Here is a 60316-nt window from a genome sequence, read left to right as displayed (position 1 = left end):
TTTGTCCACCGTTGGAAAAAGATGGTATTTCTCCGTCCGCTCCTCCGAAATGCACACGCGAATCATAATGGCTCATGCATTTATCTAAAACAATCTCCTCCTTTCCTCAAGACCAGAATGGTCGAAATCGGGATGCAGTGTTACGCTAACTGCGTTCCTAGTCCAAATCATGCCGGTGGGCGCCACTCAACTGCACTGTCCTGCGAAAATGTCGTGCAGCCCTGTTACTTATGTCCAGACAGATACCCTTGCAACGGATGTCGCAGGTCAGACGCTTTTGGGAGGGGCATCGAATGCGACGGCTTCCTCCAATATGCCGCATGCTGGCGACCCCTGTCAGAGCCGCAGGTATTGCCTGCGGCTTTCAGGAGGATATGCGATAGCTGCCAAAAAATAAACTACTGTCGACTTGTGTCCAGGCTGGTGGCTCTTGTCGAAGCATGGGCCCGGCTGCGGACTTGGGTTACTAGCACTCACATCGGAACAAACTGTGTGTCACAGTGCACCTGACCGCCATCTGTTGCCGTTTTCTATAGGAGCAAACAACCATGGCATGTTCTGATCACTGAGGACAGCAGACAACAGCTGCATGCCTCTCAACTGACACTGCTTACTGCATGACACACGTGCGCAACCCCTCGGAGAGACTCTGGGATTCCCCGGTCGGGGGAAGCCAGACAGATTACTGACTGACAAGCCGATACACGAAGCGCCCGCTCCTCGACCAGCTTTGGAGAATGAACATGTGCTGACCACGAGCAGCGGACTATTCTACACTCTGTGAATGGTGGATACTGCTGCTTCTCAAGAACTGTGTGTCTAAGATGGGGTACAACCTCCTAAGTATGGAAAAGCCCATCCATACTCTCACGGAAAGCGAATCCCGGGCTTTACGTCAGTTCCAAGTACAAAAGGATATCCTCTGTCGAAGAGCGAGATGCGTTTGTACCCCGTGGATCATGAAAAAGAGCCCGTTCCTCGGTGGCTCTGTATTTCACAGAAAAAACAAACAGGATTCACCACACGTAGTTGCCTGGCGTGTACGTACACCCGCAGTCGAATCATCTGAGGTCCCTCGGAATTGCTACCAACATTACCGCACTGTCCTCCAGCATGTCTACGCATAAAGAAGTTTCAGTGCATGAGCTCTGAAGCCTGGTGGTCCGTCGCACCCTTGGGCGCGTACTCCCGATCAGCTGTGCAAAATGGACGAGCACGGCGTCCGGGCACGTGCAGTTCGTGTCTTGAACGAACGCGCGCGCGTAGAGTGACGCGACATGCACAAGCCCAACACGTACAGTTTTCGTTGCTGCTCTGTTTGAGGAGAAAAACAGGATTGTGTTTCGGGCGGTGACTAGGTTGGGGGTAGAGGACGGGCCTCGCTCGAGCGAAGGAGAGAGGTTCCACCGTGCGCGCGCCAGCGAGACAGGTGACCTGAAAACCGGGGGGTGGATGTCCGGTGCTTGATAACTCAAAATAGCGTCGTTTTGAGTCTACGCATCGGAAATGTTTTGAGACGACACTTTTTCTCGCTTGGTGGTTTTCCGCAGCCGCAACAGTGGTGCAGGACAGCAGAGTGGCGACTGCCTTCGTCCGGACAGTCTGGCTCTTTGCGCTTCACCGCCCCTCACCGTGGATGTTGCGCGACCAGCCAAACAACGCGTCGTCTCACGGAGGCGCAGGCAGCAGTGGCAGCCATCCGCGTCAAACGCGGACTCCGTGGCTGGGTCTTTTACTTTGTCCTGTATTGTGTCTCGTGTTTTCCTTCTTTCGAAGTCCGACTTTTTATCTGAGCCAATATGGCCGTTTGCTGCTGAGTCTCCCGTGCAAGAAGCCTGGTTTCCGGCGGGTGGCGACAGGCCTCCGTGTCGAGCGACGGGCTCCTCTACTCAATCGTCTGAGCTGTGTTGTTGTCCCCCATGCGCCTGTCCCTCTGTCAAATCTTCGCCGCAGTCGGGCAGGAAAACTGCCTAGGCACAACAAAGGCGTGAGGCACCTGAAAGCAGTAGCCCTGTGGCTCTCCGAGCAACGAGGCGCGAAAGAAGACCAATTTGCAGATCTGCTTGGATCTGTGGAACCGTTTTCTCTCCGGTGGACGACCTATGTCCTGGAGTGTGACGGGCACTTGTAGCTGACCCACTCGCGGCGGTCTGTGGCCGTCCTTTGCACAGGGCAGTGTCTTGGGACAGGTGGCGAAGAGCTATCACGCCGCAGAGTCCGACTTCGTGTTTCCTTTTCTTTTGCTCTTTCTACTTCTCTTGGCAGTCAAAACCATTTGGCTTTCCGTGTTCAGACGACCGGCGAAGCCTGGCCAGGGGTCACTTTCCGCGCGCGCGCGCTCTGCCCGGGAGAGGAGCTCGGGCGGATCCCCAGCAGGCCCTACAAGGCTCATCCGGCCACGTCGCTGCTGACGCCAATTGGACGAATGCTTCTGCGCCGCAGTTGCTTCCCAAGCTCTCTTTGACACTACGCGCCCTCCAAGTTGCCGCCAAAACAGTCTCCTGTTCACGCGTCTGGTGCGGTCCAGTTGCACCAGGTTGCCGTGTGCTCGCCTGGTTACCCGCCGTCGGAAGAACTTTGTCTCTTTGTTCCAGTGCACGAAATTTGTCTGCAGTTGCCTTGTCTCCATTATTTGCTTACGCCTGCAACAAGCCTGTCTCGTACCTCCTCGTGTATGAACACAGGGCATTGAGGATCTTTGTTCTCCACGTACGTGCAATCTGCGGGATAGTAACCCTCTCGCCAGGGGTGCCTTACTCGTGTCTATTGCCTGCTTTGTCCAAAGAAGGCACTTCGCAACAGGCCCCCACGACTATCTGAAGATGAGCACAACCCGGTAGTAGTAGAGAGGGGGAGAGATTTGCCCAACGGCGAGAGGACGCTCCTGTATTGCCGCCTGTCTGTGTGTCTCGTTACACCTCAAACCGTAAACGGGTGACCATTCGTCTCCAAGCTGCGTAGGCCCAGGAACGCCACCACCAAAAATTCGGTGTCTTTCGCGGTAGCCTCGTTTTTCCGTTCACAGTTCTTCTGCAGCAGCAAAGATGCAGCACATGCTCGTTTCATCCCCCCCTCGCCCGCAAGGTGCCGTCACTATGTCCGGACCTTTTGAGGCGAAGTACGCCAATCAAATGTCTCCTTCCTCTAGAGCGCCTAGTCAGTGTATGTCAACAGCCTCTGGATCGATGTATGCCGCTGCCTGTACACCGCCCGCTCTGGGTGTCCACTCTGCAGGAACCTCTCGCTGTTCTCCGCCTCACGACACCCGCTTTTCTCCGCAACACCGTTTTCACCAGCAACCGTCTAGCCATCCTTTCTCGGTTGACAACGCGGCCAGTTTCCCGCCAGAGAAACCAAGGAGTCAAGGAGGCGCTGTTATGGTGTCAGTCCAGACGCCGAAGTCCCCGGAGCGGTCCTTGCCAGCCTTTGCGGTTAACAAGGAAGGTTTTATCCCCCACCATAACCACGTGCCTGCGTCTGAGGACGCTGCTGGAGGCGGAGAGGCATTTGCCTGGACCCACCGCGGACCGATGTATCCTTGCGGCCAAACTTGGCCCAACGGGGGCGTGCCGGGGATGGGCGACGGAGCACGAAAAGTCGGAGTGAACCAACCAGGGTTTACGTCTCACTACCCGGGGGGGGAACAGGCTGCGGGGCGCCGCCTCGATGACAGCTACGGGTGCAACCCTAGGGAAGTTCAGGCCCCGTCGGGTCTCCGACAAGAAACGGAAAGATCTTTCCCCCACCAACAGCTGCCTCCTGGCGCCGTGGGGAATGCGACAGACACAGCCCCCAGAGGTGCGGCGGGTAGTCCCCAGACGATGCACGGCCGCATGTCTCACTGCGGCGCCTCGATGGCCCCTGCCAACGTGTACTACGAGTCCGCGCCGTATACGTCTCCAGAAATGAACTTTGGCTCTTCCTTCTCTCCGTCGTTTTCCACTCCCGCAACGTACACTCAGTGCTCTGCCGTCCAGTCTGTCCAGTCTCAACAGTGCTTTCCTGCGCCCTACTCCTTCCCGGTGGCCGCCGACGCGTACTGCCCAGCCTCGTCTTCCTTTCCCTCTCTTTCGTTCTCTCGCTCTCAAGACCCCGCGGCGAGCTCGCCGGCGTCGCCTCAACCTGGACCTCCCCAAGAGACGCAACTCCCCAGCGACGCCTCATCCCCGAAACAGGCTGCGAACAGCGGCGCTCGCAGCCGCCCTCGTTCCGAACGCCCGCGACAGCCCCGGCGCAAGAGCCCTAAGGGACCTCGGCGCTCGCCCCAGACCAGTCGCGCCCCGAAGAACGGCTCCAGCTCTTCGTCTGGTGGAACGACTCGCCCTGTGCGTGGTTTGCCGCTGCAGCAGCGCAAACTGTATCGCCACTTTGCTCGCCAGACGCCAAGAGTTCAAGGCCTCACGTTTGACCACAACCAGATCCGCTGGTAAGTTCGGGCTTCCTCGCTTTTCGCGAGAAAAGGACAGAAAAACACAAAGGAAGCGGAACGGAACGCGGGCAAGCCCCGGGGACGGAACACGGAGCGAAAGGATGGCGAGAAAAACCCGCACATCCCGTCGCAGGCGTGGACGAGCAGACACAGACGCAAGTCAACGCACGGGAGAAAGACGCCACACATGGCCGCGAAGGGATTTTTTGTCCTGACCCCGTTGACCGAAAGCGACTCTCGCACTCGCAAGTGTGTCGCTGCCGCGTCGGTCTGGACCCGGTTCTTTTCCCTGCCTTCTCTCTGTGTCTGCTTGTCTCTCTAATGGCCTTCCACGTCTCTCCTTTTCTCTTGCCTTCAGGATCTCGTACTGGAAAAACGACCAAGGCCGGCAAATCCAGCGTCACTTCCCCGTCAGTCGCCATGGGTTTCTCGAGGCTCGGCGCCTGGCTCTCGAGGAGCGCAACCGCATCTTGGGCTGGCCGCCTCATACGGACGAAGCAGCAGAAGCCATCGAAGCGCTCAAGGCTGCCGCAGACCCCTTCGTGCAGCAACTCCTCGTGTGTCCGCCGTCGATGAGCGCGTCCGCCAGCGTCGCCGCCAGCCTCTCTGACGCTGTCTGCCCGCGACTCGACACCGGTGGTTTCTCTGCCTGCGCGCTGGCCGATGGAGAACGCCCGCCGGACCGGGAGGCATCCACAGCTTGGGCCGAAGAAGAAGAGAAGCCTCTGCGCAGAGGGAAGGAGACCCAGGCCGAGGAGGGAGCCGAGGCGACCGACAGAGGCTGCGGAGACGCTTCTGACGACGAAGGCGAAGCTGACGGGCCCCAGCCTGTGTTGGGAAGCGAGGACACAGAGCGCGAGGACACGGCCAAGCTCCGGAGCGGGACTGAGCAGGAGCCTGGATCGCTCCGGAGACACCCTGCGTGGTGCGCTGGCGTCTCTGCTGAGGCTCCAGACGAAGGCGAGCGATGTGGCGAAGCGAGGACGCTCGAAGATGTGAACGTGGCTTCAGGCCTTCACAGAGCGGAGAAGAGTGAAGAGTGTCTTTTGCAGAAAAGCCCGGAGACAGCTCGGAAGAGCGGAGAGACGCATGGCCCGATCGCGTCCGCGAGCTCCACTTTCACCCATTCTTCGGCCCTCGAGGGCCCTCCGCTTTCTGCTCCAGGGTGCCGCGTCTCTGCGCCCGCGACTCCTGAGCGAAACACAAGTTCACTCGCAGATTCAACGTTTCCGCGTGGTTTCCCGACGCCTGACCGCTCTCAGGCAGGCTCCTCGACGCCTTCCTCCGCGGGCGGGCGCCCCGTTGCGGCCCCGTCCCTGCATCCTGCCTCGGGTTATTCCCCACTTTCGGATCCAGCCTCGTCTTCTCTCGGTTCGCGTCCTGGCTTGACGTCGGCCGCCTCTTCTTTTTCGTCGTCGGACTTTTCAGCGGGCGCGCGCCTCGGGCCCGACGCGGAGCCGCCAACTGCCAAGGCGAAGGCCCCGCGGCGCTCTGCGAGCCGCCCAGCTGCGCGGAAGCACGGCGAGGGAGCGAGGAAAAGCAGCGGCTCTCGACGGCGAAAAGCGAAGGCCGCTGAGGTCGCACTCTCGCCTTCTGCCGGTTCTGGACTGCCGCCTTCGTACTCGATTCCCCCCTCGACCCCCGGTTCGTTCCCCGTTTCCCCCGGCTTCTCTGCTGCCGAAACTGGCGGATTCGAGGACGGATCTCGCGCTTCGCTTTCGCCCGAACCCCCCCGTTCCGAGCCTTACGCTTCCCTTTCCGGAGGCGAGCCCTCTGGGCCGTGTCTCCCCTCGCTGCCTGCGCGGCCGCGCTGCCACGCCGCGACGCCCCCCGCACAGCCTCCCCACAACCTGCCGTTCGCCCCGCTCTCCGCTCCGGAGGGCGCTTCCCGGCCCGCGGCACACGGCCCCGCACACCGGCCTGGGTCTGGAGCTGCGCCGCCCCTGTCGCCGCGAGCAGAGTTGCCTCGTGTCCAGGGCTCTCCGTCCCCGCCCGGCTTCGACTGCTCGTCGCCCTATCCGTCCGTCTATCCACCTGCGTTCTCGTCTCCCTTTCCCGCGCACCAGCTGGACTTCAACGACCCTTTCACGATGTTTGGCGAGTCGCCGGGGCTCTACTGGGAGCAGCTGCAGTTACAGCAACTCGAACAACAGGCCGAAGTTCTGGCCGGGAAGGCCATGTCTCGCAAGAGGAAGCGACGCGATTCGAAGAGTGCCGGGCGCCCCAGCCGAGCGGCGCGAGGGCCCCAGCCGGCGAAGCCCCGAGAGAGGAAGAAAGGAGCAAACAGGAGCGGAGCGGGCGAGAAAGACAAGGCTCTGGCGAACGCGGAAGCTGCGGCCAGCGAGGCGCAGCAATGTCCGTCCGATTCGGCGGAGGGCGCGGCAGCGTCCGACGAGGAGACTCTGTGCCGTTCGGCCTTCCCGTTCTCTCGCTCGCCTTCCGAGGTGGAGCTCCAGCGCCCAGGAGACGCCGACCAGGCTTCGCCTTCGAGGACAACACCGCCCTCGCCACTCCCTGCAGCTCCGGAGCGCGAGGCCTTTCACCTTCCGCATTCCGCCGCGTCTACAGCGCGTGCAGCGTCTCTGCCATTCTTGTCGGTTCCCACCTCTGACCGCTTCGTCCGCGAAGAAGAGAAGGCTTTTCGACGCACCCCGGACTCGGCTCCAAGCGGAGAGACGCCCCTGTTCTACGCAGACGTCGAGACTGCCGCCGCGTCTTCCGGCGGCGTGGCAGCCACAAGCGACACGACAGGGTTCCAAGACAGCGGCGAGAGCAAGGCGCTCGCGTCGCGTCTCTCTGGCGAGGACAGGGCGAACTGGAGCGAGAGGTTCGCGCACCTGTCTGCGGCCCTAGGCGAGAAGTCGAACGGGACTCCCGCGTACGCCCGAAAGGGGCTGCCTTCCTTCGAGCCCAGCGCGCTTTCTCCTGGCTGCGCCTTGCCCGACAGCGCCGCCATGCCGCCGTTCTTCTGCTCGGCTGGCCAGGCTCTGACGGGTTCCCGCGCGGCAACGACGGCGCCGGAGGCGCCCTTCCTCCCTACGACGACTGCCGACGGTTGCAGCGCGCAGCTTGCCTGTCCCTTCGGCGCGAAGACCGGTCACGCGTTCAAGCGGCGCAACTCCGCTCTCTTCTCGCTCTCGCGGTCCTCCACGAACTTCGAGCTCGTCCCGACGCCTGCAGAGGCTCGCGAAGAGGCGCGCGCGTGGCGAGGCGAGCAAGAAGAAGGAAAGGCGACGGGGCTGCACGAGGGGCCGAAAGAAGCCGCGGGGACAGAGAAGGCCTTTCCCGACTGGCTGGCCGCGGGAGACGAAGGCCCGACGGGCGCGGCGCGAAGACGCCAGGGCGCGTTCGAGGCGCCAGACGAAGGGCGAGACGGGACGGGGGAGCTAGGCGCGAGCGTCGCCGGAGGGCATCCTGGGGAGTTCGAGAGAGACAGGCCGCGGGGTCTTGCCACGAGTCTGCTGCCGACTGGAGTCAACGCGTCGCTGCTCAGGGTGCCGACTCTCCAACGGACCGACACCACCACGACCGAAGACGCGCACTCGGCGCTCTCGTTCCTGCCGTCTCTGCCGCCGCTGCTTTTCCAGGATGTTTCTCTTTCCCCGCGGAACGCCTCGCCGCCCCCCGACGCGCTCTCCCAGACAGGCGAGAACAGACCGCGTTCTGCGCTCGCGCCGCCCGCAGAGCTCGCCGCGCTGGATCCCGCGGCGACCTCCCGCCTTCCCGACGCTGCCAAACACGACGCGAAGGCGTGGGCGCACGAGCCGTTCTTCTCGCCTTTGATTTCCTTCTCGTCCTGCTCCGGGGCGAAGCTGCGCCGGACCATCTCGACCGACGGCTGCGTGCCGTGCGGGGCGGATCGACTCGACGCGAACACAGCTCTCTCGCGCGTCCCGTTCCCCGACGGCGAGGAAGACAAGAGACGCGAGCGAAGGAGGAACCAGCGACGCCGATCAGGCACCATGTCTCTCGCGCGGCGCTCGTCCTGGGCCTCGGCCGCCGGCTGGTCTCCGCGTCTGCACTGCGATTCGCTCTCGCCCGTGGTCGCGCCCGCGGCGAAGAGTTCGCTGTTCCTGCCTCCGCGCGAAGGCCGAAGCGAGGGAAAAGAAGTTTCTGTCGGATCCCGCGAGGACACTCTTTCGTCCTCCTTCCCGGGCGCAAAGCACGAGACTCTGGACTCTGCGCCCGCGGCGGACTTGCTCGGCCTTCCGGCTCTCCGACCGCAGCTGTCTCTTCTGTCTCCACGTCGCCTCTCTTACGCCGGAGACAGTCCCTTTGAGTTCTTCACCCCCGCGCACCCCCCGACCTACAAAGCTCCTCCGCAACACCGGAGCCCGTCTGCGCCGGCCATCAACAAGCCGCGTCTGTCGTCTTCTCTCGCGTCTCTTCCGGCGCTTTCTTCGCTGTCCTCCTCTCTCTCGTCTCTCTCGACTTCTCTCTGTTGCGCGTCTTCGTCGGCCTTGTCAACGCATCCAGGCATGACGCGGCTCATCTCGTTGGGCGACGCCCGAACCGTCTCGACCGTTTCGACTGCAGGCCTCATGGAAGACAGCGGGCGGCGCGATACGGCTTTTCTGACGCGGGAAGAGACCGGCGAGCTGTCGGCGTTTGAAGAGCCCCTCGAGAAACCTTTTCTCGACGTCTCGGACAGCGGCTTCGCCCTCCACCCTTCTCTGCGGCCGCCGACCGCTGAGCCTCCCCACACCGGCGAAAACTCGCCTGCGTCTGCAGCTCTGCCCGCGTTTGCTTTTGCCTCTTCGCTCGTCTCCCCCGAGTCACCCTTCGCGCCCGCTGGGACCAGCCTCGAGTCGCCGGCTCTTCCCTCTCTCGTGCTCCCCGCGGCCCCCAGGCTCGCCCGCACCTCGGTTCTCTCCGCCTCCGGCTCAGATGTTCTCTCGCCGTCTCGGGCCCTTGCACACCTGCCTTTCCTCGACTTGGCTCTCGACAAAGCAGATGGCCGCAGAAACTCAGCTGCGATGCCTTTCCTCTCGTCGCTGCTCTCGCCTTCCCACGAGCGTCTCTTTCCCCGGCTCTCTGCAGCCAGTGCATGCAACGCACCCTTCCCGCCTCTGTCTCCGCGTCTCGCCTCGAAGCGCAGGCGCAGCAGCAACCTCGCAGTGTTCTGCCTCCCCGCAGAACCGTGTCTGTCGCCCTGTCCGCCTTTCTGAGCGGTCGCCACGAGGGGACTTCATAAAGAGCGAACGCGGCCGGAGAGAAGAAGCGTGAAGGGACCAAGGTGTGACGCGCGCGGGGCGATGACAAGAAGGAGACTGAAAAGAGGGAGACGTCAAACGCGAAGAGAGAACGGCCGCACTTGAATTCTCTCTCTTTCGCGGGTGACAGACATGAGCCGGGGAAGGACAAACGCAGTGCCTTGACAGTTTGTGTTTTCCGATTTCTTGCATGCCTTGAGACGCCTTCCCGTCACCCACCGCTGTTCCGCTTCGCTGAGGAACAAGAACAGCAGGAAAGCAGAGAGCGGAGGAAGGGAAAACCTAACGATTGTGTCTCTGCATGCGTTCGGTCTCCAGAGAAGACTTCTTGGCGCGAGTCCCCCGCCCCGTGTCCGTGCACCCCTCGGCTCCTTTTCCCTGGCTTCTTTGAACTCTCGCGCCTCCGGCGTCATCGAGTGTCGTGCTGCCTCTTCGCGTGTGGTGTTCTCGCAAACGTTTCAACCACTTTGTCGTATCACTACATTTGTTATCTGTGGCGACGATGCGGCTGCCGCGTCTTCTGTGTGCGTGACTGCTCTCTCGAGCGGCTTTTCTCGGCTCTGGATAAAATGCTTCCCTTCAAACTGCAACAGAGGCAACCCTGCTCGTAAAACTCTGCTGGTTTCTTTCTCGCGAGCGACAACAGGGGCGCACGACGGTTTGTTTCGTTGTAGAACCAGGATCGAAAGGAGGCGAGTCAAAACAGCAAAGTTGAAGCCTCACACTCTTCTGCGGAAAAGCCGCCTCGCGCTAGCGTCCAGGCCCGCGTTAAAGAAGGATTTGAGCCCGCAAAGCTTCACTTTTCAGCGAGTCAACAGTTCACCTGAGGACGCATGCGCGTGGTTAGTGTCTCTCTTTGCCGCTGAGGACTGCCGAAAAAAACGAGACGAGACAGTCCGCATGCAGACCACGCCCTCTCGCAAAAGCCACCGCGTAAGGTGTAGCCGTGCGCGAGCGAAACTGTCCCTCGAAAACGAAACAGCGCGCGACACATCCTCTAGGACGTCAGGTCTTCTCTGTGTCCTACAGCGAACACTTCAGCAACGGGAAGTCTCTCTTTGCGAGAGACTGTGCCCCGCCGCCACAGGAAGTCGGTGAAAACAGTTCGAGCCGCGTAGCCTCACACGGCCTTGTGTCTTTTTCTCGCTTGTGTTGCTCTCAGATTACCGCCACCTTTTGTTTTGCTCGGCGGCAGTTTTCTGCTTTTTCGTTTCAAAATCGCGAAGCTCCACGAATCCTCTCCGAGAGGCACGCATAGTCTCTCTCCCGCTACACTGGGTCCACTGCTATTTACCCTCGCGTGTACACGGGGGTGGTCTGATACTGCCTGGAGAGAGACTTCCTCAGCCGACCGTCTGACTGCTAGAGTGAGAGGGATGCATGCATCGGCCACGAGAAGACCGTTCTGTCTCTTTGTCAGGGGCTGCTGGAACGGTGGCGCGTCGGAGAGCAGGTGAATCTGGTGATGAGCAGCGGGCATGGAAAACGCGCGCTGCGATGCTCTTTGCAGATTTGCTGTCACACACGTGCCGAAGGCACTGCCACATTTGTTCTCAAAAAAGCTGTACGAACGCAACCCGTGCTTTTCCTCACAGTGGATTTGAACTGACCACACTGGGCCACAAAACCGAGAGAAACGGTTCCCTCCTCGCCGCGGCGAGACTGCACGTGTCTTGGTTCTACATTTGGAGACTCGAACAAAAACCCTTTCTGCTGAAACTACCTTCGGTGGCCGCACCGGGCTCATGCCGGAACCCCTGGCACGTATGTCTCTTGTTCTCTCTCTTTCTCTCGCTTGGTCTCCTCTCTCTTCTGCTCTCTGCATGTCTTCCTCTTCTTCCCTCTTTTGTTCTCCCCTTTTTTCTCTCTTTTTTCCTCTCCTTTTATCTCTCTTTTTTTCTCCCGTGTTCTCTCGCTTGTTCTCCCTTTGTGCGATTCTCCGCTCACAGGACGGGTGGTTGAGGAAGGGAGAAAGGCGCACTGTCATGTTGTTCTTCCCTTGTCTGAGGTTCGGGTTTTTTTTCGTTTTCCGCTTCCCAGTCTGGACGTGCGAACGCGCCGACCTGCGCATGCACTTGCACTGGCCTCGGATCTTCTCCCTGCCGGGACTGCGGCGCTTGGGCTTCTCCACGTCCCTCGCGCGGCGGAGACATCCCCGCCTCCCGTCTCTCTCCCCACGGACCGTGCGTCTCTGCGGTTCCATTCGATAGCATCTCCCGTGAAGGGCTGGAGAGGAGAGAAGGCGCGTCGCCTGCGCGAGGCGCGGAGCGAACGGAACCGCCCACCGCGTCCTTTGCGTTGGTCCGTGAACGGTCGGAGAAACCGGCATCCGGCTCTTGGGCCACTTCCCCCGGCGGCCACAGAGACGCCCTCTCCTCGCCTCCAGGCTGAAGAGACGCAGGGACAGGCGAACAGGAGGAAGAGAAAGAAGAGGCAGAAGACGAGAAAGAAGACGAAGCGGGAGGAAGCGACGCGTTTTGTGCCGAGATGTTTTCTGTTGAGACCGGCCGTTTTTCGAGGCGAGAAGAGTCACCTGGACTTGCGGCAGTTCCCTGACCCAGTGTGTGTTCTCCCCCGGCTCCACCGTCGAGTGCAGCGCTGAGGAGTCGAGCAACTTGAACCAGGATTTTCAAGTCTTCTCTCCTCTCTGCTTCCCTTTCCCCGTACGTCCTTCCCCTCGCCCATCTCTCTCTTTTGCCCTCGCTCTCGTTTTCGCCTCTGTGCTTTTCGTCTCTTGGCTTTCCGCCCGTCTCCAGGGTCACCAGACGGTGGAGATCTCTCCTCAGCCTCTCGGCTGCCACGCGCGCTTCTCCACGCGATTCCTCCGGCCGCTCTTCCTTCTCGCCGCGCTGGCTTCGCAAATACGCCGCGAGAAGACGCGCAAGTTCCGGCGCGCCGCCAGACAGCCCCAGGAGCGCATGCGGTCGGCGAGAAGGCGCGCCCTTCCGGACAGGGAGGCGATACAGCAGGTGACAAGCTACAAGCAGCGGCGGCAAGGAAGTCGCAACGAGAGATGAAGGAGATGAAGAAGACGGAGATGAAGAGGAAGAAGCTGAAGAGGAAGAAGAAGATGAAGAGGAAGAAGGAGATGAGGGAGTCGCGCGTTCGCTGGAAAGAAACGGTTCCTGTTGAGGCATAATTGTGAGAAGCTCGTGGAGGAGGAACGGCGAGTCGGCAAAGAGAAGGCGCCGGACGTTGCGCAGCATGTCGGAACCGACCCTGAGAGAAGGACAAGATGGAAGCATCTCCACACGGGGAGTTCCGCTCTCCGGTGTTGCCGCGCGCACAATGTTTTTCAAATGCAGCCGAGATTTGGAGAGGAGCCGTGGAGGCTCTCGCAGGGACACCAAGAGAGGAAGAGAGGCAAGACAGTGGAAAAGACCCGAAACACAGCTACAGAGATGTCGGGACAAACGGCGGGAGAAGGCGCTGGAGCAGAAACGCTGCGCGAGACACAGATTTTCAAACGCATCCGTAGGGAGAGAGATTTTCTCCACCAAAGAGGCAATTGATCAACAGAGCGTGCTCGAGAGAAGTGGTCCGAGAGACGCGGCTTTGCTCTCACCGGACGTGTTTGTGGAAGCCAGTCCAGAAAGCAGAGAGGAGAACTTCGCCGCGCGCGACGACTGACGCCACGTAGGCTCTCTCGCGTTCCCCACGCGCCTCGCAAACGCACGCGTGGCCCAGCAGCGTCTGTTCGGGGAGGCGCAGAAAGGCCGAAAAACCACACAGAAAAGGAATTCGCTCTGCAAATCGAGAACGTGAGTCGAAACAACGAAAAACAGACATTCGAAACCGACACTTGGCGCGTTCGGAACAGACACACCTTCTTCTGTCGAACGCCAATATACATACATACATACATACATACATACATACATACCTACATACATATATACATATATACATACATACATATATACATACATATATACATACATACATATATACATACATATATACATACATACATATATACATACATACATATATACATACATACATACATACATACATACCTACATACATATATACATATATACATACATACATATATACATACATATATACATACATACATATATACATACATATATACATACATACATATATACATACATACATATATATATACATACATACATACATACATACATACATACATACATACATACATACATACATACATACATACATACATACATACATACATACATACATACATACATACATACATACATACATACATACATACATACATACATACATACATACATACATACATACATACATACATACATACATACATACATACATACATACATACATACATACATACATACATACATACATACATACATACATACATACATACATACATACATACATACATACATACATACATACATACATACATACATACATACATACATACATACATACATACATACATACATACATACATACATACATATATACATACATATATACATACATACATATATACATACATATATACATACATACATATATACATACATACATATATACATACATACATACATACATACATACATACCTACATACATATATACATACATACACACCTACATACATATATACATACATACACACCTACATACATATATACATACATACATACATACATACATACATACATACATACATACCTACATACATATATACATATATACATACATACATATATACATACATATATACTTATATATCGAGAGATGTGGCGTTGCCTTGGAAACTCAGGTAGATCGCACCGTGTGCATCGACTTTCAGCGATAGCAATATACACAATCTTACATATACATATATATATACATATGTATACATGTATATATATATATATATACATATGTATATATATATATATATATATATATATATATATATACATATGTATATATATATGAATATAGGTGCAGGTGTGGTGGAGATTTTCCTGGGTCTGTCCATCGACAGACATTGGCATGGAGGACACCAGATTTGCCTCGGTTCGAGGCGCCGGTGGACAGAGAGACTCCGGAAGGCTCGCCCCCCTGGGCCGTGTGTGACGGGTGCGCCGACGACTTCCCGTTTTTTAGAAAATCTTATGGAAGAAGTCACTGTGCAAGGCCTTACTTCCAAAATGGAAAGCGAGAGACTGGAGAGAGGCGCGAGAAGCGACGGCGGGGGGAGGAGACAGACGTACTGTTGTTGAGCGTGGCACAGCAGCTGAAAGGAAAAGCACGGAAACACAGGACCAAAGCTCGAATGATCTTGCGCCGCTCCCCTCTCGCACGCGTCTCTTGTTCTCCCTTTAAGCCCCGTCTTGGATCCTGCGTTTCTGCTTCCAGCAGGGACGCGATCCCTCTCGCATTGCCTCTTCGCGTCTCCTTCCAAACACAAAAGCGCCGTTCTCCCTGTCTCTTTTGCGTTTCGTTTTGTGTGTTCTGCCCACGTCTCTTGTTTCCTTCCTTTTTCTCTTCTCTCCTCTCGCCTTGCTTTTTTCTTCTCTCTCCGACACCGCGTGCGCCTTGCGGTCGTGTGCTCCCCTTCCGTGTGTCTTCCTCGCTTCTCGGTCCTCCGTTTGCACTTTTGTCTATCTGTCTAGCCTGTCCTTGTCGGCATCCCGCGCACACGCAAACGCCTTCCCGGCCTCTCTCCACCCTTTTTCGCTTCCTCATCTGTCGCTCATCGCCTCTTCCCGTCTGCTCTGCGTTGTTGCGTCTCACTCTCTCGAGTTCCGATAGTGCTGCAAGCTGCTCTGCATCTTCAGTTGCGTCTAGGCCTCCTGTTTCGCGTCCTTCGCTTCCGGGTGTCCTGCCGGCCGCTCTGTCTTCGCCTGGAGAAGAGAGCGAGAGTGCGACTTCATCGACTAGGCGCCCGAGGCAGCCGGCGACGGCTGCGGATTCGACGCTCGAAAAGACAGGTTCCAGCAGTCGCCGCTGGCAAGCAAAGAGACACGACAGAGTCCCCGGTTGAAGTCGCAGAAGCGGTGCATAGCACGATCTACCTCGACTCGTGAAAATGCACAAAAGACTCGAAAACGGACCTTCACGCGGCGACGCAGAGACGCCGAACGCGCGGTGCGCGGCCTCTCCGATCCAGAAACGGAAGGATCTGAACAACGTCGGGCACATGCAAAGACTGCGGGGCATGTGAAGGCTGCGTTCAAGCAAGAACCAGAGACGCTCCTGAGAAAACCGTATCTCGAAAGCTTGCGGGAGTTTCCGAGATTCAACGCCGTTAGTCGATCTCTCTGTTCTCGGAAATCGTGCCATGCCCTCACCTGGACAGCCGCAACCTCTCTGAATGTATGCCACTGGAGCAACGGAAGGCTTCGACGCGTTTGCAGGCTCTCCAAGAAAATCTCCTCGTCGCTTTCTTCGGCATCTTCGAGGGACTCTTCAGAGAGACAAAACCCGTCGACGGCAGCAGGCACCTCTTCACCGGACGCTTGATGCGTCCTCTGCACTTCTGCAAAGAAGACGAAAACGCGGCCGGCAACACGAACCGTGCAAGCATTCCTCCATTTGCAGTGAAACGCCCAGGCATCTACGTAGATGTATACATCTATCCATGCTATATATGAATATATGTATATATATATATATATGTACATCTATGTATATATGTACATATATGTATATATGTATATATATACATATATGCATGTATGAGTATAAATATGCATGCATTTGTAGAAAACGTCGATGGAGAGAAATAGGTGTCCGCAGATAGATATATACAGATAGATCGAGGCATGGACAGAAGCGTGCATGTGGGTGTACATCTGTGCGTGTATGTAGATGTACATTGAGCGTTTTTTTGAGGGGCGTCTATCCTTTTCTCTCCGTGTGGTCCGTGGAAACGCCACGCTCACGTGGAGGCGAGGGGGAAAGAACGCACTTAACTTAGCATGCGCCGCTGCACGCGAGTCTGCATGTGGATGTCTGTACAGCGACCAGTGGCCGAGGCTCCTGTCTGGGCATTGCGTCTATGTTACCTGAGCGCGCCGCTCGGAGAAACGGAAGAACGTGGGAATGTTGTTCGAGGACAATTTTCATCGCCGCCTCGACGGCAGTGAAGAGCGCGAAGACTTTCGTCGCACGAATGCGGGCGGGCGAAGCAGCTGGAAGACGCCGGAGAAGCTGCAGAGACAGAAGAGGCGCAAGCGAGAAGGAAGGGAAGAGGCGAAAGAAAAACCCGAATGAAGACGCAGGCCGAAAAAACAGGCAACGGTGAGAAAAGGAAAAGTCGGGGAGGACAAAAGAGAGAGAAAGAAAAAGAAAAGGAGAGAGAAAGAACGCTACATCGCGACGAAAGAAGACGCCGCCCATGGAAATAGCAAACGGAGAGCCGGCAGAGGGCACAGGAGCCTGGGAAAACAGTGGCGAAGCGCGGGGCCCGCAGGAGGCTGCACCAGCCAGGAGACAGAAAGAGAAAAACGACAGAATGCCTCACACGCCGCTTGAGGACTCACTCTCGCGCCAGCATCGACAAGAACAAGCGGCTCCAGACCCCCATCTCTGTGAAGCTGGCAGAGACAGAGAAGGACAAGAGTCTCGAAAGCTTCTTCAACAACGTCCACAGCCTGAGAAAAAGACAAACGCGGAAACGTTCACGAAATCGTTTCCCCCTCTTGAACATGAACCGCCTTTTTTCTTCCCCCCCCCCCCCCCCCAAGCTGCTCTCTCCAGTCTTGTGTGTCAATACACTCTCCGGCTCTCTGCCTCAGCTGTCCACCCTCGCAGTCTTCCTTCTCCGCTTGCCTTCCTCAGACTCCTCTTCTTCTCTCCTTTCTACGTCTCTCCTCCTTCTCCCCTGTTTTCTCTCTCTTTCTCGCTCCACTCTCCCTCGGTTTCTCTCCGTCTCAGTTTTCGTGGTCTGTGGTTTCGTCTCGCTTTTCAGCGGCTGCCGGTGTCTTTGGGTCTCACCTGTGTGAACATCTCTTCGTCGCTGCTGAGGTTCACGCGCTCTAATTCTCGGAACGCCGCGGAGACCAGCGAAAGGAGATCCGGAGAGGACGGCAAGTGCGACAACGGCTCGACAGACTGGAGGAGGCGCGCGAAGGCTTCTCGGTTTTTTTCCTCTTCCTTCTCAAGAGCGGCTGAGAACGAAGACGCGACTCTCGGCGGATCTGTAGACGCGGGAGGGAGAAGCCGCGAGAAGGAAACGGGCGGGGAAACGCGACGAAGAAACATGCGCGCCTGAGAGAGGCATCTGGGCGAAAACAGAGAGGCCAGAACCCCGTCCAGACGGACCGCAAAGAGGTGAATGTACACCTGGCGAAGGGGCGCAATCGCGCTGCGAAGGGCGCCCGTTTGCGCATCGCCTGCGAGGAAAAGAGACACGCGGCAGGGCGGAGACACCAAATCTTTCTGGAGCCCGAAAGGAAAAGGAGAAGCCGCTTAAAACCGGCCTCGCTTCCTCGTAAGGACCAAAGAACCACGGTTGCCGTGGGGCTGTCGAGGACCAGAACAGAAGCTATGAAGAAGTCCCCGGTCTCGCCCCAAACCGTCAGCGAGGTTTGACAGGAGAAACGGCATGCAGCTTTACCGCAAGAACACTTCGTTGTCGAGAAAAGAGAAAAACAGAGAAAACCGAAGCTCCTCGCGAGCCTCCGCCGCGCCGCTAACGACTTCCTCCTACCTCCCTTCTGTGGGTATCCAATGGATTTAAATTTTAAAATGTGGACATTTTCATGTATTCTCCTAGAGAAAAGATGACTCTTCAAGATTAAGAGGCGCGGGTGCGTCGCCGCCCAAGCAGATCCGTGGATTCGACGTGTCCAGGAAGATGCCGAAAGGAACGCCCACGGAAAAGAGACCGGGATTCCGCGGGGAAAACAGAACTACGTCTACCCTAGATGCAGCAACCGACACGGGACGGGCACTGGCCAGCCTGGCAGATTCGACACTGTAGGGGCAAAGCAAGTCAAAATGTGTGAGCGCGATATATCTGCGTGAACTTTGTGGAACGTTCAAGACTCCGTGGCTTACTGGGTGCCTTCGAGAGGACACCGGCGCAGGCAATTTCTTCGCAGCGGCGAAGGAAAGAGAGAAGAAGACGAGAAAGGAGAGGCACGGCTTCCACCACGGCGAGTTGAGCAGGCCCGAGAGAGGCGACAAAGCGACTGAAGTCGGTCCTCTCTTCGCTTTCTTCCAGTCTGTTTCTCGCTTCGTCCTCGGCGGACCGCACGGCGTCTTGCGCCCCCGAATCGGCCAAGGCCGAGGCGACGCTGTCCAGGCGTCTCCGCTGTTCCCGGCGAGAAGTCTCCGCGACGAGGGAAGACCGGCGAGCAGGGGGGAGCGAAGCAAACGCACCGAGCTCGCGTAGAAAGGCGGAGAAGTGGAGAGAAGAGGCCCGCCACACTTCCTCGCTGAACGTCGAGGAGAAGCCGCTCGACGCGAGAAAGGCGGTGTACGGCTGACGCGTCAGCGGATCCTCGCCGACTGCCAGAACCTGGAAACCGAGGCGCAAAAAAGGAGAAGATGGGGAAACGCACACCGCGAGACGACCACGGCTGTTTCGCGCTGGACGTTTTCATGGAAACGAGAAACCCACGCCAACCCAGCATGTCCGTCCTTTTTCTCCAGTAGTCCCTTCGCCTGTCTCGTTCCCCCTCTCGCCTCCGCTCTTCCTCGCTCTTTTCCTTCTCTTTTCTGTTTTTCTGCCTCCTCGCCCTTCTCTCCTTGCTCGTCTTGATCGGTCTTTTCCTTTCCCGGGGTTGGTCTGAGTTTTTTCAGTATATCCTTCTCCTTTTTTCGGCCCTTCTCGCATGCCGCTCCCTTCTGTCTCTTTCTTTGTCGCTGGCGGTGTTCTGCGTCGGAAACCGCCCCCCGGTCGCGTTCCCTCCTGCGCCCCACCTGGTCCACGAGCGACGCCTTCTTTAAGCCGTCCTCGACCCGCTCGAAGAAGCGGCTCACTGCCTCCGCCAAGCTCGCCTCGAACTCGTTTTCCCGGCAGAGGCTCGGGAGATTTTCTTTCCCCACTCGGCGCGCGGAGGCCGCGAGAGCGCGTGGGCCTTTGTTTGCTTCTTTTTGCAGGTGCACGCTCGAGATCGGCGCACACACACTTGACACGAGGTTCCGCAGGAGAGCCTCGACTTGCTCCCAGAGTTGGTCGAGCAGGAAGAAGACGTCCAGCGCGGAGGACAGTGCGAGCGGAGACTGCCACGCCAATGCCAAAAACAAGAGATACATACCGAAAGAGAAGCTCACCAGATGAGAAAAACAGACGAATCCACATGTAAAAACTATACGCATACACGACTGTACACATATATCTATATATGTTTGTATCTATATGTCTGTATGTATGCAGACACACGCAAGAGTGCAGCACGAGAGAAGAAGACAGAGAACTATCCACGGAGAAAGCGAAGGCCGAAGATAAAAAACGTTGTAGATACCCGGGGACGTCGAGAACGGAGGAGATTCGTACACCCCGAGAGAGGCACGCTTTGAGAACTTACCCCTTGGTCGACGGCCTCTAGCAACTGCTGCCTGGTCGCGGTGCGCAGCTGACAGGCTTCTTTGTTGACGAGAGAGACAAAGGGAGCGAGACTCTGGAGATCGGCGAGAACGAGAACCTCGTCTGTGTCCTGCGAACGGGCTTCTTTACGAGCTCGGTTCCCGGTTTCGTGCTCTTGCGGTGTACAGACAGCGGCCGAACAGCCGGACGCGGGCACGCGATGCGGTTCGCGAAGAAGCGCGAGGAGCTGAAGAAAAGAGGAGACACCGGCGGAGACACGGAGACAATGAAAGGATTTCTGAAATTTGTTTGCACAGGCATTCGCTGCCGCTCCACAAGAGATAAAAAACTCAAAGACGAGAGTCGCAAGAGGACAGAGATAGCGAGAAAAGCGAGAGACGGAGAAAGAGAGAAGAGTAAGAGAAGGGAGAGAGAAGAGACGACGACAGATATCATGGAGAGTGAACGTAGGATCCGAGAAGAGGCAGAGACGTACGAGACGCGAGCCACTACAGAGGAAGAGAGAACAGTGAACAGACGGAAGCAAGACACACGATGAACACGAAAGGAGACGTACTTGGCTGACGAGCGCCGCTCTTGTCGACGCATTGTCTTCTTTGCGAAGACGTTTGAAGATCGAAACAAAGTGCACCATCGCGCACACAACCTCCTGGAGCAGCAGCAGCCTAAACGAAGAAAAGGAGAGATCAAGGGAGAAGGAGAAATCCAGTCCAGAGGAACCAGCGACAGAGAGGGGAGCGAAAACGGTGTGGGGTACAACGACGAAACGACAGAAAAGGAAGGGAGACGAAAAACCGGACAAAGAAAAGGAATAAGGAGAAGGAATAAGAAGGAATAAGAACGAGAAGAAAGGCGACGGCGACGGCTGCGAACGATGTCCGAGGTTCTTTTTTCGGGGACAGGCACCTACGACAGCATGTCTCTCACCGAGAAGCGACACGGATTTCTCCTTCCACTCCTTGGTACAGACGGTCGACATCCGTTTGCAGGTTTTTCGTTTCTCCATAGAGATCCTGGATTTGTTGTTTCGCTTGTTCGACGAGCACAGCTCCAAGCCGTCCGTCTGCGCTTCCAAGTCCCGCCTCGCTGTCTCCCTCTTTCCTCCCCGTTCGTCCCTTCTCGTCGCCCGAGTCGTGGAGCAAGGCCTGCAGTGCTTCTTCTTCTTTCTCGCTCTCTCCGCGCTCTTCGCCTTCGCTTCCGAGAAGCATCAGGAAAGCACTCAACGCAGGGACATCGGCCGTTGGCCTCGGGCGCCCGTCGTTCCCCGTGCGGTCGTCGCGCCTTCGCCCCCCGGCGCTCTCTCCTTTCTTCCCAGACCCGCGTTTGTCACGCGAGAGTGCAGCTGCTTTCTTCATTTCCTCATCGAGTCTCCCGAGGGCGACATCCAGCTTACGGACCGCTGCGGCCACGTGCTCACCGCCCCCCGCCTCGTCGCCTCTGCCCACAACGCGGTGTACGTACTCCGCAACATTCAGGGCGTCGGATTTTAGTGTCGGTCGGGAAGGCCCCGCAGCGAGGCCGCGCCCGTCAGTCTCGTGTGGAAACGATGTCGCTTTCTCAGTCACGAGGGGAGAGAGCGCCTCCCCCGCGCCAGCAGCCAAGCTCTGGTGCACCAAGTCCACTGTCGGGGCGTCGAGACACCGCAGCACGTCGCCTGGAAGCAAGCCAAAGAGAGAGATCACCGCATGAACCGCTCTCTCCAGCGCCGCAGATCACCCAGGCAACATGGACATACACATCTAAATTGACATTTACACATATATACAGACATACATATGTACACAAACGGATGCATATATATATATATATATATGTATGTATATATGTGGGTATGTATATGTATATAGATATGTATATATCTGCTTTGTGCGTTAATAACCGAGGTGTAGATAGAGCGTTTTGTATGGTCAGAGCGAGAGAAGGCGTGTCTACATGGGGCGAGGGAAAAGAGGGGAGCACATCCGGGGAGAGAAAGACAATGCCCGTCCGCGACACCGAGCAGCACTCACCTATCTCGACAACGTCCCCTGAGTCATCGACAAGCGCCTCCGCTCTCTCTCGCTCTCGCGCAGAGCTCCGGCGCTTCCCTGTCTCTTCCGTCATGGGGGCAGGACGTTCGAGAGCGGGAAAGAACAGGAGACAAGGACGGAAACAGAAAACAAACAAGAGGCGGACGGACCGCAACAGGACAAGAGAGAGGAAAGAGACGAGGGAGGAAAGAGAGGAGAGACGATGGAGGAGAGAGGAAAGAGAGAAGAAAGACGAGGGAGAAGAGAAAAGAAAGACGAGGGAGAAGAGAGAAGAAAGACGAGGGAGAAGAGAGAAGAAAGACGAGGGAGAAGAGAGAAGAAAGACGAGGGAGAAGAGAGAAGAAAGACGAGGGAGAAGAGAGAAGAAAGACGAGGGAGAAGAGAGAAGAAAGACTAGGGAGAAGAGAGAAGAAAGAGGAGGGAGAAGAGAGAAGAAAGAGGAGGGAGAAGAGAGACGATGGAGGAGGGAGAGATGATAGACTGTTTTTTGACGCAGTTTTGTGTGGAGAGAAACGAGGCAAGAAAGAGGGGAGAGGACATGCCCAGGGTTCTTCCCCTTCTGGGAATGGACTCGAAAAGGCTGAAACGGCGAAAGCGGAAAGGAGAGGCGTACAGCAGGGAGCAGACACGCATGCACAGAAACAACGGAAGGAGGGCGAAGACGAGAGAGAAGGCGGCCGCGTCGCCATTCAAAAGAACAAGACGCACGAAGCCAGGAAATGCCGAAGAAGAGACCGGCCGGACCTGCAAGAAGTGGCGAGCTCAACGAGAGACTTCCACTTAGAAGGACGAAGATTGGAAGGCCGACGCTGGAGAGAGGAGAGACGTAAAAGAATCACTTCTCATTGTGGAATTAAACACAAGACAAATTCAGAAGACCACACGACCAGCAAGAACCAGAAGGTAAGTATGATGCCGGTGTTCTTCTGCCGATGTGTTCGGGGCGAGGCTGAAGCGTGAGACGAGCGAACCATAGTAACTTGACGGTGTGTCGTAAAGAGAAGAGAGAAGGACACGGAGAGAGAGTCGTAGTGTCTCGCGAGCTCGCCGCCCGGCGTGTGTATTTGCACACACGGTCGCTCGAAAGCGACAGGTTTCTTCCTTTGCCTTCCCCCCTCTGCGCAGCTGACGAGCATCCAGAGGAGATGTAGGACACAGGAATAAGTCTGCAGGTCTGTTCAGACTATCGGCGGGCGCATTTTCAGTGTCCAGTCTGGCTTCACGTGCATGCAGTGGGTTTCCTCTCTCCAGGCAGCACATGCATCGCCGCGCTATTTTCGCTCCAGAACGCGAGCGTTAATCTGCGTCACACTTCCGGCTTTTTCCAGCGTAAAACGGGGCAACATCCGCAGAAAGGAAACCTTGCCTTTCCTGTCTTTTTCCCAATCGCCAAAAAAAGGAAACAGAAGGCCAGGCTCGGTTTTCGGCGAGCGGTCATTTTTGCCAGAGAGAGCGTCAAAGACTCAAGATGGCGCGAGCTGTCGGGGGCGCGACAAAGGAACAACGGAGAACGCCGATTTTCGCCGTCTCTCGTTTCCAGGGAAATCCCGCCGTTTTCCGGAGAAGATGAGAACGAGTCGAGACTCTGACGCATCTGAGAGGATACAGGACGAACGAAGGAGCGGGACGGTGTGTGTCTTCTCCAACCGGGCCGAGCGCGGCATTTGCGGCACGCGCGCGGCAAGAGTTGTTTTCGTCCCAATTATTTCTTTTTCCCACCTGTTTTGTTTATGTGTGGCGAAAGTTCCACGGTTTCGTCTGGGCTGGGAAGCGCCGCAAGAGCTCTGGCCGACAGCGCAGACGAATAAGCGAGAGAATCTGCACAGCGTACGACCAAACTGCCGGTGCCTTTCCTTCAAAAGCACAAAATCCCTTTTTGGGCAAGGGCTACTCCCCTTTATAGGACACAATTCCGTAGGTTATTGAGTTCTCTATGGGAGATTCGGATTCTCGGCAAGAACGAAAATGCCTTTGCAGGATGCAGAGTTTCCTAAGGTGTCGCCGCCTTAGCATAGTTGGTAGTGCATTTGATTCGTAATCAAAAGGTCGTGGGTTCGAATCCCACAGGCGGCTCTCCTGTTTGCTTTGTTTTGCTTCTGGATTTGCCAATTTGCCCTCTTGTCTTCTCTAGTTTCTCGCGTGAAGACGCCTGATTTTCAGCGCCGGAGAATCCCTTGTCTACGCACTGCTGACTTGCTGTCTATCGACACTTAGTGGGTGCTTCTTCTCGAACGGAAGTTTGCGATAAAGAAACAAACCGCGAGGGGAGTGGGTTCCGAGTCCACCGTTTTACGACACAGCATCCACAGAGATGCTTGCTAAGCCCAAGAGTCTTCGTCTCCGTCCTTTCTATGATTTTTTTTCGAGGATCAACTAAAATCCAACACACAGAGTCATCGCGTTCGACGTCCTCACTGCACACAGGCTGCGCAACCTGTAGACTAACACACTGAAGTCGGCGCACGTGGAACCGAAGGTGTATATTTTCATCCAATGGTGGATGAAGGCAGCTACAGAAAGGCATAGGTATGCAAGCGTGTATTTTGAATCGATGTTTAGACTGTCTGACGAGGACCTAGGGGCGCAATCTGGGGCAACCAGCGGTTCAGCCTCAGAAAGATGTGCCTACGCGGGAACAGAAAAACGCGTTTTTTGCGGGAAAAGTTTTTCCTATCTTTAACTGCTGTATGTTTGTTCTTTCTCTCGCTGACCAGCGGGCGTTTCTGTTTTTTTTTCTGTTGGTGTCTCTCGGAAGCCTCTCAACGCGTTGTTCATATATTTATGTATGTATATGTATATATATATATATATATATATATATATGTAGATGCATGTTTCATCGTGTATGTGTGTATGGTTTATGTATGATGTGTGCATGTGATGTGTCTTACCAACCATATTTATGTCATTTACGCGTATTAAAGTATCCACACCGTACCACTTCAATCGTTACTTAAATCTCTCTGTTTCTCCCTATATATATATATATATATATATATGACGATCTATTCGTGTTTACATTGATGCGCTGCAAATAACCGAGGACATGTTTTGCCTGCTCCTTCACACCTTTCACATGCTTTCCGTAGCTGAGGACTTCCTGTGAGCGGGATTCTCTCAAGTTCAACATGACAGAGCAAGCTAGACTGTTGCTGTCCTCTATCTTTAAAAGTGGGCACTTCGGATGTAACGAAAGAGAAACCCCGTTGCAAACTACTTCTTTCTCCACCTAACGTGGCGAATAGGGTCATTCCTGAGTGCAGAGACACTAGGCTTGATTTGGGAGTACAGGGAAGAAGACATATAACTGTTTCCGAGGCATCTTCTTCCTTGCAGAGCGTTTCTCTCTGTGTGTGGTCTTCCATCTACCCTTGCATCTCTCTCGCCCTGCGGCTGCCGCGAGCCTCATACCGCTGGAGCTCTCTCGTTCCTTCTCTATAGCTCAACATCTCTCGGGGAAGTTTACTTTTGATGGTTTTCTGCGTAAGTTATGCGCAGGAGAACTTCCTCTCTTGTTGCCTCGTGGAACCCGTTTAAGCCAACAACATGCGATGAGCAGAATCCCGGTATTATGTGCCGCAGTTAGTGAGTCTTAGGTTTGATGTTCTTTCCCAACCGACCCAAATCGTGATGTCCCTGTTTATATAAATCTAGTAATATGCTCGCCAAGTTGCTCTAAGACACTGAAACTTGGATCCGGCAAGACATTCACGATCCAAGCCAGTAGTCCAACATCAAGGAAACAGAATATGACTCCAGCCACGACATACACAACAAGCTCTGTCGTCTGTGTTTTGGGCGAAGGGCGTTGCGGCACAGCTGTGCCATTTTGGAAGAAAAACGGCTTTCTATGCGTGAGACGGCCGAAGCAGGAGCGAAGACATCCCGTTTTTCTCGAGTTTACGAATCAGACCCCCTATGAGGGCTTGGACGGTGGACGACACACGTGTTTGCCAGAAAAAACAGACAAGTTCTTCACACGAGAGGCGCACCCGTGTTGCAGCGCCACGCACCCGACACACCGACTACGGAGCGGCTGCTGCTCGTCTCGACCCAGTCACCTTTTCTATGGCTACACCCAAAAAGACAGTTCCCCTTTACTTTCACACGTCGTCGACTCTCTCACTGTCACCCTGGACCTGGTTCCACAGCCGAGGCGTGTCCCCTCATGACCCAGACGAGAGAGAGACACACGCAGACGGCAATAACGAGTGCGAGGATGATTTTTTGCTTTTTCCCCTGCCATTCGATCTTTCCGAGGATGCCGGAGATCGCACCCACATCTCCCGTGCTCATTTCACTCACTTTATCCTTCATTTTTCCCACGACCGCTTTTTGCTTCCTCAGCGCATAGAGGGCATTCGAGCCCGCGTGCAGGATCGACGACAGCATGCGGTTGCTCTCTCTCAAACTCCCTGCCTCTCTCGCGTAGAACACAGCCGCAGACGCTTCTTCGTCCTTCTCGGTTCGCTCCTCTGGCGCTTCGCTCCTCTCTGGGGCTGCCTGCAGAAGCGCGGCGCGGTCGAGTGCGAGCGAAATCGCCTCGCACGTCGAGACACACTCGGTTTTGAGAGAGAGGAGAAGGTCGGAGAAGTGCCGGAGTTGGGCGGCAGAACAGACAGAGGAGGCCGAAGAGGAAGACGCAGAAGAAGCGACTCGGAGCTCGTGAAGGAGACGGTTGGCACGCGCTAGGGCAGAAGACGCGTCGCTGCGAAGCGTCTCGAAGGTTTCCCTCGCCTCGTCCAGCGACAGGGCAGAGGACCCGAACCCGCGTGCGCGTACGCTGCAACTCAACTCTGTCAGCGAGGCCAGCTGCTGCTCCACTTGCGCGAGAAGCTGCCGGAACGTGGCCCGCGTCGACACACCAAGACCGGAGGACGCGTGCGCGGACGGATGTGCGGGACGCGGAGCCGACAGGGAAAGCCGCGGAGGTGTGGAGTTCTCGAGTGAGGGAACAGAGGAAGGAAACGAGCTGTCAGACGAGGGAGAGGCAAAATCAACGGCGGAGAAATTTGATTCCGCGGGAGACGACAAAGGATTGCGGCGAGACGACGGCTGTCCGCCAGGAAGACGGGGAGGCATCGATGTGCCGTCAGGCCGGGAGGCCATTCTCGGGAGGCCTGGTGAAGCGACAGAGGAAAACAACGCGAAACACAGGACGGACCGAGGAAACCAACCTTGACGGGGTAGCGCAACCCCTCCAGCAACGGGAGTTTGTTGATATGGCGAGACGCTGGACGGAAGCCAGAAACGAGGATTCCGAACTCACGTCAGTAGACCCACTCGCCGGGTTTCGGAAACAGTGTCGCCAAGACGGAAACTCCAAACGGGAACTGTCGGGTTCTGATCCGGAAAACCGCGTTTTGAATCACAGCGCGGGAGTGCCGAGAGCCTCTTTTGTGCGACCGATCCAAACTCCAGGTGTACAGACAGCTATCCATTGTCGTTGAGGTGACCGGGCCACGGACTTTTGACCCTCCCCGGCAAATAGGATATAGGGACAAAGAACTCTGAAACGAGCGTCGTGATACTGTTTAGTCTTTCTCTAGTCTTCAAGCAGGAACTCTGCAGTTGCAGATTCTGTGAGCAAGCGCCGGCGTAAATCCAATTTCGCCGACAGAGAGAATATCCTGCCGTGGACAGAAGCGGAGAGACAGAAAACGACATCGGCATGGACGAGCCCATGTGCGAAATGACGCCAAAAGCTGCTGGAAAAAATCTACCTGACCGGGGCCATCTTGAAAAGGCAATCGCGCGAACCACACGAACAGACACGACGGCAGAAAAGGAGGCGGGAATGAGTGACGGAAACCGGCTCGGGTCATGCAAGAGCAAATAACTGGAATTTCAGACTGATCGAAAAAGCCGTGTCGATTTGACAAAAGCAAAACAAATCATGGAACTTGTAATACACACCGTGCAGTAAGCTGGCAGGGCACCCGACTTCAGCGAGATGATATTTTAGACTGCATGCGAGGCCAACACGGAGGAGGGGGAGCGATGGACTTGGCAACACGTAGCGTTCCTTGCAAAAGAATCAAAACATTTTCTTTATATCGAGTTGTCAATGTTGACCTACCTCTCTCATTACAGACGATATATAAAGGGCATTCTGTAGGCAGCTGCAAATACGGCTACGTTGCTTGTTTACTCGATACCAGTTTACGTGTGCATACAAACAAGACGATACAAATAAGACGACTACATGACCTCATTCAGATTCGGTTTCAGCTACCGGATTGTTCGTTGAGAGTGTTATACAACATTTCGGTTTTTGTACGCGAACGTGAGATGGTTTATGAGCCCTTAGCCTCATGGCGAAACCGCGCGCTGTTAGTACACACGTGACAACACCGACCGCGAGGGATACGGCGTCCACGTGCTACTTGGGTGGACTCTATCTTCTGTTTTGAAAACGGAGCGTTTGTAAGAAAGAGAAACCTCTTGTGCTTGGCTCTAAGCAGGTCAACAGTCTCGCGTTTCGCACTCCTGCTGACCCGTTCTGGCTAGCTCCATCAGATGTCACCATCAACAATGAACGGAACCATAACCCCCCTCCCCCCCGACCTCCATTCAGGATAACGGGGTTCGAAAAACACTTTTCGCCTCCGCCTGTGTATGGGAACTTAGAACGACGAGACGGGTATCTGTTGGAGATTCGAATCAGGAGGGGACGAGGCACTGGGTGCCGGGCGAACGTCTGAGACGGTGTTCTCGCTGACGCCGCCCTAGGACTCCATCCCCCTTCTTCTTGGAGCAATCTTGCAGGCAGATGCAACGTACCCTTCACGACCTGTTGGAGGATCTTTGTTCTGGTGGAGGCAACGAATTCTTTCGACGGCCGACACGAGCGCTGCCTGGACCGCTGCACAGATCCGCAACTTCAGGATCGAAGGAAGAGGCATCATTGCTGGGAACAGGATTGTGCAGCCTGGTTGCGAAACTGGGTCTTCTTGGGTCGGGAGGCTTCTTCGTTCGTTCTCCGTTCACTATGTTTTTTTGCAGTATGGCAACAGTGGCTAAGTTCCTACCGTAGGCTACTGCAACGTCACTGGACAGGATTTCGCCGACGACTCGTGGACGCCTTCTTTTAACCGGTTGGAAGTTATCTCTGTTACTGATTCACATGGACTCGACTGTTGCCGTCCATAGTCTGCTTACCCGTACAGTCTTCAGTTGTCAGTTGCCAGGTGGGCTTCGCGTGGCACAGCGCCGGACCACCGAATGTCCTTTCGAGAGGAAGGGACACATGATATGCAGGAGCGGTGAAGAGGCAGCGGGACGCGAAAGAAAAAATGAGGTTACGCCAGTGTCAACGAACCACTAAGAGAGATCAAACGAAATCGACAAGAACATACGGGCACCGAGGATCGAACTCGGGATCTTCTGCGTGTTAGGCAGACGTCATAGCCACTAGACCATGCCCGCGCAAACGTCCACTCAGAACAGAGATGGAGCTTGCGTCTCCTCTAGGTTCGACCGTATTCGCTGCTGGCTAGCCGTTTCCTTTCCTCTTGACACGTCGAATATTGGATCGACCGCCGCTACGCGGACTGTCGCCGTTGGGTTCGCGACGCTGAAACTACTCGGGGAGTGACGAACCGTTGCGCCGCGCGACCCGCTACGCTGACAAGGAAGCCAGGAAACTACCAATGACTGTCTCGATATTTTCTGGTCCAAGCGCCGCCGGTATCCCGTGATGCAGCCACCAGAGTCCTCTCCACTGCGAACCCTGAGCAACCGCCTAGTTTGAAGAGAGGCGCCGTTTTCTTTGTGAAACGCGATGGTACTGGATATCTGGTAGGCGAACTGCGCGTCGTCTTCCCACCCGAGAAAGCAGCCTGTCCACGTCTGATCCAGTCAAAAGTGGCTTTGGTGCGTTTCGCCTGCTTGCCTCAAAATACAAAGTCGCGAGCGGAGACCAGACATGCTGGATGTCGATGGCCGAACACCTACGCTGTGTCCGCTAGGGAAGGATGGCAGGTAGTTACCACAGTATACAGACGGCTTTTTCTCCCGGCCTGATGCAGGGTTGTGAGCGCGAGACATTACAAAGGCCTCGCAAACTGCACCAGAAGAGTTAAGAACAAAAACCTGGTGTTCCAGAAGACTAGAGAGAAACGGGACTCAACTTCCGTTCGCCGAACAGGAACAACGGGCAAAAAACAGCTCCTCTTGAACTCATCGAGTACATGGCAGGACTAGACTGTTCAAATATATACTCTGCCCTAGTCCCCCGCAGTCTATGCTGGATGACACGTACCTCCGGTACAGAGTGGAGCGTCAAGTTTCGCACCTCTCTAGCAGGGTACGAAGAATGGATCCCTCTCTACAAATTTACCTTGTCTGCTGTCTACTACAGCGAGTGTCGATCCTCAGGGCTTCCCTTACTAACGTGTCCACGCTTGCTGCCAACCGAGTGCGGCTACGCGTCACAATCTACAGCACCTCGCATCTGGATTATCCGTCCCGTTCACCATTCTTGTGTGGCGTAACGTTCCCACATTCTGGCTCTTCTACAGGCGCACTCTTTTCTGAGGCTGCATAGCCCAACCTTCCTTTTCTCGTCCGGCGCACCTCGCTCGCGTCCTGTCTCTGCTTCTTTTCCCTTCCTTTCTCCTTCCCTCTTCACCCCGTCCTCTCTCTGTCGCGCTCCCTTCCCTTTCCTACGCTAGGTGTTGTTTCTGTGACCGCGCGTCAAAAATACGTGCGGACTGAAAAGCGGGAGGCTCCTCTCGACGCCTCAAACGAGAAAGACAGGGGAATATCTTGAGCAGCTGCCACGGAGGAGCAAGAGCAACGCGCGGCAATTCACTCTCTCCGGCTACCCCGGTCTCTTCCCAACCCAGCGCCGCGCCCAGTCTTCGACTCTCCGTTTTCCGAGCCGATACTGCCCGCGGAAACGTTTACGCGCTCTCCTTCTTGACAGACTCCTCGCCAGCGCCCTCAACGAAGGGGAGGAACTCGGCGCCGCCCATGTACGGAACGAGGACGCGCGGCACTTTGACTCCGAGAGGCGTTTGGTAGTTTTCCAGGATGCAGCACAGACACCTTTGCGTGGCGACGAGCGTACCGTTGAGCATGTGGACATGTCCCTTTTCGTTCTTGTCCGCACCCTTCGCCGTGCTGGCTTTGTGGGCGAGGCGGATGTCCAGCGCTCGCGACTGGTAGTCCGTGCAGTTCGAGCAGGAAACAAGTTCTCTGTAGTCTTCGTAGCCGGGGAACCAGGCCTCCAAGTCGTACTTTTTCGCGGCTGCGTCGTTGAGGGCGCCGGAGACGATCGAGACGACCCTGTATGGAAGTTCGAGAGACTGGTAGAACTCCTCGGCAGCGCCGATCATGTCTTCGTGCATTTTCCAGGATTCCTCCGGCGTCGTGATGCAGAACTGCTCGACTTTCTCGAACTGGTGAATGCGGAAAATTCCCCAGCAGTCCTTGCCGTGAGAGCCCGCCTCCTTGCGGAAACACGAGCTGTACCCCGCGTAGCGGATGGGGAGTTCCTTCTCCTCGAGCGTCTCGCCCATGTGCAGGCTGCAGAGCGGCTGCTCGGAAGTGGCGATGAGGAACAAGTCGTCCCGGTCAGCGTCCTTTTCGTTCTTCTTCTCGGCTCCAGCCTTGTCCGCCGGAGCGCCCGCCGCCGCTTGGGCGTGCGGGATGCGGTAGAGGGTTTCCTCGAAATCCTTCAGTTCCGCCGCGCGCGCCATGACTTCCTTCCGCATGAAGAACGGCGGCTGAACTGGAGTGTAGCCTTTTCGCAGAAGGAAAGCGAGACCGTACTGAGCAAGAGCGACGTTCAACAACATGCCCGCGCCTTTGAGGAAGTACCCTCTGTGCCCGGCTGCCTCGACTCCCTTTTTGAAGTCCACACCACCCAGACGTGCGAGAATCTGGTGATGGTGCATCCGGCCTGGAGTGCCGTCAATCTTGATGCTCCGGTCGAACGTGCCCCAGGTCCGCACAACCTGGTTGTTCGCTTCGTCGTTCGACACCGGGACCGATTTGTGGACAATGTTCCCGATTTTGTGGAGCAAACTCTCGCGCTTTTCCTCGGCCTGCGTCGCAGCCGCTTCGATCGTCGGCAGGCGCTGCTTCAGCTCGGCGGCCTGCGTCAGCAAGTCTTGACACGGATCTTTCGCGTCCTTCTTTTTCCGCTGACCGATCTCCTTGTTGACTGCGTTCAGTTCTTTCTTCAACTGCTCCAACTGAAACAAATTCTCTCGCCACTTCCTGTCAACCTCGACCGCCTGGTCGACGACTTCTCCAGAGCGGCCTCGGCGGACTTCGCTGTCGCGCACCAACCCGGGGTCTCCGCCTTTCTCCGCGCGCAAGAGATTCACGTCGATCGTCATGGTGTCGAAAATCGAGAAACAGGTAAGAGGGGACTGACACAAAGACACAGACCGAGAGACGCGAGGAGGGGGGGAACGAACCAAGAGGAGACGGAAGAAACCAGAGCGGGGCGCCAGCGCTAGAAGAGAGAAACTTTGGAAACAGAGAGAAGGAAACAAGGGGGAAAACAGGCTTTTCGACAACAGTTTGCCTCGCGGACAGAGTTACAGGAAATATGGAGATGGAGGGGAGACTCTCGGAACGGAGGAATGTGCAGCAGACAAGATACATGCATCGCCAATTTCTGGGGGATATGTATCTGAGTTCGGCGCGCTCACGCGCTCTCACCGTTTTGCCGGGGAAGGTGAACACCGCGCGGAGGAGTCTCGGTGAGGAAACAAAACCGTACTCGTGCGAAAACGCCACTGCCTTGTAGCTATTGAACTCTGTTGTTCGCTGGAATCGACTCTCAATTCTCGCGCTCGTTTCAGTCCCTCTCAATGAAAAGTATCTTGTTCCATGTAAAAACTTTCCCCCCGCGCAACGGAACTTCTCGGCTCTGTGAGTCTGTGCCTCTATAGGGCGCTGGCCTTGTTGTGTGCTTTTCCGTTTATTTGCCGCGCGCCGACCTCCCAGAGACCTGAAGACACTCCACCAGTGTGTTCTTTGTCTCGTCTCCTGCACTTTCCCCCCGAAAGAGCCCTCCCCACCGTTTCGATACGCGGCTTTTTCGCGCGCCCAGAACCAAGCGCGAACGCGCGAAACGACGTCTCTGACAAGCTAAAAACATGGAAGAAAGCTAAACGCGTGGTAGCGGGAACAAGAGATCCCAGCACTCGAGGCCGGGAATCCGGGAGAGACCGCGTCCAACCGCCTTTTCCTCTCTTGTGGTCCAGGCAGTGGGGACGACTCCTCCGGGGGTTAACCCGTCCAAATCGGTCAGGGAGAACCCCACCCCCCCCCCCGCACTACTTCGATCTGCGCGTGGAGAGAACGGAGGCCTTGGATGCCCAAGTCTCTCTCGGATCAGCGCGCGAGGAAAAGGGGGGTTGTGCGCCGTTTGCCCGCTTTCGGTTGTCGTCTTTTCCTACTCTTTTCCCCCTTGCTTCCCTCCTTGTTTCCCTTTTTCGCATTCTTTCTTCCCTACTGCCAAAATGAAGGTGTTCAAGGACGTTTTCACTGGTGACGAGCTCTGCTCGGACTCCTATGCCCAGTTGGCCCCTATGGAAGACGCCGATCTGTCGGAAGGTGAGATTACAGCCCGCCGGGACGACGCGTGAAAACGAAAAACGACTTCGTGCCCGAACCAACGGGGGAAAGGCGCGCCTGGGAATCGCCTCGACCGTTTCTGCGTTTTCTCGCTCTCGTAGGCGAAACCGGAGGCTCTTCTCCCTGTGGACGGCCTGCATGTCACACTCTCTTTGCGGGTGGGGGAGTGCGACAAACAGCCTGGTCTTGCGTATTGCGCGTCTGCATTCACAACACTGTAGGAAGAACGCGTTCAGAGGCCGGCGCGCTCAAAGGCGACTTCAGCTGCCGGGTTGCGCTGTGAGCAATCTAGGCGAACACGGAAAAACGGGTTCCTGGTGTCTCCGAGGCGTCTCGGGGACGATGCCTTCGCAAACCACCCGTTGTCGCGCTCTCACCCTCTCTTCTCCCCGCACAGTCCCTCACCCGACGCGTTCTCTATGCATGTAAATCTGTAGTCCGTTTCCGCCCCCAGTTAAGCTGACCCCCGTGGACTGTCTTGACAGCTTTAGACCGACTCGCGCGTGCGCAGGCGGTAAACCTATCCGTGGACTCTGGCGTACCGACGTCGATGCCTTTTCGAGGCGCTGCAAGGGATTCCGCACACATACAGACGGCGCCGGGCGATTCTCCGGCGTCTTGGGAGAAGAAACGAAAGCTGGTCACTTGCCTTTGCTCGCGGGTGTCTCGGCTGTGTGCAAAGAGCCGTCTCGTGCGTTTGCGGCCGACAACGGACTCGAGTCTCTTGTGTATCCCTGTGCGTTAACGCGCAGAGACAGCAGAAGCCAGGTGCGAACGTGTAGAAAAACTCTGAGGTCTGCTCCGAAGAAAGACACAAAGTGGGCGTCTCTCTGTGTGTTGTTTCAGTGGCCTTCGAGGTCGCGACCAAGCGCGTCGTCAAGGGCGCCGAGGACTACGGCATTGCAGACAACAGGTGCGCAGCGCTTCCTGGAGATCTGGACGAGAGGTGTCTGCTTTCCTTTTGTCTACATTTATCCGAGAGAGCGATCGTGTGTTGACAGAGTTTTCGCCGTAAAACGACGACAGCAATCACTCAGACGCAAGGCCGTTCGCTCGCTTTCCACGTCGATGCAAGACAGGGTCCATCACGAAGAATCTAGGTGTGGTTTGACAGTCCTTCTCTCTTTGCCTACTTGGCGACATCTCCTGAAGGAGCAGTTTTTCGGGCTCTTCGCCTCTGCCGGAGAGAGAGAGAGACAAACTCCACTGCTCTATGTGGTTTTCCCCCTCTCGCATCCCTTCTCTCCCGTCGGTTTGCTCCGGCGGAAGATCCGCTCCCCGGTGTTTCCGCCCCTCTTTGTCCGGAGTCTTAAACACAGGTTTAAGAACAGGACTATTTGTGTGGCTTCGCAGCGCCTCGTCGTCTTTTCGCTCGTCTCTGGTGCCTTGTCGCCACTCTTTTTCTTCCCTGAGAAAGAAGCGCGTGCGTTGTGGTGCTTTCGTTCAGCGAGGAAGACGGCGGCGGCGTTGACAGCGCAACAGAGACAGTTATCGACGTTGTCGACGCGTTCCGTCTCCAGGAGACTCCGTTCTCGAAGAAGGAGTTCGGAACCTACATCAAGGGTTACATGCAGCGCGTGAAGACGCACTTGGAGAAGACCCAGCCCGACCGCGTTGACAAGTTCATGAGCGGTGGCCAGGCTCTTGTCAAGAAGATCCTCGGTCAGTTCGACGACTTCCAGTTCTTCCTTGGCGAGAGCGCAGACTGCGAGGCTGGTGTCGTGTTCGCCTACTACAAGGACGGCGAGGAGGCGCCGCGCCTCATCTACATCCGCGACGGTTTGAAGGAGGAGAAATATTAAAGAATCAGCTTTTGGAGCATTGACACACTGAACGACAGTAAATAGCGGAGACTCCGCGTGTGTGCTTTGGAGGTGTCTCAAGGTTCGGTACACAGCGGTGGAGGTGCCCGGAGCAGGACACCAGAGGTGGAAGCAAAGATCGGAGAAGAGAGGGAGCGATCTGGCGAGAAATCTGTGGTTTGTCTTCGCTTTGTGTCCTACACACGATCCCGGACGCCGCTGGGCGGTGCACTGGCCGTGCAAATTTCAAGGACAACGGGTGGTGGAATCGAACACTGGGAAGACGGAGAGACCGGGTGTTATGTCGGACTTGTCCCAGTCGTGGGATAAATAGTACGGTCGTTTGTTGGCGCTGCGAACCGGGTGTTGACGGGCGAAGGAAAACGGCGAAGGCAGACTTGAGAAAGGTACCCTACGTTTGTAGTTTTGAGGAAGGGAACTCTCGAGACAAAGGCCTGCCGCGCCGCTTCTCCTTTCCGTTGTGAACAGACTTTACCCCGGATGAAGTCACATTGTTTCCTTTTACCAGCCCCGCAAGTGCGGTGGACGGTTGAAAGCACAACGAACCCAGCGTTTAGGGGGTACACACGTGGAGCGTACACCTGAACGGAACTCGACACACCAGAGAATTCTGCGATCGAGCCTTTGCAGCAAACAGCACAGTTTCGTTTCGGTGTGACCGCGCGTGGGGCGTTCGTAGGATGCCCGGACGTGGCATGGAACAGTGTTTGCCGGTTAGACAATAGGGTGATTTTCGTGCAGCACACCGGTTCGTACCGCTTTCCGCGCCTACCGATCCAGGCCAAGCTTGCCTCGATGTCGCTTCTTATCGCTACCGACATTTGCGAGCTGAGACCGCGTCGACAGTCAGAGGACATCGCACGCCAAATGACGCAGATCAGAAAGTTCGCGTCCTAAACTCACGCGCCGCTTCGGCACTGGCCGAGGTAGCAGCAAAAAGAACCCGGGCTCTCGGGTGGGTCAGTTCGAGAGCTACCGACTGACACTGGGACGATGAGATTCTTGAAAGGCAGTCTGCGCTGCCCTTTGCGATCGAATTCGACCGTTCCGCATGCCAAAAAGTTGCTGGAATACAAGGCCTTTCGTTGCTTTCCTCTTGCTTTGGGCATGGACAGCTACCCTCTGGTTTCGGGAATAACCGACCCGTTCCCTGAGGTGTCTTCGTGCACACGGCTTCTTTTCCTTCGAGCTCACGCCACAGTCGCGTGGAAACTCTACGATCTATTCAGACATTGTAACCTTTCAGAAAGAACAAAGACCGTACCATGTTTGCTTCTGCGCACTCTTGTGGCCCAGAGGTTGTGTCGCCAACCATTGGGAACGAGCTCGGTGTGCGGACCGTTTGCACAGCGACACTGTATACTGATTCTGACAGTACCTGGCCTAGCTATGACCTCTATATGTTCTTAATACCGGCTTTGTACGGAAGAGAAGGTAACGTCCTTATGCCAGTCTCTGTTGTGGGTTCGGAAGTCGTCCCGCGCGTTTCGATTTCGAAACGCTGGAGACTACCCAGCGGTCGAGAAGCTGACGGGGTACCCCTGGGGGCACACACATCCGGAAATCGGAGGGAGAGAGACTTCTCCTTCCTCTCGACCGCCGGACCTGGAAAACGGCCTCTAAAGAGCGAACCCGCCGTCGAGTCCGTCCCTCCACAAACTACGGACGCACTCGTTTCTGCTTTGTGCTTGGAAATCCAACTCTTTTTACCTCACCAAGTCGCTTGCTGGCCTCTGAGCGAACTGACCACAGCTCTGTCGAGCGGCGCGCTGGGCTGGCGGGGTCCGCGCGCCTCGCCTGGGGCGACGGCAGACGTGTCTCTTCGCATGGGCGCCGTTTCACCGGCTTCGAGCAGTTCTCTTGTCCCAAGTAACGTCTTCTTCTTTACTCCACCTATGCGCTCATTTCCTTCCGCATTTCCAGGCGTTCTTTTCCGGCTTCTCGGTCTCTGCTGGCGCCCGCGACGAGCTGTCGAGCGCCTCTAACCGGCCGGTCCTGGACGACGCACGCCGACCGCCTCTCTAACCCAACGGGGTTTTGCCTTCTCGGGGACATACCTTGAAGACGCGCCCCGATTAACCGGCACACTTCCTCCGGGTAAAAACTTCGTTTTCGCCTTCTTCAGCGCCTTCCGCAGTTGCGCTATTCTCTCCAAGACACACTCCTTTTTTCGTCGAAATGAAGCTGTGCCGCCAACCTCTCGCCTCCGCGGTCGCGTGCGTAGCCGTTGCCGTCGTCCTGGGTAACGACGACATGCAGACAGTGAACGCCCGGACCCGAATTGTGGAGGAAGGTAAGCACTCGCAAAAATCCTTTTTCCTTTCTTCGACGCGCACCCAGGTCCGCTTCCTCTTCTCTGCGTTTCGGGAACTAGGGGTTGCGGAGAAACTCTTCTAACGGCTCTGCGCCCACCAACTCTCGAGTGAGGCTGGCTCGATTCCTTCCGAGTCCTGCGAGTACCCGACGCTGGTTAAGGCTCGCCTTCCTTCTTTTCCGACCCTAGCTCTGCATGGGTATCGATGTGTGGCTACTGCGTCAGTGGAGCCGCGTGTCGGCGTTCCAGCCCCTGCAGGGCGGTGTAGACGGAGAGTAGTCCGCCGGGTTATGATTTCTCTGAGACACCTTGCAGCGGGTGAGTTTTGTTTTTGAGCGGCTTTTGAAGCCGGGGCAGGATTCTTCTTCGGCTGCGCACGACTTTCCGTCTGCTTTGTGTTCAGAGGACGCCGAGTCGCCTGCACAGAAACCCACTCCGCTAACCTCTGCGCCTCTCCAGCGTCTCCTGGATGAAACATGCGTGAAGAGATTCAAGGCGCTCTGCGAAGAAGGGAAAGACGCGTTTTGCAACTATGAAACAGCTGTGGCGCGGAAAGGCCGAGGAAGCGAAACGCAAACAGACGACCAGTGGCGATGCTACGACGACCGTTTCCTCGGGACGGATTCCAGTAACGTGCAGTGCACAGACAACTGCGGCACCTTATTCCATTGCAAAGGAAGCATAAACCCGTCGACGTCCGTCCACACAACCATGAAGGATTTGGAAACTGAGTTGGTAAACCGTGTCCCTGAATTCTGCAGTCCTCAGCAAAAGACTCTGAACGAATACTGCAACAACCTTCGAGAGGGATGGGTTGCCCGCCGGGGCGTCCTGACAAGCAGCGCGGAAGACCAAGAGTGGCGATGCTTTGACGTGGTAAGACTGTCAGAACGGAAGAGGCACGAAGGAAGTGACATGGAAGAACGTCAAAAGGAAAAGGGAGAGAGACCGACGGAGAAACACACAGTCTTTGGCAGATACAGGCGTACTCGCGTGTGTGTAAGCGCATGTGTGCAAGAAAGATTTTCCACATTTGTTTGTACTTAGACTGTTTCGCCTGCAGCTTCACCCCGACAAGGGGAGGAGCGGGGGTGATCACGGCGCGGCAGTGGGCGGCGATGCAGGAAAACGCAGAAACAGAGAAAACAGGAAACAAAGAGATAGAACAGGGAAACAGCGCTTGTAGAACGCCTAGGTCAGCTACGAAATAGGTAACCCTTGAAGAGCAAGATCGCCCAAATCTTGTCCTGACTCCTGGTGTCCCGCTTGACACCCTCCGATTGCCTCTCGGCTCCTCGGGCTTTAGCTTCCCGTGTCTACGGCTTCGACTGGGTAAACCCTCAACAGTCATGCTCGTCCAAGTCTCTGTTTCTTTCGCGACCGTCCACATATTTGTGAGGTGGAAGAAAAGCCCTGAGGAGAAACAGGCGTTTTCAGTCTGCGTCGGGAAGGAGGGATTTTTTGTGGCCTTGGAACGGAACCGCGCGACTAATGCCCGCGGATCCAGCGTTTGGATTCGTTTCCTGTTTAGGCAAAACTCGAGTATCATTTGCAGAGTCAATGCGTCGACAACTGCAGCCGCCTGCGTCACTGTCCTGGAGGGCGAGAGGGTAAGTACAGCCTCCACTCGATCGGTGTCGCGTGCCTATGCAGCCACTGTGAGCAGCAACTGAGAAACGTGTCAAAGCAAGCTCGTCGGTTTGTTCGAGCGAAACGCGATTCATCAATGCGTGCGTATTCGTTTTGCGCATCTGGGAAGACGACGCGTTTTCGAGATGTGCCCACATACGCCCCGGTAAAAATAGCGAATATGCATACTTTGGTAATGCGGATGAGTATATGAGTGTCGCCGCATGATAGGCGGGTTGTGTTGCACTAACTGCGACTTGCGTCATAGACACCCAGCTGCGTATTTTGTTAAGCCTGTAAGCCTGTGCGTAGACACTTCGGGACAGGTACACGCCCCCGTTTGCATGCGTCTCTGCGTATGCGTCGTTTTTGCCTCTTGTTTCCTGTGAAGGCCCGGACCGCAGGAACCTGACCGAGAACGACGACTACGCTTCAATCCCGGAGGCACGGTCTTTGATCGCCAGTGGGGATCCACCGTGCGAGGCCGCTTTGGTTTGCATATCGACGCCAAAGAATCCCGCGAAATGCGTGAGCGAGGGCGAAGTCGCGGAGGCCTTGGAAGAAGAGGCGGAACAGGAGACGAAGGAACGCCGGGAGGTGGAGAAGGAGGAGCAAAGGAAGGTGGCCGCAGCGAGTGTCGCGCCACCGCAATCGGAAGCCAGCGACTCTCCTCGTCCCCCTCAAGATATCCACTCTGTGTATCCTCAGTTGGAGACGCCCACGGAGGAAGAACTCGGGGTGCTGGGCACGGCAGAGACGAAGCTTCAGTCTCTGCAGGGGCTTCTGAACGCGCGATGCGCCGAAGAATTCAACTATCTCTGCACTTCTGAAAACCTCGCTCCTTTCTGCACACAACCCGTCGTCGCCCGCAAGGACTACGGCGTCTACACCGGCTTCGAGGGCTCCATCTGGAGGTGTATCTCCTTCGCCAACCTGGACCAGGAAAGAAAGAGCATTTGCGTCGACAACTGCGGAGCCGAATACGTGTGCGACGGGGGCATCGAGCCGACGGAAGTTGTGCACGCCCAGTGGTCGGCTCTGGGGAAACTGGTCACCCAGCGGAAAAACGACCGCTGCAAGAGGCCAGGCGCCGAGGAAGGCAACGAGGGATACAGGAAAGAATACACGGTTTGACTGGAGCGCAACCGACACGTCGGGGCGAAAACTGCCACACTGCCTCACACTGCCTAGCAGATGGACGGCAGATGAAGACGTGGGCTGTCTTGCTCTTCCGGCACGGTGTAGTAAGTGCAGATGCATGGAGGCCTTCAGCCTTTTCGCTTGCTTCAGGTAGACCCACACGCATCGCAAGGAATGCAGTTTTAAGGAACCAACCGGACGCTCGCCGTCCACTTGAGTCGCGACGCCCCGGCAGGAGGCTTACAGTTGGGTGAGAAGAGGAGCGCTGCGTGTTTGGAGAACGCGCGCGACGCACAGAGACTGGGAAAACGCAGAAAGAGAACGACAGCTGTGCGTTTGCCCTCGAAGGGGAGGGAACAGGCACGGTAGCGAGGATGGTTCGCGGTGGGAAAGCGAGAAGCAGGAAGAGATGGCAAATGCGCGAAAACGACAGGCAGACGATCACACTCTGAAATTGCAGAGATGCAAGCGACAATCCATCTCGGAGCTTCCTCTATTCAAAGAGCCTAGGGTGCATCTTCTAGCCTGGCCGCTTCTTTCGATGAGAGCTGCGGGAATGAAGCACGCAACTGATTTCATGTTTCCTCTCTTCCATTGTGGAATACGCTTCCACACTTTTCTCAGGGCGGGACGCTATCTGTCTCTTTATTCTTCGGGGTTTCTCCTGTCTGGGCCAGGAGGACACGAGACATGTGCGGTCAACGATTTGTTCACATGTGTTGATCTATGTGGGGGAAACGCTTTGACGCGTTTGCCTCTTGGCCTCTGAAGTTCGTTTTCGCCGCGAGAGTGTAAAAACAGGGGGAACCGACGCACTGAAGAACGTGTATGCTGTCCCACCGCTGTTGCGCGTGAAAGGATTTGATTTGTAAGCCAGTGCGGTCACGTTTTTCTGTGATTCAATTAAGCGATCGGATCGGAAACGGGCCAGGGCGTCTGTGTGGTGAACGCCTATGCCTCGTCCGTCACGGCGCAGAGACCGCGATACTTTTAAAAATGTAGCTCTTTCAACGTGGGTCGCTATCCCAGGTTTCCTGCCTCTCAGCGACAGAGGCGAAGACGCTTTTCGACGATGGAGTTCAATTTAGCGCGACACACAGAGAGCGTGTATGCTCTCTCCGTAGGCAACACCCCCTCCGTGTCGCACCGTTTCGTGCGCAGCTAGAGAAAGGAACAAGGGAGACACGGCGCGAGGCCAGGACGACAACATTTTCCGAAATCGTCCTGCCTAAACTTTTCTTTCCATTTTTCACCTGACGAAGTGGAGCGACGGAGAAGAAACCCAACGCTGCACACTCGTTTCTCGCCTAATGCGTGGCAGGTGGACTTCATCGAACGTTGTGAGCCAACGCTTTGCCCCCAATTTTCCCTTCTCACGTCACGAGAAAACCAGGAAAGACGAAGGCCGTTCAGTGTAGAGGGGAGCGGCGCGGAAGGCCCTCGTTGCGCCAGTTACACAAACAAAAACCGTATAGAGAAACGCAGTTGCGCGTTTCATTCCGGATGAAATCGTAGTAGAAACCGCAATTCCTTTTCTTCCGTGTAGAATAAGAGAGGTGATCGCACGCCACGGGAGTTACAGGGTTAAACATTGTGTCGGTATCGAGCATGGTTTGCTGAAGAAAACCAAGTCGAACAGCCTGACGCGAAACCTGTGCGTGAGAGATCTATCTCTACGCGAACGTAAACGAATGTCTCTCTCCCTCTCTGCACATCTGCCTACATATATATATATATATATTTATATATTATTTGTGTATATATATATATTTATATTTATATATTATTTATGTATGTATATATATATATATATATATATATATATATATATATGGATGCTGCACCGTGTTTTTGTGTGCTGTGTGCTGCAGGCAACGAAATAGGGGAAAACAGCGAAAATTTTTCGGCGAAGACCAAAGTTGTATCTAAGCGACAGTAGTTGAGGTGTCGAACAGCCGACTTGTCCAAGCAGTGCCGACTTGCTCACACACTTTGTAAACGGTAAAAGCGTCTGTGCAGCCTGTTTCACCCGTTGCTCACGCACCTCTCTCGTTTTCCCCGCGTTTGCGTCTTTGTCCAGGCGTCGCGTAACGCCCTTCACCTGCGCATGAGCGTCATACACGAACCTACCCCCCACTATGGCCCTCAGCGTCTCAAGCACAGTGGGGTCGCTTTTCAACTCTACTCTCGCAGTCGAAACCGTCCTGGTTTTCCCATGGAAAACGACGGGCTGCATGCAACGGCCGCGCCGTCGACACATGCACACTCAGCTATGCGCTGTAACGCGTGTCTGTGTAGGGAGCCGTCGCTACTGCGCACTTTCCCATAGCTGCGGACCCGATGACTCACTTGCTCTCTCCGCAGCCGCCGCACCGTCTGCGTTTCACGTTTTCCCAACTCCACAGCTCCCCTCTGCCGGCCCAGTGGCCTACTGTGGACACCAGCCACCCCGAGAGGCGGGTCGGCCTATATTCGGAACGATTTTGGTGCCGAGGAGCGCCTCGGGGAGGTACGTTTGTGCGCGATAGTCCGCAGACTGGAACTGCGGCAGAGTCGCCGCAGGCTGGTTGGTGTGGACGTAGCCGCGCCCGTAGCCAAGTTGCGCCATGAGTTTCGTGGGAGCATTCCGAAGATGAAGCGGAACTGGTGCATCTGGATGTTCCTGGATGAGACTCTTGGCTTTACTGTACGCTGCCCAAAGACATGGAAAGCACATATATATATCTATTCATATAGGTACGGATATGCATCTACAAGTAGATATAGGTAGATGCGTAGATATATGGAAATATGTGTGTCAACGCAAATGACACAAAAGCGGGGGCCCAGATGCATGCGTATGTATGAACACTCCAGACTACAAATCTGCAGATGCTCCTAGGTAGTACCAGCATATATATATATATACATACATATACATAGGCCATTAGGAGACTCCATTGAATCCATAGATGTTCTCACCCAGGTCAACGGCATTGGATTTTGGGCATTTGCACAGATAGATGACTGCCATGGCGAGAGCCGTCGAACATTCGGGCATTCCTGTGAAGTGCGACGCCTGGTAGGCTGCGACACAGAGGGGTAAAGCTGAAGGATCTGCCAGCCCGATATCCTGAGAAAGAGCCCCACAGTGATAGCGGAAAGACAGGCAAATACACCGGGAGGGATCATCTTTAGACAAAAAGGAGACGCACGTGTGGCTGCGCAAACTCAGGCATAGGATGCTCCCGCGCGGCTGTTCCTTCCTCACCTCAGACGCCATTCGGACAATACGGCGAGCAATCTTGAGAGGATCTTCACCCGCTTCGAGCATCCGGGTGAGGTAATACACTGCGGCGTGTTCGTCACTTCCTGGAGAGAAAGCAAACAGACAGACAGACACGCGTTCGCGTCTCCGACGCCTGTCACCGCCTGTTATGCAAGAAACCACAGAGCCCCAGACCCCCAGCACTTTGCACATACAACTCTATACACATATACGACGAAATACACTAGAGGTAAGCGCCTGGAGACATGTACATCCATAGATATGTATAGAAGCATATGTATATATTTATTTATATATGTGTAAGTGCATGTATATGCAAATATGCTGGGGCGCGTGTTGGTGTCGAGACTTCCGACGGTCGATCTGGAGGAGCAGAGAGAGTTGGTCACATGCACCCCACTCCGTAACGGTGTATGAGTAAGCATCGCCCTGTTTCGACGGTATAAACCCTGCCTCGACATCTACAAGCATATATATATATGATGTATATGTGGATAGAGATGTGGATATATGTGTAGGGTCGTCGTCGTTGCGTCCTTTGGTGCATGCATCTGAAGTAGCCGCACGGGCTCTTGTGTTCAAAGCCGGCCAGAACGAACCAAGAAAGCCACGGAGAGAGAGAACAAAATCAGAGATGCACGCGAGAAGGAAAACTCACCCCGAACACTCTTATGAAGAGCAGAAATCAAGTCGTAGTAGCAGTCCCGATTCTTGTCATAAATGAGATGAGATTTCGTTGCTGGAAAAAATCAAAGACAGGGAAAGCGAAGACAGATGCTGACGACGAAGATGTGAAGGAAGCATGCATAGGCCGCGCATGCGCTTTTTTCGCGTTTTGGCCTTCTGCAGCGCCCGCGTGCTTCCTCGCAAGCGTGTCGCTCGCGTTTGTCTTTTTCCGGGTTTCGTGCGTCTGCGGCAAACGTCTCTGCCGATTCACTGTTCCCCCGTTTCCTTCGTTGTTCTCGCCGACCCCTGGGGCGTTCTTCCTAGCCCCCCCCCCGTTTTCCTCTGTCTTGCTTCACGCCTTCACGCACCTACGCTCTCCAGAGAAGAGACATCCACAACAGTCTCCTGTCTCTCGCGACAGACGCCGTCTTCTCGAGAACTCAAACACCCGGGAGGCGCTTGGGACGGAGAGGGGGACGGAGGAGAGGCTGACGGAGGAGGGGAAGAAGAATGGAGAGGCTGTGGGCATGCCTCGCGCTGCTGCTTGCTTGCATCCTTGGTTTTTACCTCTGAGCGTTCGTGGTGGATTGCGTTCTCTAGCCTAGAGCCGCCAAGAAAACACCCAGAAACGAACCAAAGAGAACGGGAGACAAACGAGACGGTGCAGAGAACCGCTCAAGCGCGGTGACACACAGAGGGCCGTATTTGCATAAACACGCACAGGCATGCATCGACACACACAGATATTTACAGTTGACGACGTACACACAAAGATACCTATTTACATAGCAGTCCAGATACATGCATATATATATATATATATGTAGAAGCACATATCTGTATATGTGGATACATGCACAGGCATTCTGTGTGAACTCCGTTTCTTTGTCTCTTACATGTTGAGGGCACGCCTGGCATCGCCGTCGGCCAGTCCTGCAAGGAGACGAGGCAAAATGCGAGAACGAGAAGGCAGCTTGTGAGGACACGCACACCCAGGCGGAAGGCACCGGAGCGAAAAGGAGAGAAAACCGAAACCGACGCGTGGTCATCATCGGCCACCCTGACTTTCTCCCGCCCGCTTTCCTCGCCAAGTGTCTCGCCTTTCTTGCCCCTCCCCGGCCTCTGTCAAGCGCCTCTCGCTTCGTGTCTTTCTGTCTCTTTGCGTGATCGTTCGCTCCTGCTTTTCGGGGATCGCGTCTCCCTCCGCTTTGCTGCGTTTTCGATTCGCCGGGAGGCCTCACTGCAGAGCACCCGGACGGCTGCCTCGGTGACCGTCACGCTGAAAAGAAAAAAAGTCAGAGACTGTCGCTGGCGACGATGCCTGACGCTTTGCTAACTGAAAACGCGCGCAGCCGAAGATTGGACCCCGCCTTGGCAATGCAAACGCACACATACAAATTCATATCCACCTATGCTGTTTCTCCAGTATGTACGCAAACAGGTATACATAAATATATATATATATATATATATGAATGCAAGTCTGTGTATACGTAAATGTAGTATGTGATGAAACATGTATATACATATATCGGTATATATATTTGCCCCAGTTTTCGTTCCTCTGCATTGCCGCAAATAATTATATATATATATATATATATATATATATTATACCTATACACATGTCTCTGCCTGGGGAAGTTCCACTCTAAAAACGTGGAGATACACAGTTGTCTAGTTACCGTGATGCACAATAGGCACATGTCGCAATCCATATCTCTATCGCTCGATCTCGATACTGAGACAGACGGAAGCATTTTCGTTTACTTTTCCTCTTTCGCCGCGCGCTGGAGAATGACCGTTAGGTTGTCTTCGGTGAGAGGCTCCAGCTTGCAAACGCGACAGCGTGAGAGAAGTGCTCGGTTGACTTCAAAAGACCTACCAAGAAACCAAACGAGAATTCAAAGAGCCGAGCATGCAACGCACCTTGAGGAACACAGAAACGGCGGCGCAGTGTTGCGGTCAGGTGTACATACAGACACGAGACAAGGCACGCGCACGCATCGTGACGGACGACGATGGATCAAAAACGCGACCGAAGACGCAGTTTTACAGAGCTAAGCTCTTGAACGAAGCACCGCGAGGTCGCTTGTCGTTTCGCGCCATAACGGGCAATGGAAGCCTGAGAAAGTTTCGCGCCTTTTGGTGGTTTCAGTTCCAAACTGGCTCCGCCGTGTATCTCATGCCCCGTGTTCTCTTCCTCGTCTGCTTTGGTTCTTCTTTTTTCTTCTTCGGACCGGCGAGACACTCACGGGTTTTCCGTCGTGGCGCCAATGAGAGTGACCGTTCCACTCTCGACGTGGGGCAACAGCGCGTCCTGTTGCGCCTTGAGAAACAGGATGAAAGGAAAAAGGGTTCAAAACGCGTCTATTGTTTCACTCGAATTTATGCTTCCCGTCGTCAAAACCCAGGCCTTTCTCACCGAAACCGGCGACGACTAACCACCCGTATCTTTACAAATATATATATATATATATATATATATATGTATATATATATATATATATATATATATATGAATATTTGTATAAACATAGAGGCCTAGGAGTAAACATATATATATATATATATATATATATATATACATATATACATATATACATATATATATATATATATATATAAATCTGTATATATAAATATGTATAGACGTGCATGAGTTTGTTGACAAGAGCAGAAAGGTCACATTTCTTCTTCATGTTCTATTCTTTCGTCCTCTGTTTTTCTTCTTTCTTCATGATTCATGCTTTCATCTGCACGCTTTGCCTGTGATGCTGGGCCTTTCCCACCGGATTTGCGCACCGGCGCCTACGCGTGTTCGGGGACTTCCCCCTCCTTTTTTTCCGCACCGTGTCGATGCACCTTACCTTGTTGAAGCGATGGATTTCGTCGAGGAAGAGAATGGTTTTCTGCTTCGTCGTCGCCCGAAGCGTGAGAGCCTCTTGAACAACCTGGAGGAGGCGAACAAGGAAGAGAAGACAAAAACCTTTATCCACTGCAGAGACCGAGAGACACACAGTAAACGGCCCTTCGGCGAAGAAGAGGAGAGACAAAGGACAAAGGCCACGCTCTTCCTGGAGGACACCCCGGCGAGAGACGGAGCTGCGCTCTCCGACAGAGGAAAAAAACAAAAAAGGAACAGTTCAAGATTTGCGGCTTCGCTTTGGACTGAACAGACAAGAACAGACACGCGCACTGTTTTTCAGACTCCTTTTCGTAACATCTCGTGACTGCGGCAAGGGGAGACGCGTATCTACGCGAAAATCTACTCGCCGCTTTAGTTCTTTCTCCTTCGTCGTCTCGCCCTTTTTTCTTCTTTTCATGCTTTTGTCCGGCGCACTTCTTCCTGCGTCGGCCCTACCTTCCGCACGTCGTTCACTCCACAAGTCACAGCAGACATCTTTTTGAACACGGGAGGCAGAGAGAGCGGCGACTTTCGGTTCGTGCACCGCCCGGCCAGAAGCGCGAGGGTCGTCTTGCCGCAGCCCGGAGGACCCCAGAGAATCAATGAGGGAATGTGACCAGCCTGAGAGAAGGAAACGCATGCCAAAAAAAGTCGTCACCCGGCTGAGAGCTGTTCGAGACAAGCCGCGCGCGTAGGGTTCGTTCCGTGGCGAAAACGCGGCGACGAAACGCTCCGTGCTGTCACAGCGTTCTCGCCGGGAGGTGCGCTCGCACGTCATTAGAATCCACTTGTGGCATGTTTTTTAAGCAGTCAGGAGAGAGAGTGGAGCTGCCTCGCTCGACGAATCGGACGAGTTCTGCATCACATTGCCCCAAGTGAAAAAACGTGGGGGAGCCTAGAAGAAAGAGGGTGAGGGAAAAGAAGCGCGGGGGCGAGAGAGGAGAAGAAAGAGGAAGACAGATAAAGAGACAGGCAGAGACAGAAGACGAGAGAGAACGAGTCCGATGAAGAGAGGGAGAAGAGGAAGAAGAGGAAGAAGAGGGAGAAGAGGAAGAAGAGGAAGGCGAGGAAGAAGAGGAAGGCGAGGAAGAAGGACGGAAGAAGGGAGAGGGAGAGAAAGAAGAAGAGAGGACGAGAGGAGCGGGCGAAAAAGGATAACGGAGAGGGAGAAGCCGCAGACCGAGAGAAAGGGGAAAGCCGAATTGAACGCTCTCTTTGGCACCTTGATCCCAGACGCGCCTCACCTCCATGAGCTCTCGAACCGACCCGCGGCCTCCTTGGATGCTTTCCGTTTGCCCGACAAACTCGTCTAGCGACTGCAGGGAAAACCAAAACGACACAGGAAGCGAGATGAACACCGCGCGGACAGCCCTCATCTGCCTCGCGGGTTTCCTGTTCTTTTCACTCCGTTTTTTCTTCCCGTCTCTCACCGTAGGCCGCAGACGTTCCGCCAAAGGCACGTACACCTGTGTGTCTCGTCGGCGCGCGTCTCCACTTCCCGCGCTGTCCCCAGTGAAAGGCGAACTTTCTCCTCGCTCGCGGGCCTTCTCGTCGGTTCCGTGAGTTCCGCTCTGAGAACACCGCAGTGCCTGCTCGCCTTCGCGTTGCGGCGGCTTCTTCAAGACCGCCTTCGCCGCCAGGGAAGCGACAGAAAACCGCGGGTAGGGCGCAGCCTGGGAACCCCGCGACGAGCCGGCGAGTCCTGGAACAGAAGGCTTCGATTCTGCGCTCGCGAGGGACGCGAATTTCTTCTTTGGCGGGAAAGCGAGACCCGCGCCCCGATCCTCGCCCGCGTCTCCGTCTCGCGGTCGGGCCGTCGGCATCAGAGCTCGCGAGAAAGACGCCGAAGAAGAGGCAGGACGAAAAGCCAGGCGGCCGGACGCAGGCTGCGAAGGGTTTGGGGGAGCGTTCGGTCTGAGACTCGTTTTGCCACTCGCATGCCGCAAAAGATTCGCGACGAAAGAAGCTTGGTTCCGGGTTTCGCGTTTCACCGATGGACCTTTGGCGAGAGAGGCAGAGGCCGCAGCGGGAAGATGGCAAAGCCCCGCGGCCTCGTCTCTCGCTTCCTTGCCTGGGAAGCACTCACCCTTTGTTCCACTGTCGGCGCCTTGCCGTCGGTCCCCTTCTTGACCGGAGAGTTCGTAGCCTCTGTCTCCTTCGCTGGACGGCAGAGAAGACTCCGGGAAACTCGCGCACTTTCCCGTTCCCGGGCTCGCTGCTTTCGCGTCCAGCGGACCCCTGGGGTTTTCTGTCGCGCCTGCGGAACGCCTTCGCGTCTCTCCCTTCTTCAAAAAGGCTGCCACGTCGCGGCGAATCTCTTGCCAAACGTCGCTTGCATGCGCAGGTGAGGGCAGAGTGCCCCGCGAGAGGTACAGCCACGGAGGATAGCGGAGCTGCATGTCCTCTGAGTCTGCTGACGCGGTGGCGAGGCCCGCGGACGGGGCGGCGGGGAGACAAGCAGCCGGCGAGCAGGGAGGCTCCGCCGTCGACGGAGAAGTCCCGGAAGAACCCGCCGGAAGACGGCGAGGAGCGCCGCCGTTCTGCAGCGAGTTGTAGACTTGGGTGTGTCGCAGGACGTCTCGCCACAGGGCGTTCACCGCCTCCTTAGAGCGGTGCTCCAGAGGCACACAAAACCAGGCAGGCAAACCTCGAATGCGCGCTCCCGAACTCGGAACCCCCAGAACGAGAGACGGAGAAGAGACAGAAGAAGAGGACAAAGTAGAGGAAGAAGAGGAAGAAACAGAGGTAGAAGAGGGAAGGAGAGAGTTTGGCTGTTGTGAGAGACGAGACGCATAGCTGGCCTGTGAGAGATGTTGCTCAGTGGGGTGAGAAATTTGTTGAAAACATTTCTCCTGGCTGTTCCACATAAAAAACACGCGAGGCGTCTCGCGTGCACTCTCTTCTTCTAGCCACTCAATCTGTTGTTCTTCGGAAAAAAGCCGCAAGTCGTCTTCCTCCAACTGGAATGTTTCGTCTTGCTCCTCTGCTCCGTCTCGCGTCTCTCTCCACGAGTCCTCGAGACAGGCCTCGCTCTGCGGATTCCCGCCCCCCTTCCGCATGCACGCAGCATTTATTTCGTCTATTTCGCCCAAACCCTCCTTCCGCATTTCCCTGTCTTCGCCATCTCCGTCTTCGTCGGAGTCAATCACGATGGTCTCTCGACGTATGCTCTCTCCGAGCGCGCCCTCCATTTTGCACCTTTGCTTCTCCGGCCGCAGGGAGTCCGTTGCTCTGTCGCACACCCTCCACTGCCTGTAGCCGCGAGTTCGGCTGTTGGTTTAGAGCGTAGAGGTCGTCTGTTTCTACCGATTCCAAGTGCTCCGGATTTATCCAAACGCAGTCAATATACGGTAAGGCTGTGGAAAATCGATCGCTCCGTCCGGACGGCACTTTCTCAAGATGCGGCTGAAAAACTGCAGAGGAAACAGGCCAAATTCTCTGCGGAGTGTCAAGAGTGCTGGGAAACGTCAGAACGGAGGAATACCGGCAGCCGCGTGCACGGGAAGCGGCGGTTCCACTGGCTACCTTTCGCTGACACGCAAAAGACGACGACAGAGCGAAGCGACCGAGGTCACACGGGCGAAAAACGTCGACAAAAGCACACAAGTGCGCAAGGCGGGTTTCCCGCCACACACTGGCTCTCGACAAGTCCAGTGTATGTACACCGCAGCGGACCGTGTCAACGGTGTGCCGCCGCGCCGAACCGAAGACGGACGAAGCTGCGACCTGCAAAGAACGGTGCAAAGAACGGAGGAGCAGAACCGACCAAGAGAAAAACTGCTGCGCCTCCAAAGAAGGAGAAAAAATGGAGACGACGCGCTGCAACGTCCTCATGCGTGTCAGCCGCTTCCCCGAACCGCCCAGATGCTCGGCAACTCCGGCTATGGCACCCTGCGCGCTCGAGATGCGCCGACACCGCTGTGTTTGCTGGCAGGCGCGCCTTTGCCTTTGTCTGTAGCGGGGGAGAGGAGAAAGATACGCAGAAAAAAGAGCGAGAGCAGGTGAGGAAACGCTGGGACGACGTGGTTGCGGTGTCGCGGCCTCTCTCGGTCGCTAGCAAGACGGCATGCGCATGGTCACCGCCAATACTCGAAAGAAGACTCAGAGCGTCCGTGGCAAGTCCTGGTTCACATTTGTCCTTGCACAAGAAGAACGCGGCAAGCCCCCGAGCCGCCTCGTGTTCGAGGAAGAAATCGAGAAACTGGAGAACACATGCCACCCCCTCCTGCGTAACCGTCTGACACGATGCATTTTCGGCCTTTGCATGCGCCGACGCGGTTCTAAGACAAGAGTTCTCAACCTATGTATATACATATATATATATATATGTATCATCACCAAAGATACGCGCATCGAATTGCATAATATTTGTCTGGTCCCTTTTACAAGAATAAATGCTTTTGCCGGACACACTCTCTACTCCTGCCTGGAGCGGATTTTTCACAGGTGTGCAGCTGTTGCATGTGAGTACGATGATCTCTCTCCCTGAATGGCATGACCCACTGGCGCTTACGCCCGCTACTTTACACAAGGAGATTTGGAGGCCCATAGGTACTTTGAGAGATATTCCCTGTAAGAGCGTTTATTTCGATGTCGTGTGTATCCGCCTCTCCATTTCGGCGTAAAACCACATATCTACATTTTCATGCGTTGCGTCTGCATACGAGCGTGTATGTGTTTGTGGACAGAGGAGGTCTATGTTAGTTCAGTGGAATCGAATTTTCCGTACACAGAGCAGCAAACACCTTTCGAGGGCTGCAAGAGTTACGTACAGGTGAGACTGCCGCAATCACGTTCCATCATGACAGCGCGACAGAGCCAGTGACGTGTCTCTCTTTTGAGCGAAGGGAATTTTTCTGTGCTGCGCAGTGACTGTGGTATTTTCGTCTCATAGCGATGCCCGTCTGGGGTGTAACTGCAGCCGTGGGAAGCTGCCTGTGCCTGTCGCAGGAAGGCAGAGATGAAGCGTCCCCGCATCCGCGGGAGGTTCTTTTACAAGATGGTTGCGAACAGAAAAAACGTTTTCTTGGATAGGATGCAAGTTTCTTTTGTGGCATGAACAGCTCTTTCGACAGTTTTACGAGTAACGACAGAGGCACAACTTTCCTCATATTTGCGAAAAAAAAATATCGCTGGAACACAGACACACGGGACTGGTTCGACAATGGTGAGGGGAATCTGGCGTGTGTATCGTCACATTTAAAGCAACGCCGAAACCCTCGAGGTCAGCAGCTAGCGTACGGTGAAACCCAGACTTCGCCTCTGATCCTTCCAAAACCGAATTTGAAACAAACGTCGAAAGTTCCACAAGCACAGCACTGCTTCGCAAGGCGCGCACACTGTCGCGAGGGAGAAAGCGCCTCAGGGGGCGCGGAGCCGCCCCATACGGTCGGCGGGAAAACACTGCGCGTCGAGTAGACAAAATCTGGAGTGACCGGAAAAAAGGGAAGCACATGCCGTTTGTTTCAGAGGACCGCGCGACACAGGAAGGTGGGCGGCAAGGATGTGGGAGCGCATCGAGAGAAAAAAGACCAGCGCGCACGTCAGCTTGTAACTTTGGCGGTTCGCACGTAGATGCTTCCTACACTCCCCCGCTGTCTGTCGCATTTCCGTACTCCCTGAGCCGCTCTCCCATCACAAGTCCGTGCCCAGACTTCATTCTGCGCGTTGTTCGGGCCCTGAACTCAGGGCCCTGTCGCTGCCTCAGCAGCGCCGCGCGCGCTTCACCTCCTTGTCAGTGGCTCTATTCTTCGGCCTCCGTGGGGTCATAGATTTTGACGTCTGTACTCTTCTTACCGGAGTTGAATTCGAGCGCGCTCGTCACCAGAGACAAGAACGCGAAAACCACAGATGAGAGCGCCAGCGAGAGGGAATTGGGACTGTTGGCTTCCTCGCCAGGTTTGTACTGGCTGGCATCCTCGAACTGACCACTTTCAACCTGACGAGCCCTCAGGAAATCGCCCGCCTCATCCACGGATTCCACCACGGAGGTGATTGCTGCTTCGCGCTCCGGCGCCTCCGGACCTTCCACGGGCGTCTCTGCCTCCGCCGCCTCCGGACCTTCCACGGGCGTCTCTGCCTCCGCCGCCTCCGGACCTTTCACGGGCGTCTCTGCCTCCGCCGCCTCCGGACCTTTCACGGGCGTCTCTGCCTCCGCCGCCTCCGGACCTTCCACGGGCGTCTCTGCCTCCGCCGCCTCGTCAGTCTGCGAAGACTCTCCCCTGACTGTCTCCTCAGACTGCGAAGACTCTCCCCTGACTGTCTCCTCAGACTGCGAAGACTCTCCCCTGACTGTCTCCTCCGACTGCGAAGACTCTCCCCTGACTGTCTCCTCCGACTGCGAAGACTCTCCCCTGACTGTCTCCTCCGACTGCGGAGACTCTCCCTTGACTGTCTCCTCAGACTGCGAAGACTCTTCCTTGACTGTCTCCTCAGACTGCGAAGACTCTCCCTTGACTGTCTCCTCAGACTGCGAAGACTCTCCCTTGACTGTCTCCTCAGACTGCGAAGACTCTTCCTTGACTTTCTGCGTGGGCTTCGGCACCTCCGGCGAGACGGCTCTCTTGGGCGCACTTTCTTTGCGAGAGCCGGAGAAATCAGCGCCTCGCATAGACGTACCGCTCATGAGAGACGCCGCAGTTTCCTCTTCGGCAACCAAATCGGTGAAAAAAGCGAACGCCGGGGACACCGCAGCGGGACCACCGGCAAGCAGCACAAGCGCTGCGGGGACGAACGCGCAGGGGAACACCAGTCGCTTCATTGCGGAAGAAAACGAGAGTTTCGGAAGTGACAGCTAAAACAACGCGCTCACGCCTTCAGAAAACGCGAGGGAAAACTGGAAAAAAAGAAGAATGTACAGCAACGGACGCCACCACGCGACAAAACGACGCACGAACTTTGAGGGAAAAAAGGAGAGGTCGCACCGACCCTGCCGAAGCGACGGGTGGGCGAGGAAAGTTGCTCGGAGGTGCGGAGACCCCGTCCGTCTCCAACTGGGCAGTGTGCCTGCTGCGCTTCCTGGAATCGCCTGCGTGCTCTTCTCCGGTCCTCGTGCTCCAGTCCGTTTTTTTCCACTGAGACAGCAGTGCAGGGGAGAAACGTTGACCACTGCCAGCAACCAACAGGTTCTCAGCGAAGAAAGCGACTAAGAAGAAACCCAAGCAAAAACGACACCGAAACCGTGCCGAATTGCGCAGGTTTGATTATGTTAAACGCAATTTCCACCCTGCCCAATAGGCCAGGAATCTCGCGCACACGAGCAATCACCACGGGCATTGCGGCAGCGTGGGTTATTTTCATGGGGAAGACGGGTTTTTGTGCGGAGGCGCGTCTCCGGGCGACATCCTTTGTGTTTTGCCACGTTTCCTCCAAATCGTTGACGCCTGTGCTGAAGGTGGAAGTCAGAAACGCACACGGAGACTAGGCAACTCGATAGACACAGAGAGAGCGGTGCCTCCCGGAAGAACTGTCTCGACGGTCCTCGTGTCCCATGAGCGAGTAGCCGCACCGGCGCGAGTTGCGTGGTTCTGAAGCGGCTCGGAACGCTATACTCACACGAAACCGCGCGTAAATCTTCCCCAGCACACTCTTTCCGCACTAACACGAGAAACAAGGAAAAAATCAGCGCATATAGCGGTTTCATGACTTTCCCTGCGACGGCCTGCGCTCGAAGCAGCCCGGGCTGTACATACACCTCGCTGCTCGACGTGCACGGGAAAAGCGCATGTGTGCTCTGTTGTTGTTGTTGTTGTTGTTGTTAGCGCTAGATACTACAGCCGCAGTGCTCTTCGGTTTTTTGACCTCGTCTGCTCTGGACTAGGGTAAAAGAGAGTTTCAACTCTTTGCCTCGCCTCTGCTCCACAGCTTAAAGGAACGGGCGACCGCGCGTTGTTCTTTTCTGCGTTTCCGATGACGTTGCCACTGTCGTCGTGAGCCACGGGAGAAGCGTGAAAACGCGTAGTCAAAGCGGAGAATCAGAAAGGGAAAAGAGTACCCGACTGACGTCTGTCGCAACCCCTTTCCTCCGCACACGAATTTGAGACGAGAGCGGAAACAAGTCTCTATCATTTTCGCGATTTGTCGCTTGCTGCCTCGCGCCAGCGCGGTCCTGTGTGAGCCGGAACAGAAGGGGGAAAGTCTTCCTTGGAAACCAAGAGGGGCCTTCTGCCAGTTCCCTCCCGCACTTTTGCATCTTCCCTCAATCGGCATTTCCCCTCTTCTTCCGGATCGGCCTCTCTGTCCTCGTTTGACCCTCCGTGCTTCGCGTTGGTAGACTCCATCCCAATGCTGTTTCTTGTCGTCTGAGCCTCTTTCTGTCTGTCTCCCGTTCTCGCACGTTCGGCTGTCTTTTCTTGTCTTCATTTCGTTGTCCGTCCGCTTGCTGCTCTTGGCGGCATTTCTCTTCCTGAGGGGTGTCTTCTCGCCCTTCGGTCTCTCGACTCCGTGTCTCTCGTCTTCCCCTACGCGTCCTCGCAGTCTTCTCCCGTGTGTCGCCCGCTTCTCTCCGTCAGACTCCCTCTCGTTTCGCTCCTTCGCTTTCCCCTTGTTGCTCTTTCTCGCGTTTGCCATCATGGGTCGCGATAAGGCGGGTGCGCGAGGGGCGTTTCTGGGGCCTGGCCGCCTCGCTCGCGAGTTCGCCCTCCTGCAAAAGCAGGGCGGGGTTCCCCACGTCCAGTTGCGACCGGACCTGAACGACATGCTCACCTGGCATTTCGTCCTGTAAGCCTCCTCGCTGCTTTCTTCCGCCTCTCGCGGCTTCCGTGCGAATTTCGAGCTCTCTTCTCGTCTCCGTCGCGCTTCCGCTTTTTATGCATCGACCGTCGTTCCATCTGTGCCGATAGAGATGTACATGAACGCATCCTCCCTTTTTTCTGCTGTGTCGCGTTTTATGAAGGAATCGCTGTCCCCGTGCTGCGTGCGCGCACACACACAAGAGGCCTCCGAAGTCTGCATGCATGTATTAGATCAGTTCGAGTGCACCGGACTCTCGTTTTTCTCTTTCATCTGCCCAGGCACGATCTCCCTGCCGATTCGCCTTACCACGGGGGCGTCTACCACGGCAAGCTGGTGAGCGATGAAACGCGTCAAGGCGAAGCCAGGAGAAAGAAGAAATGGAGAAGGGAGACGGAAGGAAGAGAAGAGGGGAAAAGAAGAGGGGAAGAGAAGAGGTGGAAGACACTGCCCTAGAACTGCGGTTTTCTTCACGGATGTCCCGCTGAGTGCGACTTTTGGATCTCTTCCTGTTCTCTCTGTCTTCGCTCATCTGTGGCGCCTCTGTCTTCTTGTTGTCTCCCTGAAACCGTACTCCTTCCTTCGCAGAGCGAGTTTTCACCTTCTTCGATGTGGTCCTCCTCTGGCGCACTCTTTTCCGTTTGCCATTCCTTCGTCTCCCTTGACGTGTCTTACTCTCTCCTTTTTATCTCCGGTCCTCTCCTTTTTCACTCTTCTTCCTCGGCCTTCCGCTGCTTCCTCTTCCTCCTCACGTTTCTGCCTCAGTCTTCGCGGCCTGTATCTGCAGGTCTTCCCTACGAGCTACCCCTTTGCGCCCCCGTCGATTTTCATGCTCACGCCAAGCGGTCGCTTCGAAGTCAACCAGCGACTGTGCATGTCCATGAGTGATTTTCACCCGGTGAGGAGAGAAGCGATTCTGCGACACTTCAGATTGCCTCTGGATGCAAACGCAAAAATGAACGCGTCTCAAACACTGACGCGGAAGGCGAGGGGTTCGCGCGCGCGCGGCAAAAGAATACCGCGTTGCAACTTCTGCGAAAGAACGTTTCAGCGCCTCTGCAAATATACCCGCATGCACCGTTATCTCTGCATGGACCGGTATCTCTGCATGGACCGGTATCTCTGCATGGACCGGTATCTCTGCATGGACCGGTATCTCTGCATGCAGACATGTTCGCGTAGGCGTGTGTGCGCCTCCATCAACTCCGCCGCCTCCACAAGGCTCTCCGTCCTTGACGTTTATTCCTATCTATACAAAATGCAGGATCTCCGCATATATACTCGCGCTGCCTTTGTGAATATGTGATATATTACGCACATGTGCGCAGTATATATATGTTGATATATATTTATATGTAATATACTTACATGAGCATGGAACACATACAGGATATATGTATGGATATGCCAATGGTCTTTGCATCTGTGGAGAGGCTTCTGTGGACATATATGCATCCCTGGTGTCCTTTCTCTTGATCTCATGCGCGGGCGTGGACATCGATTTCGTCTGAGTGCATGCGCGAACGTTTGGGGCTGTCGCCTTTGCCTTCAGGAGTCGTGGAATCCCTCGTGGAGGCTGGAGACCCTCGCCACGGGCTTTCTCAGTTTCATGCTCGGTGCGTTCTCTCGGGATTCCTTCGGGCGAGTGAAAAGGAGCGAAAACCCGAAGGCGATTGCGTTTACAACTCCGGTTTGCAATGACGCTCGACCACGCGGGGCGATATTGCGACGCCGGGCGGCTCTCAGAGAATCACGCTAGATTAATATGGAACGACAAAGCGCTTCGAGAGACGCGACACGCAAAGCTGAGAATGGCGAGAATCAGCAGGAACTAAAAATATTCTAAACCGAGCACCCAGATACATACAGGAGACATCTCTCTCCTAAGGGTGCCTTCCTCGTTGTATCCATCGTTATGTACGCAGCGAAACTTGCCTATAGTCTCGTCATATACGTATATAGATATATGTATGTATGCATATGTCTATGTCTCTTCACATATACGTCTGTCCAGATGTATATATATATATATATATATATATATATACATGCGCCCAAATTTGTATGTGTATACATGTACGTCCACAAAGTAACATGCGTGTAAAAACGCATGTGCGTACACGTGTGTACATGGATAGATTTGCATATGTGTAAGTATCCGTTTTTTTCCCTGCATGTATTTGATGATGTGTAGATAGATAGGCTTCCCGCTGGTGTGTGCCGAAACGTTTTTTTTTTTCAGATGCTGCTGACGCCGCGACGCACGGGAGCATCTCGATGAGTTACGCGCAGCGACGGCGCCTGGCTCTGCAGTCCTTTGCAGAAAATAAAAAACACAGAAACTTCGCGGCCATGTTTCCCGAATTTGTCGACGACTCAAAATATGTGGGCGACAAAACACAATCATACTTACCCTGTACAAACATCTGACCTCTAGGTGGATATATAGATTGATATGCACATCATACATGTGTGACAGGGAGAATTCCCCATGCACAGAAATATATAAATGTCGACATATTTCCGTATTCACATATGCACTCGTGAAAACTTAATACATGTAAATACAGGTATCTAAGGAGGTCTGTGTGCTTCGGTGCATTTTTTATACATGCATCTTTTTCATAGGAGCCATGCATGCACGCGTTTGGGGTGTCTCGGGACCGACGTCGCTGCGCCGCTCAGCCGGTGGCTCTCGCGTGCATCTGTTGCTTTTATATATATGTATGTATATTTGTATGTCTCTTCACATGCACGTTTTTCCAGATGTATTTACATATATATATATATATACATACATATGTGCCCAAATTTGTACGTGCGTTCAGGATCCGACACGCGGCTTCTCGCTCTCTCGTGTCCCCTGCCTGGAGCCGGCGCAGCGACAGGCCGACTCGCCCGCACGCGAGGCGACTGAGAGAAAGAACGGGAGCATCCAGAGCGCGTCCTGCGGGGAGGCGACAGGCGGTCGTGGCGCTGAGAGGGCCCCGAGGAGAGCGCTGGGGAGGGTAGAAGAGTGGATGCTCCGCCGAGGCCTATTCTCCCCGACAACCCTGCTCATTGTCCTCATTGTGGGAACGAGTGTCGCGGCGCTTCTTTGTCGCTTGCGTGCGTCTCTCCAACTTGATGAGCGATAGAAATCTCGCTGATATCTCGCGCGGTTATTTGTTTTCTTGGTTTTTTCAAGGGTTCACAGTATCTCTTTCTCTTCTGCTCTTCGTTGCGGCTCTTTTTCTCGCCGCCCCTGTCAGATTCTCGTCTGCATACGCGGCCTTTTCTCTGCAGCCTGTCGCGCCTTTTGCCGCGCTTCCTCTCTTCGTGAAGAGGCGTCTCGCCTTCCCTTCGAATCAGGTGGAGCACCCTGCGAGACGCTCGAAGCCGAAAACCGCTTAGGACCCGACGCAGAGAGGGAGAGCGTCTCGTGCTTTCTCCTGTCCAGTCTTTGTCTCCTTTCTCGTCCTTCTTGGGTGCCGGATTCCCTTCTCTTCTAGCAGTTTGTGTCTGTGGCGGGGTTTCGTGACGTCGTAGGGGACGCACGCGTCGGCGGTGTAGACAGGCGGGTTAGTCTCAGAGATTTTCGAGGCGGTGGCGCGCTGCGGAACTTCGCAGGTGCGTGTCGATGCCCTGGAACGCGCACCGCATGCAGATTGCCTTTTCAGCTGACTTCAAGCGGCGGGCCGGCAGCCACGGCGGGTCAAAAATGGGTGTCGCGCTACCAGTTTCCCCTGTCCATGGGACCTGACAAGTGGGGGTGGGCAAGTGTCGCGGTCCGTGCGTCTTTCGTGCAACTCTCATTGCCAATCTGCCTAGTCTGCATGCAAACGCATGCAAAGGTGTGCATGTGGGAGTTTCTGCGGTTTGCCCAACCCTTCCAGGAGGAGAGATACCCGCGCACGCGCATCTCTCCCACAGGCTCCACAGTGGCGGGAACGTGGGTGGGAGCCTCTCTCGTTTGCGGTCCGTTCCAGTTTCTTACAAGGAAATGCTGGTCCTGCTTTGTCGACGCTTCCCTGGTCGTGTGGGTGCGCTCCCCCTGGGCACCGCCAATGCACGGCA

General features: G+C 55.3%; 9 protein-coding genes and 2 non-coding genes across 11 annotated transcripts; 5 read left to right on the top strand and 6 right to left on the bottom strand.

Annotated features, from left to right (window-relative positions):
- Nucleotides 1–3377: 3377 nt before the first annotated feature.
- Nucleotides 3378–9597, top strand: NCLIV_066800 (uncharacterized protein; the record flags this gene model as incomplete). The annotated part of the gene is made up of 2 exons (XM_003886231.1): nt 3378–4426; nt 4788–9597. The coding sequence occupies 2 exons, from the start codon at nt 3378–3380 to the stop codon at nt 9595–9597; spliced, it is 5859 nt and encodes a 1952-aa protein (XP_003886280.1).
- Nucleotides 9598–11585: 1988 nt separating this feature from the next.
- Nucleotides 11586–22257, bottom strand: NCLIV_066790 (conserved hypothetical protein; the record flags this gene model as incomplete). Its single annotated transcript, XM_003886230.1, has 14 exons — nt 11586–12861; nt 13208–13335; nt 14797–14889; nt 15390–15602; nt 15947–16134; nt 16664–16808; nt 17141–17251; nt 17595–17992; nt 18660–19122; nt 19527–19829; nt 20135–20380; nt 20711–20819; nt 21082–21808; nt 22164–22257. 14 exons carry the CDS (start codon nt 22255–22257, stop codon nt 11586–11588), a joined length of 4494 nt encoding a protein of 1497 aa, XP_003886279.1.
- A 1927-nt stretch (nt 22258–24184) lies between these two features.
- Nucleotides 24185–24257, top strand: NCLIV_t140014. The gene has a single exon. It is a non-coding gene; the product is annotated as a tRNA-Thr (tRNA).
- Nucleotides 24258–26312: 2055 nt separating this feature from the next.
- On the bottom strand, nt 26313–27293 carry NCLIV_066780 (conserved hypothetical protein; the record flags this gene model as incomplete). Its single annotated transcript, XM_003886229.1, has 1 exon — nt 26313–27293. One exon carries the CDS (start codon nt 27291–27293, stop codon nt 26313–26315), a length of 981 nt encoding a protein of 326 aa, XP_003886278.1.
- A 2246-nt stretch (nt 27294–29539) lies between these two features.
- On the bottom strand, nt 29540–29612 carry NCLIV_t140013. The gene has a single exon. It is a non-coding gene; the product is annotated as a tRNA-Val (tRNA).
- A 1478-nt stretch (nt 29613–31090) lies between these two features.
- Nucleotides 31091–32533, bottom strand: NCLIV_066770 (putative seryl-tRNA synthetase; the record flags this gene model as incomplete). Its single annotated transcript, XM_003886228.1, has 1 exon — nt 31091–32533. One exon carries the CDS (start codon nt 32531–32533, stop codon nt 31091–31093), a length of 1443 nt encoding a protein of 480 aa, XP_003886277.1.
- Nucleotides 32534–33667: 1134 nt separating this feature from the next.
- On the top strand, nt 33668–35584 carry NCLIV_066760 (Translationally-controlled tumor protein,related; the record flags this gene model as incomplete). The annotated part of the gene is made up of 3 exons (XM_003886227.1): nt 33668–33761; nt 34629–34695; nt 35230–35584. The coding sequence occupies 3 exons, from the start codon at nt 33668–33670 to the stop codon at nt 35582–35584; spliced, it is 516 nt and encodes a 171-aa protein (XP_003886276.1).
- A 2199-nt stretch (nt 35585–37783) lies between these two features.
- Nucleotides 37784–40682, top strand: NCLIV_066750 (uncharacterized protein; the record flags this gene model as incomplete). Its single annotated transcript, XM_003886226.1, has 4 exons — nt 37784–37898; nt 38323–38795; nt 39451–39529; nt 39940–40682. The coding sequence occupies 4 exons, from the start codon at nt 37784–37786 to the stop codon at nt 40680–40682; spliced, it is 1410 nt and encodes a 469-aa protein (XP_003886275.1).
- A 2434-nt stretch (nt 40683–43116) lies between these two features.
- On the bottom strand, nt 43117–50721 carry NCLIV_066740 (putative ATPase, AAA family domain containing protein; the record flags this gene model as incomplete). The annotated part of the gene is made up of 13 exons (XM_003886225.1): nt 43117–43379; nt 43650–43800; nt 43939–44039; nt 44615–44695; nt 44991–45223; nt 45519–45555; nt 45864–45901; nt 46393–46503; nt 46878–46951; nt 47493–47576; nt 47987–48151; nt 48775–48846; nt 48961–50721. 13 exons carry the CDS (start codon nt 50719–50721, stop codon nt 43117–43119), a joined length of 3171 nt encoding a protein of 1056 aa, XP_003886274.1.
- A 2552-nt stretch (nt 50722–53273) lies between these two features.
- NCLIV_066730 (GH18885, related) lies at nt 53274–54290 on the bottom strand (the record flags this gene model as incomplete). The annotated part of the gene is made up of 1 exon (XM_003886224.1): nt 53274–54290. One exon carries the CDS (start codon nt 54288–54290, stop codon nt 53274–53276), a length of 1017 nt encoding a protein of 338 aa, XP_003886273.1.
- A 1809-nt stretch (nt 54291–56099) lies between these two features.
- Nucleotides 56100–58019, top strand: NCLIV_066720 (cDNA clone:001-047-D04, full insert sequence,related; the record flags this gene model as incomplete). The annotated part of the gene is made up of 4 exons (XM_003886223.1): nt 56100–56248; nt 56542–56596; nt 57048–57158; nt 57813–58019. 4 exons carry the CDS (start codon nt 56100–56102, stop codon nt 58017–58019), a joined length of 522 nt encoding a protein of 173 aa, XP_003886272.1.
- Between the last annotated feature and the right edge of the window lie 2297 nt (nt 58020–60316).

This window comes from Neospora caninum, chromosome XII (assembly GCF_000208865.1).
Source record: "Neospora caninum Liverpool complete genome, chromosome XII".
Taxonomy (NCBI): domain Eukaryota; phylum Apicomplexa; class Conoidasida; order Eucoccidiorida; family Sarcocystidae; genus Neospora; species Neospora caninum.
The sequence above is the reverse complement of the archived record's forward strand: the minus strand, read 5'-3'. Positions and strand labels throughout refer to the sequence as shown.